The sequence below is a fragment of the Triticum aestivum genome, chromosome 3B (genome assembly GCF_018294505.1).
Source record: "Triticum aestivum cultivar Chinese Spring chromosome 3B, IWGSC CS RefSeq v2.1, whole genome shotgun sequence".
Lineage (NCBI taxonomy): Eukaryota > Viridiplantae > Streptophyta > Magnoliopsida > Poales > Poaceae > Triticum > Triticum aestivum.
The window spans coordinates 90,999,548-91,069,693 of NC_057801.1; the positions used below are offsets into that span (position 1 = coordinate 90,999,548).

Below are 70,146 nucleotides of genomic sequence, written 5' to 3' on the forward strand. Positions count from 1 at the left end.
GCCACACGTGTGGCAGGAAGGGAGACGCACCACACGTCTCTAATGTAAATAGATTGCCACTTCATCGCATGCATGCATGCAGGAATTTTTTTGAATTTTCAGTTTTTAAAATATTTTTTCTTAAACGAAAAATCCGATTGAAAATCCGTTTTCACCATTAAATCCCTCGCGATGAGATCTTCAAAAGTAGATCCCATGTTGATATGTTTTGATGAATTTTTTTTTGATTAAAAGTTGTCATGTCTATTGCATATGAATTGCCATGATGTTTACACTGAAGTTGCCATGATATGTTTCAGTTATTTTCTTCTACATTTAAAAATAAATTTTGACATTTATAAAACGGGGAATTAAGAAACTAGACTTGCCATGAACCATAAACTAAAATTGCCATGATACATGCACGCAAAATTGCCATAGTTCATACAAAAAATAATTTTCATGATCAAAGTACTGGAGTTGTCATCATCAAAATACTAAAATTGCCATGATCTACAAACTAAAATTGCCACATGGCAACTTTAGTTTAAGCCCTATGGCAATTGCAGTGTAAACATCGTGGCAACTTCTGGCAAAAAAAAATACGTCGAAACATATCAACATGGGGTCTAGTTTTGAAGATCTCGTCGAGACGGATTTAATGGTGAAAACAAATTTTTAGTTCACTTTTTTATTTAGGAGATACAACATTTTTAAGCCGAAAACCAAAAAAAATTATGTTGATGTCATCTATTCATACATGACAAAATGAGTGGTGATGGAGGCGTGTGGGCGATGTGCAAACGCCCACACGTGTGGGCGTTAACATTTCCGTAGAATATTGTGGATGACTGTTTAAAAAGATAGTCGAGGGAGGCACGGGTGGAGTTTGTTAGCCGGACGAGGTTGTTGGCTGGATAATCTCAAACAGGGCCTGCCTTTTAGCTTCAACGGCGGTAGGATAAATTAGCGTCGTGGAGATTAAAAAAGTTGTAGAAGTGCATGACCATACGTAACTGGCACACAACTAACTAAAAGTCGTGAGCCCATATACTCACGTGCTATACTTTGTAAACCAAAAATAACATGTATAACCAAGTTTCGAGCTCTGGGCCTGACTCAAAAAAACTTCTCTTCAAACCCAGACCTCGAGGGGCATTTGTTAACATGGATTTCGACCAAGATAAATAAAAAACATGAACCACATAAAATATGAACACAAAATGGCAAAAATCTGCTTTATAATTAAAAAATCATTTATAATCAACCGCTCAAATTGGTGACTGAAAAAATAGGTCTACGATCTATTTCCAAATGTCGATAATGCGGATACTGAAAAGGGCCAAGAAATTATAAAATGTATCAAAATAAATAGTCATGAAGTATCGTCCTAAAAATATAGAGAACACACGGCTCGCATACACATTTGTTGTCACCGACGGAGAATTCTAATGTCGACATAAATTCAAATCATCTTAGACGTGGTTGGTATTACTAAAATATTGGATCGCAGAGTAAATTTAGACATTATTCCGACGATGTGAATGAAATTTCATACAACGTATATAAAAGGAAAAAATGTTGACATATAAAAAAAATGTCAGAGTGTTATCAAAATATTGGCGTACAACTTTGATTGAGAAAATATCATTTCATTCATTTTTTTACACCACCTTAAGGAAGTAAGCCTCGATGAGCCATTTCAATTAATCAAGCTTGGTTCATTTAAATAAATTGATCACGTACATGTGCTTGGGTCCATATTAAAAGAAAGGAACAATGGCAATAGTACATGCATGCATATCCTATTCCATCAGGTGATTGCGTGCAAAGAAATTAGTTTGTGCCTAGAGCCCATACGTTACGTGGCCTAATTAAGCCCAGTTGATGGGACATTGCCGGTAATTAGTGATTAAACAAATAGAAAAAGGGAAATGACCCAGCCACGGTCCCACGTTCGTGGACACGATCCCACGATCAGAATGTGGGCAGGCGCGCAGCCGGGCCTCCACTGCTTCCCTCCGTCCCTATAACACTAATAGAAAATAGGGCATTTGTCCCGGTTCATAAGGGCTTTTAGTCCCGGTTCTTGAATCGGGACTAAAGGGCCGTTATTAATGCCTCTCCACTTTAGTCCCAGTTCTAACACGAACCGGGACAGATGGTCTTCCACGTGGCCGGTGCGCTGAGCCCAGGCAGGGGGCCTTTTGTCCCGGTTGGTGACACCAACCGGAACCAAAAGGCGATGTTTTTCTTTTTTTTAAGAAAAAGTGGCTGCTTTAGGGATTTTGGAGGTTTTTTTAGGTTGCTATTAGCTAGCTAATAGAGAGAAGTGTTCTCTTTTATATCTTCGTCCTTGGTTTACCAACGCTGCTGCTATGTTCATTTCACCCGCTGATATAATAACTCATGCATGCTCGCATCATGCATCATCATATATAATAACAAGTCCTACTAATCATGCATCATCATACAACTTCTACTCGTTATTAATAATAAGTCATACGATCATCATCCTCATAGTCATCGAACCCAACCCTACATAATTGTTCTTAGCACATGATCATCTGTAAGGGCATATTTATCCCCAAGATGTTTTGGTAATTGATGACAATGCTTGTGCGGACTAATCGCGTCCGTTAAGTTCTTTCAGAGATTCATCCTTTGGCACGAGACGGTTTTCTCCCCTCAGTGCTTTATTCAAGTCGGTGTAGCTCCTTCGTTTCGTTGTTGGTGTTCTAGTCTCGTAGGAGTCACCGTACTATCAAGAGGGGATCCGCTTTGGTAAGACTTGGGTGGAATCAACACGTACACATCCATATCACATCCGTCGTTTTCTTTCCGCTTCATTGGAGCTGCCGTTTTCCCCTTAGTATGCTTTGCTCTGCCCCAGCGGTAGTACCGCGACCCACAGCGGTAGTACCGCCAAAGCTCCCCAGCGGTAGTACCGCTCTCCGAATGGTAGTACCGCTTGGGACCTTCGGCCGTAGAACCGCAGTGCTTCCGGGCTTCTGCCGCCTCGATTCGAGAACGATGTTTTTCGTGGCGGGTTTTGCGGTACTAAGGGCGGTAGTTGTAGCGGTAGTACCGCTCCAAGCGGTAGTACCGCACCTACCCCCACGGTAGTACCGCCCTGGGGTCAGGTCCCTGTCAGCGCGGCAGTACCGCTGGGTTGAGCGGTAGTACCGCCCGGAGCGGTAGTACCGCCCTTCCCTAGTGGTAGTACCGCTCTATGCGGGGCTGCTCAGTGGGATAACGGTTGGATTGTTCCCCCCACTATATAAAGGGGTCTTCTTCCCCAAAGTTGACCTACCTCTTCCCCCAAAAGCTCCATTGATGCTCCAAGCTCCATTTTCGCCCGATCTCTCTCCCTAGCCAATCAAACTTGTTGATTTGCTCGGGATTGGTTGAGAAGGCTCAGATCTACACTTCCACCAAGAGAAATTTGATTTCCCCCACTTATCCCTAGCGGATCTTGTTACTCTTGGGTGTTGAGCACCCTAGACGCTTGAGGTCACCTCGAAGCCATACTCCATTGTGGTGAAGCTTCATGGTGTTGTTGGGAGCCTCCAAGTGTTGTGGAGATAGCTCCAATCTTGTTTGTAAAGGTCCGGTTGCCGCCTTCAAGGGCTCCAATAGTGGAATCACGGCATCTCGCATTGTGTGAGGGCATGAGGAGATTATGGTGGCTCTAGTGGCTTCTTGGGGAGCATTGTGCCTCCACACCGCTCTAACAGAGACGTACTTCCCCTTAAAAGGAAGGAACTTCGGTAACACATCCTCGTCTCCACCAGCTCCACTCTTGGTTATCTTGTCCCTTTACTTTTGCAAGCTTACTTAAGTTGTATCTATTGCTTGCTTGTGTGCTTATTGTCTTTGCATCATATAGGTTGTCCACGTAGTTGCACATCTAGACAACCTATTTCATTGCAAGGTTTAAATTGTTAAAGAAAAGTATAAAAAATTGTTAGTTGCCTATTCACCCCCCCCTCTAGTCAACCATATCGATCCTTTCAATTGGTATCAGAGCCTCGTCTCTTTATTAAGGACTTTGCCGTCCGAAGAGTATGGTTGACACCCACGACGGTGCGGAGGAGCACTCCGGTGTGAATCCCATCTCGTCCACGGCCGAAGGGGGAGCCTCGGTCTCACGTGAGGAATTCAATGTGGCTTTAGACACATTGAAAACCTCCATGACGGCCGAGGTTAAAAGCATGTTTTCTGATTTCCTAGACGGACTTAAACTATCTACCTCGCCGATGAAAGTGGGTGATCCCACTAACAAGGTGACGGATGCTACCTCCGACAAAGGGGAAGCTAACAGTGAAAAGAGTCCGTCTACTAGTGGTAGAAATGGCACCAGCATCTTTGCCAATGTGGAACCCCCAGTGTATAGAGGACCTATCCCCTCTACTCATTTGAATCATGCCGGTCCTCCTCCTAAATATGTGAAAAATGAAGATTTTGACTCTTGGGTTTATCGCTTCAAGCGTCACTTAAAACATGAGAACACTAACCTTTGGAGAATTATTGAAGAAGGTTTCTATCCTCATGATCCAAGCAACTTCACCCCTCGAGAAGAAGTGGACAATCAATTCAATGAGTGCTCTCTTCATCATCCAAGATGCAATCCTTCCCGAAGATCTCCCTCATCTTCGACCTCATGTCATGGCTAAAGAAGCATGGAAATGTGTTGAGTCTCTCTATCGAGGAAGTGCTAGCATTCAACGCTCCAACTATGAAGTGGTGCAAGATGAAGCCGATGAGTTTGCAATGAAAGAGGATGAAGAACCTCGTGAGCTCTTTCGAAGAGTGACCAAACTCGCGGTCGCACTCCGAGATCATGGGAGCAAGTACACGGATGACAACTGGATCAAGTGCAAGTTCCTCAAGGCCATGATGCCCTACAACAAGGCCATGTCCTCCGTCATTCGCCAAAGACCGGACTTCCACTCCATGACCTCATGTGAAGTGTTGGATGAGTTTGTTGCAATGAGCATCTTGGACAAGACCACCGACAATGCGGTGCTCCGTTCTCAAAGGGCAAAGAAGCCCAATCTTGCCTTGAAGGCCAAGGTTAGTGTGGAATAAGAAGATGAAGAGGAAGATGAGGAGAGCAACCCCGAGGACACGAAATATGATTATCATGAGCACATGGCTCTTGCCTCAAGACAATTTTGGAGTAAGAAGAATACAAGACCCAACTTCAACAAGAACAACTCAAGTGGCCTCAAGGGCAAGCAACGAGTTAGAACTTGTTTCAACTGTGGCAATGTTAGCCATTTCGTTGCGGATTGTCCTTACGAGAAGCGGGAAGACAATGGTGGCAAGTTCATCCAAAAAGACAAAGCCAAGTCCTTCCCAAACAAGAACAACTTCACCAAGAAGACTCCTACTCACGGGTTGGTGGTTCAAGAAGAATACCGTGAGGATGACGATGATGATGAAGATGGTGAAACAATGGCCATGGCATCCGTTGCCATTGTCACAACTCCCCGGGTGTCTCTCTTCGATGCACCTAACGAGAACATCACCGCCAAGTGCCTCATGGCTAAGGCAACCAACAAGGTAACCCCCAATATCAAAACCACCATTATTCCTAATCCTCCTTCAACGGATGACTTTGATAATGGTAAGAGGTCTAATGAGGAGATTAATGAATTTGAGTCCTTCATGAGTAAGCTCAAGGGCAAATCCAAGAAGCACTTCGTTGCTCTCTTGGAACAACTTGGTGAAGCCAATGACATGATAGAGGCTCATGAAGAGACCATCTCTGAGATGGGAGGTTATAGTCGTGATTACGCCGATGAGATATCGGATCTATCGAATGATCTTGCTAAGGAGTGTGGGCATCGTTTGGCTCTTGAGGAGTCACACAACGATGACCATACCAAATTAAAGAAAGATCTTGATCATGCTCTTGTTGTGTCTCGTGTTCTAACTTCCGAGAAGGCTAAACTTGGGGTTGATCATGCTAGACTCAAGGAGGAGTTTGATGTACTTGACAAGGCCCATAAGGTCTTGAAAGGTGCTCATGCAAACCTCAAGGAGTCTCATGCTCAACTCCAAGTTAAGCTTACCAAGGAAAAGGCCACATTTCCTCACATGGTCTTAATTGATAATGCAAATGCTACTAACCCATGTTGTGAGCATGTGCATCTTGTGGAGGAGAATGCCAAGTTGAAGGAACAACTTGAGAAAGGTCTTGTGTCATGCATACAAGGCGAGAAGAACCTAAATGACCTTTTGAGCAATCAAAAGGAAGTTGTGGGCAAGGAGGGAGTTGGGTTTACGCCCAAGTCCAAGAACAAGAAGAAGAACAAGGAGAAGAATAACAAGACCAATCGACCTCCCCCGCTCAAGCAAACTTTTGTGGAGGGAGAGGGTGCTCCTAAGAAGAAGAATGACAATGCGAAGAGTGGTGATGCCAAAGAGCGCAAAGCCATCTCTCCCAACAAAGTCGGTGACTTTAACCCTTCTTATGTGTTGTGTCGTGCTAGCGATGGGCATGTTTATGCTAAATTTGTTGGTTCTTCTTATGAGTACATTGAATGGTCTATTTGGGTTCCTAAGACCCTTGTTACTAACATCAAAGGACCCATTACTCAATGGGTACCTAAAACCAAGCATTGATATCTTGTAGGTGTTTGCTTCCGGTGGGGGATCATGGTTGCTCGATAGTGGAGAAACAAATCATATGACCAGGAGCAAGGACTTGGTGGTGGACGTGCACAAGATCCCATCTATGCCCACCAATGTTGAATGGGGTGATGCCTCACATTCTAAGGTATTGGGTCTTGGCAAGGTTGTCATTTCTCATGATCTAACGATCAAGAAAGTCATGCTCGTTGAGTCCCTTGCGTTCAATTTACTTTCCGTTCGTCAACTCGCACTCATGGGCTTTGCCACCTTCTTTGATATTGATAACATGGCCCTCTTGTGGAGCAAGACTCTTAAAGTAGCCTTTGTTGGGCATGTCGAGAACGGTCTCTATGTGATTAACTTTTCAGAGCAACCCACTAAGACCGCAGCATGCCTAATGGATAAAGTTGATGTGGGATGGCTTTGGCATCGTCGTTTAGCCCACGTCAATATGAGATCTTTGCAAAGTATTCTCAAGGGGGACCATGTTCATGGACTAACGAATGTTAGTTTTGCCAAAGATCGTGTTTGCAGTGCTTGTATCGAAGGAAAGCTTCATGAGACGGCTCACCCTCCCACGACTATCATCTACTCAAAGAGACCCTTGGAGCTCCTGCACATGGACCTTTTCGGGCCTCCATCCTTTGATAGTCTTGGGGGTAGAAAGTATTGCTTGGTGATTGTGGATGATTATTCAAGATACACTTGGGTATACTTCTTCAAGAGGAAGAGTGAGACTCAACAAACCGTCATCGACTTTGCAAATGAAGCTCAACGTCAACATAATGCAAAGATCCTGACAATAAGAAGTGACAACGGCACCGAGTTTAAGAACTACACCTTGGATGAGTTTCTTAGTGATGAAGGGATCAAGCATCAATATTCTACACCATATACCCCTCAACAAAATGGTGTTGCGGAGAGGAAGAACCGGACGTTGATGGATGCGGCAAGGACCATGATGGCGGAGTTCAAGTCTCCATACAACTTCTGGGCCGAAGCCATCAACACAGCATGTCATGCATCCAATCGGCTCTATCTCCGCAAAGGCTTGAACAAGACTCCGTATGAGATACTCACCGGGAACAAGCCTAATCTCAAGTACTTCCGGGTGTTCGGGTACGTGTTTCATTCTCAAGAAAGGTGTTCGTTTGTCTAAATTCGAGGCTAGAGCTCATGAGGGCATATTTATTGGTTATGCTACAAACTCTCATGCTTACCGCGTTCTCACCAAGTCCAACAGACTCATTGAGGAGACGTGTAACGTAGAGTTTGACGAAAATAACGGCTCCCAAGTGGAGCAAAGTGGTACTTGTGATGTAGGTGATGAAATTCCTCCCCAAGCCATAAGAAGAATGGGTATTGGTCATATCCTACCCACTGAGGAACCCCTTGTGGCCGAAGGAGAAGGACAATGCTCCACCTCTGTGGAGCCTTCACCTACTCAAGACCCACACGCTTCCGAAGAACAAAGTGAAGGCCCTCATCCTCGGGAACAAGACCAAGGGCAAGATCAATCTCAAGATGGTGGTGAACCCTCACATGATGCCCAAGGTCAAGTTCTCCCCCTCGAGCAAGTTCAAGATCATGAGCAAGCTCAAGATCAAGAACAAGCTCATGATGACGCTCAAGATAATCAAGTGAACCCTCCTCCTTCGACATCCGAGGAGGAATTGGAGCGTCGTGCCGTGAAGATTGCTTCCAAACTCACCACCAAAGGTCATCTCATGGAGAATGTGGTTGGAAGCCTAAGAAAGGGGGTAAGCACTCGTAGACAATTAGCAAACTATTGTGAACATCACGCGTTTGTCTCTTGTGTTGAACCCCATAAGGTCTATGAGGCGCTCGAAGACTCGGATTGGCTCAATGCCATGCATGAAGAACTCAACAACTTCGAGTACAACAAGGTGTGGAGGTTAGTGCCAAGGCCTTACGGGAACCATAACATCATTGGAACCAAGTGGATCTTCAAGAACAAGCAAGATGCTCATGGGAACATAATTCTCAACAAGGCAAGATTGGTAGCCCAAGGCTACTCCCAAGTCGAGGGTATCGACTACGGTGAAACCTTTGCTCCCGTTGCTCGCCTTGAATCCATTCGTTTGTTGATTGCTTATGCTTCCCATCACAACTTTAAGTTGCAACAAATGGATGTGAAAAGTGCTTTTCTTAATGGTCCTATTAATGAGTTTGTCTATGTCAAGCAACCCCCCAGGTTCGAGGATCCCTTCTTTCCGTCTCATGTATATCAACTCAATAAGGCACTCTATGGCCTTAAACAAGCCCCACGTGCGTGGTATGACCACCTTACCAAGTTGTTACAAGATCGTGGATTTGAAGTTGGGCTAATTGATCCCACTCTTTTTACTAAGAAGGTCAAAGGGGAGTTGTTTGTATGCCAACTATATGTTGATGACATTATCTTTGGTTCCCCTAACAAATCTTTCAATGAAGAATTTGCCGCTCTCATGACCTCTAAGTTCAAGATGTCTTCAATGGGAGAGTTGAAGTTCTTCCTTGGTTTTGATATCAAACAAAGAAGAGAAGGTACCTTCATCAACCAAGCCAAATACACTCAAGACATGCTCAAGAGATTCAAGCTAAGTGATGTCAAGCCGGCCTCTACTCCAATGCCCACCAAGTGCCAACTTGACATTGATCCCAATGGTAAAGCGGTGGATCAAAAGGTATATTGCTCCATGATTGGCTCCTTGCTTTACCTTTGTGCATCTAGACCGGATATCATGTTGAGTGTGGGGATATGTGCACGGTTTCAAGCTGCACCAAAGGAAAGTCACGATGTGGCGGTCAAGCGAATCTTTCGATATTTGGCTCATACCCCAAACTTTGGCTTATGGTACCCAAGACAGGCAAACTTAAAGCTTGAAGGATTTACGGATTCCGATTGGGCGGGAGACAAAGTGGATAGGAAGTCCACTTCCGGAGGGTGCCAGTTTCTTGGGTGCTCTTTGGTGAGTTGGTCTTCCAAAAAGCAAAGTTGTGTATCTCTCTCGTCCACCGAAGCTGAATATGTGCCTGCCGGTAGTTGTTGTGCACAACTCTTATGGATGAGGCAAACTTTAAAGGAATATGGTGTCATTTGTGACAAAGTGCCTCTTTGGTGTGACAACGAAAGTGCCATCAAGATTTCTCTCAACCCGGTGCAACACTTCAAGACGAAGCATATTGAGATTCGGTATCATTTCATCCGGGATCACATTAGGCGAGGAGAGATCGAGCTCAAGTATGTCAACACTCATGATAACCTTGCAGATATTTTCACAAAGCCCTTGGATGAAGCAAGATTTCGCGAGTTAAGGCATGAGCTAAATATCATTGATTCGAGCAATGTGACTTGAACCCTTGCACACCCCACCCCACTCAACTTGGTATCTAGCTTAGATGTAGGCATGGACATAGGGGGAGTGTTGTTCTCTCAATGAACTCTCCCTCCCCCCATTATGCATAAATCAATCAACCCTTTCACATTAGCCATTTTTGATGGTACTTGTGCTTCAAAGACGAGTGTTGGTCATGGGCCCAAGGATAATTCTTCGCGGTGCCATACCAATTGACTCAAACATAGGTGGCTCCGGCCACCATCCTCTCCTGAGAGAGGCCAGAGCTCGCTCTGTTTCGTGTGTTTGTTTTTGTTTGAGTGGTTTCTGGTCCGTTGTTTGTGTGTGTGCTGCCTGGTTGGTCTTCTCTTTCTCTTGCCCTTGCTTTCGTTTTTATTTTGAGCGTTAGCCATAGGTTTAGGAGCAGTGTGGTTGCTGAAACGGTACTACCGCTCGTGGCAAGCGGTACTGCCGCCCTCCAGCGCGGTACTACCGCCATGAGGCGCGGGCCGGGGGTTATATCGGGGGCAGGGGGAGTTTTCTTCTCCCCCATACCCATTCGCTCGCCCCCTTGCTCTGTTCCTCTTTCCTCAGCAACCGGCGCCGCGGGAGGGCTCCGGCGGATCTCCCTCTCCGGGGCGCTCCTCTCCATTTCCTTCGATGGAGTCGATCCCCACCGTTTCCTCTTGCCATGGATGCCGGTATTGCCCCCGTTCTCTTTTTCCTTGTGTCTAGATTTCCAATCTAGCTTCTTAGGGGCAATAGCTGTTGCATCTCTAGATTTTTGGCCAGATCTAGGCTTGAGTAGGATGGAGATTGCTTCTAGATAGTTTGGATTAGTGTTTGGTTGGAGTATTTTTGAATTTGGTAGGACGGTAGTACCGGATCTGACCACGAAAGTAGGAAACTGCTGTTTCCCCACCTCGAGCGGTACTACCGCATTCTCTAGAGCGGTACTACCGCGTTCTCCAGAGCGGTACTACCGCTTGGAGCGGTACTACCGCTTTCTCCAGAGCGGTACTACCGCTTAGAGCGGTACTACTGCTGAAGGGTCACGGTACTACCGCCCCTCTACCAGTTTCCGTCATGCTCCTACCTTTCAGTGATCTTTTTGCTCGTGTTTTGTGGCTTACGCTCGTTCTCTCTGGTTGTTTGCGTGTTTGTGTGTGTGGTTCCAGGTGATGAGGTTCCTGAGCATCAGGCTCGTCATATCAACCCCGGTCGTGCCTCGTCCAAGCGCTACCGCACCACTGAGCCCGCCGGAGGATCTTCTAGTCTCCACCTCCTCCTCAACTGCAGAAGAAGCCTGGGGTCAAGCCAAAGCCAGGCAAAATCGTGCCAGAAATGCCGCCCAAGGAGTTCTGGGCAAGGCGCCGCCGCAACCCGTATGAGGACGACCAAGATCCCACTTTGGTCAACCGTCTATTCTGGAACAGGTTCCAGTTTGCCATCTTCTTTGATGTTCTCAAAGCCAAGAAGAATCTCTATGTCAACATGCACTCCATCGACACCGAGCATATGGAGAACGATCCTGAATACTTTGGTGAAGCTCTTCAGATGTGCACTCAACTGAACATTCTCGGGATCATGCAATTCAACAAGGACTATGATGCTGATATTGTGGCCCAATTCTATGCCACGGTTCACCTTGGGACTGATGAGGACAGGACACTGACTTGGGTGACCGATGGCAAGTTGCTTTCAGTCACGTGGAAAGCTTTCATGGAGTTGATTAGGGTGGAAGATCTAGGTCTTGAGTCTTCTGTCGGCTTTCGCCCCCACCGTCGCGCCAATGCCACTCACAAGCAAGCTCTATGGCCCTACTGCACTTTGAGGATCAACCCTGAGACGAAGAAGGAAACCTATGAGCTGCCTGCCTATCTGGATATCCTTCACCGTATCTTCAGAGAGACTCTTTTCCCTCGTATCGGGAATCTGGACCAGGTTCACTCCTATCTCGTGGACATGCTTCTCTTCTACCAGCGTCAGAAGGGACAGAACACCGGAGAGTCCTTGGATATCTCTCATGTTATGTGGTCCGAGCTGCTTTCTGCTATCTCCGAGCGCAAGTGCCCGATTTATGGTCCGTTCATTATGCTGCTCATTGAGAAGGCCTGGGATCGTGTCTATCCCAAGGTGCCGCCGGAGACTGGAGAGTTGGTCTCTCACGATGTCAAGCGTCTGAGGAAGAAGGATAACTAGGGCACTCAGGCCCCTAGGACTGGAGTTCCTTCATCTGCTGCTGCCATGGAGACTGAGGAGGAGATTGGGGCTGAGGCTGAGGATGAAAATGATGACTACGTGCCTTCTGAGGCAGAGCCCTCTTGGGCCAAGAAGCTCAAGATCAAGGTGAAGAAGCTATTCTGCATGGAGTCTCACGGTCAGTACATGACTCATGTGGCTGAGAAGAAGGCCCGAGGTCGCCACAAGGAGCTCACGCGTCAGATGGGTGCTATTGTGATTAGTGGTTCTGAGGATCAGCTTACCGAGGAGGAGGAGTGGATTCAGCAGCACTGTCCTTGGACTGATTCTGATGCTGAGCACTTCCCGGCTGACGATGGTGGCGCAGATGATCCCTTTGAGATCTGATGTGTGTCCCTCGTTTGCTATCACCTGGAGCCGTAGCAGCACTCCCTCTCTTTTTTGGTGTCTCGGTGCCAAAGGGGGAGAGAGTTTAGCGATTTGTGCTTGCTTTGTGTCTTCCGTCTTCTGTGTTTGTGTTTTGGCCTGTTGCTTTATTTGGTTTGTGTCTGTGAGACCTAAGTTCTGGTTTTTGTCAGTGAGACCTTAGCTCGAGTCATATGGTGTGAGACATATGCTACCTTACCTTTCCAGTATCATTATCTATGTCTATCTAGCTTATGAGTTGCATGCTTATCATGTTATCCATGTTGCTCTCATATATCTTGCTTAGGTAGTTGGTCTCTAAAATGTAGGGGGAGCATTGATCCTGGCATCTGTGTCATGCAGTCCAAAGCACTTATCTAGGTAGCACACATCCAGGGGGAGCCCTTCTACATTTTAGGATGGTTGTGTTTTTGCGTTTATCCTTTATCTATCATATTGTGCAAATCCCGTATTGTCATCAATCCACAAAAAAGGGGGAGATTGTAAGGGCATATTTATCCCCAAGATGTTTTGGTGATTGATGACAATGCTTGTGCGGACTAATCGCGTGCATTAAGTTCTTTCAGAGATTCATCCTTTGGCACGAGACGATTTTCTCCCCTCGGTGTTTTATTCAAGTCGGTGTAGCTCCTTCGTTTCGTTGTTGGTGTTCTAGTCTCGTAGGAGTCACCGTACTATCAAGAGGGGATCCGCTTTGGTAATACTTGGGTGGAATCAACACGTACACATCCATATCACACACGTCGTTTTCTTTCCGCTTCATTGGAGCTGCCGTTTTCCCCTTAGTATGCTTTGCTCTGCCCCAGCGGTAGTACCGCGACCCACAGCGGTAGTACCGCTCTCAGAGCGGTAGTACCGCTCCAAGCGGTAGTACCGCTCTCCGAAGGGTAGTACCGCTTGGGACCTTCGGTCGTAGTATCGCAGTGCTTCCGGGCTTCTGCCGCCTCGATTCAAGAACGATGTTTTTCGTGTCGGGTTTTGCGGTACTAAGGGCGGTAGTTGTAGCGGTAGTATCGCTCCAAGCGGTAGTACCGCACCTACCCCCACGGTAGTACCGCCCTGGGGTCAGGCCCCTGTCAGCGCGGCAGTACCGCTGGGTTGAGCGGTAGTATCGCCCTTCCCTAGTAGTAGTACCGCTCTGTGTGGGGCTGCTCAGTGGGATAACGGTTGGATTGTTCCCCCCACTATATAAAGGGGTCTTCTTCCCCAAAGTTGACCTACCTCTTCCCCCAAAAGCTCCATTGTTGCTCCAAGCTCCATTTTCGCCCGATCTCTCTCCCTAGCCAATCAAACTTGTTGATTTGCTCGGGATTGGTTGAGAAGGCTCAGATCTACACTTCCACCAAGAGAAATTTGATTTCCCCCACTTATCCCTAGCGGATCTTGTTACTCTTGGGTGTTGAGCACCCTAGACGGTTGAGGTCACCTCGAAGCCATACTCCATTGAGGTGAAGCTTCATGGTGTTGTTGGGAGCCTCCAAGTGTTGTGGAGATAGCTCCAATCTTGTTTGTAAAGGTCCGGTTGCCGCCTTCAAGGGCTCCAATAGTGGAATCACGGCATCTCGCATTGTGTGAGGGCGTGAGGAGATTACGGTGGCCCTAGTGGCTTCTTGGGGAGCATTGTGCCTCCACACGGCTCTAACGGAGACGTACTTCCCCTTAAAAGGAAGGAACTTCGGTAACACATCTTCGTCTCCACCGGCTCCACTCTTGGTTATCTTGTCCCTTTACTTTTGCAAGCTTACTTAAGTTTTATCTATTGCTTGCTTGTGTGCTTATTGTCTTTGCATCATATAGGTTATCCACGTATTTGCACATCTAGACAACCTATTTCATTGCAAGGTTTAAATTGTTAAAGAAAAGTATAAAAAATTGTTAGTTGCCTATTCACCCCCCCCCTCTAGTCAACCATATCGATCCTTTCATCATCAGTATCAGGTAGGACCTAAACACCCTTAAGGTAAAATAGCATAAAATAATATAGACCCTGACTCTCCATTATGAAGAATGGAGATCATCCTGTCTCCAATTCTTGCACTTTGTTGCCTTTCTCTTCCAAGAAGCTCCTTACGACTGTCCATACATTTTTTTCATTCTTTGATTGTCATGTATCCCATTCTTTTAGAAACCCGGTATGGACAATTCAGATTCGTAGGAAGACCTGGTTGTATGTTCAAAACATGAAGGCTGCTGTGCATATACATCAGATGAGGCACACAATTATTCGGGATTATCTATTAAAAACATAGTAATAACTTCGTAGTTAGCAATGATGTACTAGTTTTAGAAGTGTGCAAAAAGATGCACGGATGTCGTATTAGTAAAAACTCTTACCAGGGTATCTCCATGGTAGTTACCGTAGTTCAACACGTGCACTAGTGGCACGTATTGACCATAATGTTGAGGAGTTTGATTGTAGACATTGTAATTCTCAAGATCAACACAAAATACGATCAGATGATTTTTCTCCCTATAAGTTAATTCGGAGCCATCGGTGTAGTGGGTTTTGTCTTCCATCTTCCGCACATTCTTTGAAGAATGAAAATAAGTTGTCAATGGAAATAAGATGTCAACTATTTTGAAATAAATAATATAAATTACTTAATAACTATGTTAAGCTCACATTGGAGAAGAATTGGTGGTGTATCCACAAGGACCCAAATCGAAGGTCTATCTTGCTCGATTGTAGGATCATCAAGATCCATGGTGACAAGCATACCCTCATAAAAACCATACATCTTGCAAAGTGTTTCCCAATTTTTGCAACCAAAATGGGTTACACTCTCAGCATTGTACAGCTTTACTTGAAAATCCACACCATGATGGGTCCTTAGGAGAATTTTTTTGGTTTCCATACTTTCATGGCCTTCAAAACCCATCCTCTCCAAGACATAGCGTCTTGCATAGCATGGGATAAGCTAGTCGAATTGGAAAAGATGAAAAATACACGTTAAAATAGTTGAAGTCGTGCTTAATTACAAAAAGAAACTATTGTCGTTGTTGCGTACCGTATGAACATCGAAGGTCTCCTCGAGCTTAATGCTGAAGTGCCGATCTTCGTCCAGCTCAATGAACCTGTCGCACATACCTCAGTCGTCGTGGCACCAGTCACACTCCCCCGGGCGGTTTTCATCGTCCGAGTACGACATTTCTGGCCTATGTTCATAATTCAAATATTAAACTAGATCATTATTATTAATCACGGGTTGACTATCGGTGATGGTACGTAGCTCCTCCTTTCATTCCCGAGTGCATTATTACACCAAATTGTCTAGCACACGGGAATGAAGGAGAACTTTTCCAATATGAGCATTCAATAAGCAAAACCAAATCATAAAATAAGCAAAACCAAATCATAAAATAAAGTACTATTCAAATTAGCATGCATTCAATTATAAGCAAAAGTACATCATCTCTTGGTGTCCGTACATCGTCGAATGTTATCATTAATATAGCATCACTAATGCAACTAGAACTGTAGCGCCCGACGGGTATCGTCGCGGGCGGTGGACACCCAAAGATAAGGAACCATCACAGGATCATAGCTCCAGTGAGATTCCTGAAGAATCTACCAGATATTGTCGAACCTGCCCTCCAATGCAACCATGTAGCGACGGACGTGCTCATCCTCCTCGCTGACACGGTGACGTACCACCTCTGCGGTGTCCGGATGCCTCGGCACCGTCACTGGCACACGCGACCGTCACCAAACAAGGATCGGTTCAACAACGGGCTGCCTCCTCACCAACCTACGTCCCTCGGAAGGTAGCACCTCCCAATACCAGCCCGGCGGAGCCCAGTCCCGAACATGGCCCTGATCAAGCAGGCCTCCACCGTCGAGTCAATGACGACGAGGATGCGGGATAGGCATCGCCGACGTCGATGCAGGAACTACTCCTATATATAGTTAAATAAAGTAGTTTTATTAATTAAATCAACTAGTTCAACTACTAAGCACTTACTATAAATAAATAAAGTAGTACTTACTAAAAACAAACTACTTCTATATATAGTAAAATAAAGTAGTTTATTAAATCAACTAGCTAGTTCAACTATATATGAAGCACTTACTATAAATAAAATAAAGTAGTACTTACTAAAAATAAACTAGTTTAACTATAGTTCTATTATTTTTTTAACTAATTATATTAAACACTTTCTCTTCTTATTTTTTTTATTTTTCCTCTATTCTAAATATGAACATATTCATAAATGACTTATATCATTCACATATTTCCTATACATACACAATAAGTTGACAAAGAAAATACTATGAACAAAGAAATCATTAAAATTCTATGAACAAAATTACAACAGAAAAAAATCATAAAAATCTATGAACAGAAAAAAATCATAAAAATTTGACATATTCGATCTTTGCATATATATGAACATACAAACATGCATATTCAACAATAATATCACCAAAAAAATCTATTAACAGAAAAATAATCTAACACAATATGAACAAATTAATTACACAATATGAAAAAAAAATCTAACAGAAAAATCTATGAACTACACATCTAACAAAAAAAATCTATGAACTACAAAAAATCTAAAAAAAATTAACAAAATTAACTACACATCTAAATTAACTACTACTAATGTCAAATTAAATTAGTTGCTCACAGCGACGGCGACGGCGACGGCGAGGTGCGGCGCGGGGCGGGGCGGCGACGGCGTCAGGGCGGCGCGGGCCGGGGCGGCGCGGGACGGGGTGGCGCGGGACGGGGCGGAGCGGGGCGAGGGCTGGCTCGGGCAGCCTGCCGGCGTCGTGGATGGATTCGCCGCCGTCGGGGGAGAGCAGTAGAAGAGATTGAAGTGGGGATGGATGGTTCTGAAAATTTCCTAAGTGCTACTTATATTGCAAAGGCATTGGTCCCGGTTCGTGGCACAAACCGGGACTAATGCCCCCCTTTAGTCCCGGTTGGGGCTACCAACCAGGACCAAAGGCCTCTTTTTAGCAGCCCAAAGGGCGGGAAACAGAGACCTTTGGTCCCGGTTGGAGGCACCAACCGGGACTAAAGGTGGGTCATTGGTCCCGGTTAGTTCCACCAACCGGTAGCAATGCACCCGTCTAATTACTTATTTATTTTCTTTTATGATAATTATTTTCGCTATTAAAGTTTGTAACAAAATTCTAATTACTTATTTATTTTCTTTTATGATAATTCTTTTTGTTTTTAATGTTTTGAACAGAATTCTAATTACTTATTTATTTTCTTTTATGATAATTCTTTTTGCTATTAAAGTTACTAACAAAATTCTAATTACTTATTTATTTTCTTTTATGATAATTCTTTTTTCTTTTAATGTTTTGAACAGAATTTTAATTACTTATTTATTTTCTTTTATGATAATTCTTTTTGCTATTAAAGTTTGTAACAAAATTCTAATTACTTATTTATTTTCTTTTATGATAATTCTTTTTGCTTTAATGTTTTGAACAGAATTCTAATTACTTATTTATTTTCTTTTATGATAATTATTTTTGCTATTAAAGTTTGTAACAAAATTCTAATAACTTATTATTATTTTTTTATGATAATTCTTTTTGCTATTAAAGTTTGTAACAAAATTCTAATTACTTATTTATTTTCTTTTATGATAATTCTTTTTGTTTTTAATGTTTTGAACAGACTTCTAATTACTTATTTATTTTCTTTTATGATAATTCTTTTTGCTATTAAAGTTTGTAACAAAATTCTAATTACTTACTTATTTTCTTTTATGATAATTCTTTTTGCTTTTAATGTTTTGAACAGAATTCTAATTACTTATTTATTTTATTTTATGATAATTCTTTTTGCTATTAAAGTTTGTAACAAAATTCTAATTACTTATTTTTTTATGATAATTCTTTTTGCTTTTAATGTTTTGAACAGAATTCTAATTACTTATTTATTTTCTTTTCTGATAATTTTTTTTGCTATTAAAGTTTGTAACAAAATTCTAATTACTTATTTATTTTCTTTTATGATAATTCTTTTTGCTATTAAAGTTTGTAACAAAATTCTATATAATTTTAGTTTCAATAATACTAGAGGTTCATAAAAGTTTTTTAGTTGATTCCTTCAGTACCAGTTCTAAGGCTGTTACAAAGGCATTTTATTTGGTACAGGTTTTAAGGCTGGTGCCCCACGAGCACCTTTTAGTACCGGTTCGTGGCATGAACCGGTAAAAGAGTTTTTTAGTTGATTCTTTCTGCAGCTGTTTTTTAGTCCCACCTCGCCAAGCGAGAGGCACTCACAGCGGTTTATAAGCCCTGAGTGCAGAGATGATGCAGAAAAGGCTCAATGCTAACCTGCACGTTGCTTAGCTTCAAGCCTTTAGGAATAGGGTAGACTGCACGGAGCTATGTGCAGTGTAGTTTACACTATTCCGAAAGGCTTGAAGCTAATTAACGAGCATTGCGCCTCTTTTTTATTTTAAATGACTTATTACAACTCAGAAAAATAAGAAAAAAATAAATATAGTAGAAAAGAAAAAAACTATATAAAAAACTACTTAGAAATAAATAGAAGAAAAAATAGTTGTGATTAACTTTACTAAAAAAATGACCATAGATGCGCTTATAGAGAGAATTCAACCTAAATTCATAATAAATTTCTACTAACTTCAGAGAAATTCAATATGAATTTAGGTCAAATTCTCTCTATAAGGGCATCTATTTTCACTTTGAGAGGAGCTCAACAAGGCAGAGAGGGAGGAGCTTATAAACCGGTGTGAGCGCCCTTCGATTGGCGAGGTGGGACTAAACTCTGACCGCAACAAGGACCAACCCTTTAGTCCCGGATCCGCGCCTCACGGATCACGACAGGCCGGTCGGTTGCCAGTGCCGGCACCTGCGCCGTGGATGGCCGCCGCTTCTTCTTACGCTGAACGATCTTCCAAGATCCCTCCGTGAAATAATCTGACAATGTTAGTTTAGGGAGACTAACCTTAGGTAGAGGTCCCTTCCAAGGCCGAATTGCCGTCGCCGCCGTTCGTCGATGAACTATACGCCGGACGATCTCGATCTTGTCTTCCGCCCGCAGACCCATCCTCACCGGATCATCGGAAGGAATCGCCAGATCCACAAGCAGAGCCACCTTGTCTTCGGGGTACCCGACCCTAAAGGCTTCGCAAATCGTATCTGAAGGAGTTGGAGATGCCACGCCCGTCGACCCGCCGTCCGAGTCGCCGTCGTTGTCTTTCGAGTCCCCGGCATCGTCATCGGCCAGCGCCTAGAACCGGCCTCCTACGCGCCTCCTCCCGTCGGCGGGGGGCAATGCCGGAGATCCCCGAAGTCGGCCCCGGAGCCGCCCCCCGAGTCACCCCTCCGCCCCTCTTTTCCATCAGGTTATCTGGAAAAAAAATCTGGTTGAGTTGTTGTGCCGCCACTCCCTTTTTTCCGTGTGTCTGATTTACTCTTCGAAGTACTCTCTCTATAAAAAAATATAAAAGCGTTTAGATCGCTTCCGAAGGGAGTAAGTTGGAACAGAGGAGAGCAACTCGGGAAGAAGTGAGTCAGGACAGGTGCCTTGAAGAGGATAGATGAGAGTTTTGAGCCTTCGAGGAAGAAGAAGGCAGCCTTTATTGCTTTTTCAAACGGCTCTGAAGCGGCCGACACGTAACAGCGAGCACCGATTCCTCCACATACGTACATCGATGGAGATGTGAGAGGAGAGAGCATAGCATATCACCATTGTTCTTTTGTTGCGCATGCCCGGTGCCTTGCGGAAACTGGGAAGAAAACCCTGGAGCGGCTCAGAATCTAATCTCCGGACGTGGACATGGGTGCATGGATGGTGAGAGCACATATGTACTGTGCGTACGCACCTATATATAGCTAGCTGATATGAAAAGCTAGTGGAGATTGCACAAACGAAAAAAAAAAGTTGTACAAAAGATAAAAAAGATACAGCGTCGACAGCAGGGATCGAACCTGCGCGGGCGTAGCCCAACAGATTTCAAGTCTGTCTCCTTAACCACTCGGACATATCGACTGCTGTGTTTTGTGACGCACTGAAATCTAAAACCTGTGTGAAATAATACATCTCTGGACCGGCCCAAGCGCTAAATGGACCTCAAGGCCGAGTTGCAGGGGAAAGAGAGAAGATGAACTTCAAATGTCTGGACGACAGTTTCTCAAAAGAAAAAATAAATGTCTGGACGACAGTTTCTCAAAAGAAAAAATAAATGTCTGGACGACAGTTTCTGAAAAGAAAAAATAAATGTCTGGACGACAGTTTCTCAAAAGAAAAAATAAATGTCTGGACGACAGCACTTCGGATATCGTACGCTCTAGTAGTCTGTTCAGAGTGCTTCGAAGCGATTGATCCATTGCACCCCGGAGCGGAACCATCTGCATGGAAGCTATTACAACACATCATCATTTGCGGAAGAGCGCAAGCAATTTCGGATAGTCAAGATTTTTACCAACGACTAAACTGAATCGATCGAGGAGCTTTGTACATCTAGCCAAGGATTCTCTTTCTCCCGCGTGCGTTGTGTCGGTCATATTTGCGATCCTGTAGGTTGTCAGAGCCACCTGCGGTACCGAAGAACAGTCATCTCTGCTCAAAGTTGACATGTTCAAAAACATAAACTGTACGTCGAGACAGAGGATAACTGAATAAAGCTCCACAGTGAACGATTTCTCGCCTGCTACTCCTCTAAAAATTTAAAACGAAACAGAACATCGCTCGCCTACTCATGGACAACAGTTACTCACGATCTCCTTCTCCTGCTTCTGCCATTCCCGAGGAGATAGATATCGCAGGATGGCAGGGCAGCTTTTTGTGTAATTAATTTGTTCATATTGTGTTAGATTATTTGCATAATATTGGATTCACATTTTTCGCGATGGATGTAGAACGAATCATCTATCCACAAGAAGGCAACACGAAGCGATGCATGGCACCCGTGCGCACATCAATGCAAGGTGGGCAGACCTAAGGTTCAGAGTCGCTGTTCCTCGTTCGTCTTGGAACTTCTTTCTCTAGCCTCGATGTTATATTTCCTTCTTGTTGGCTTTTATCTGCAAGTTGTAGACCTTCGGGTCTTATCTGTAAGGATGCATGTGTCCTAATTTGTACTTGGTGCTTAAATAACACGCATCGATCCACATTTGCCAGAAAGATGGTTAATTATACTCGTTGGATGTTAGATCAAGATTGACATCAATTTAGATCTAAATGAAATCCAAGATTTTTATTCCACGACAGATAAAAGCTGCCCAGCCTTCAGGGCACCTTGCCTTAATTTTGATTTGTAAGGACTAAAAGAAATGCCGGAATTGGAAGAGCGCATGAATGAAATGCCACCTCCACGGGTACATAAAATGATTTAAGAGAAACAACATGGAGCCTAGTGCTCCAGAAAATGAGGTTTGAACCCCATTCCTAGATTTTCAATCAAATTTTAGTCACACCTGAAGAGCATTCTATCTTACAACTTGATAGCTCCAACGTTATGATACAGTCACCCCAAGAGCTGTCATGCAAAAGTTTCTTCAGATCTAGCCCGTACTGAATCCTCGGACAGCAGCTGCACTGACTACAAACTGGGATCCCTCTTCAATTTCCCTGTCGACCTTGCGTGCGAGCAACTGGGCTAGATCCTGCTCTATTTTGACCCAATTGATTAAATTAGTTGTTCCTACAAGCATTCTTAAGTGGGCAGTGTCGTGCCCTGACCCTGCAGGCATTGAAAGCCCAGCGTGCCGTTAGGTGAAAAGTCCAGCTACGCTCCGCTAATCCAAACATAAACAAAAGATGGCCTTCTTTAAAGACCATCCGATGACAGTTCATCGACCACAGTACTGCATTGATGCTCCATGCACGAAGACGATCCCTGTGTAAGCAGTGTACGAATCCAACCCCACTTCCATTAACAAGTTAACAAGACCATTAGGCTTTTTAATGGCGATCATTAGATTAGCTCCCCCCAGATAAAGGAGGTCGAAAGCAACTTCATGCGTCGATCTGCAGGACCCTGCAGTGTATGTGCAGCAGGTAAGCTGCGTAGCCCTTTGAAATGTGTCTTTTGTTGTTGTGCAAATGATGTATGTTCCCCTGAGAAAATAAATCAAAAGGGAAATATAATGAACTCATGACTCAACTATGTTGTGATCTTTTTCTTTTAAAAAAGCTATGTTGTGATCTCAAAAAGAATGAACAAAATAAGATGGACTCAACTATGATTGATCTTTTTCTTTTAACAAAGGACAATTTAGTTAAGCGCAACTGGACAGGTTCTACTAGGTGTAGTTTCTGTGATCGGGACGAGACTATCAAGCATCTCTTTTTTTACTGTCCTTTGGCATGAGGGTTGTGGCGCTCTGTGCAAATTGCCTTTAACATTACTCCTCCGACTTCGGTCAACACGTTATTCGGGACGTGGCTTGCTGGGATAGAGTCCGAAACAGCTAGACACATTCGTGTAGGAGTATGTGCGTTGTTATGGGCAATTTGAAATTGCAGAAATGATTTGGCTTTTAACAGAAAAACAACTATTCATTTTTTGCAGATTTTATTCCGGGCTACTGCACTGATCCGTATGTGGTCCTTACTCACTCTGACGGAGGCCAGAGAGCGTTTGGTTACTGAATCTGTACGGTGGGAGATGGTAGCGCGGGATATCTTCAACCGGTTTGGATGGCGGTCATGTAATAGGATAGGCAATTAGTTTACCTATCTTTTATTTTGCCTGGCGGTTGTGGCTTATTGGGCTTTTTGTTTTGGCGTTGAGGCTCTGTGTGAGCTAGCCGTTGCTTTTGTTTGCAGACTTTAAGACCTTGTTGAACCTTATTACTCTATGCATCGTTCTGATGCAGAGGCGGAGGAGTCCCCCCTTTTCGTAAAAAAAAAACTATGATTGATCTTTGTAAAATACTTCCTATTACTGAATATGTGATTCTATTAGTTTACTGATCGATAACCTGGTATACCCGGTACCACGATCGATAGTTATCACATAATTATTGCCGCATAAACATGATTTTACCTGTTTTCCATTAGCTTGTTTTTATGTCTTCAAAGCCATTTTTCAGCAGCAGATTTCATGCATAATGCTCAGGCTAGTATTATCATCTCTTATCATAATTAATCACGCAGCCACTAAGATGACAGGAGATGACAAAAACCAGTGCTGTATATTGATTAGTTTGGAGCCATGTAGAAAGCGAGTAGTGTCGCGCGCTCGTGCTACAACGAGGCCGGCGATAGAGCGCGACGGTATTGGTATGGTACTACGTATTTAATCGCCATGCTTTTCATAGCAGCTGGGAGAATCCAAAACAGAGATCTACGTACGTCGTTGGCTAGGCCTATCCATCAGCGAATTTAGTTGGAGCAAGCGATCGAGTACGCACCAGTACTACCAATGATGGACCAAAATCCAGCTCCCGTGGGCCAAAATACGGAGCACTTATTATGGCCGATGGATGGGTGACATCAGTACATGCATGCATGGGATGGGTTTTCTCACGCTCCACGTAGGCTCCTCAAGCGGTGAGGTCTCTGCCATTTGTTCGAAATGAAAAATTGTTTAGACGAGTACCGATGGTAGATGTATATACAAACTCGCATCATCATCACATTCACGCGCACAACATAGTGAAGATTGACGATACCATCCAGTCGTTCATCGCTGTTAGAGTATAATGAACAGCCCTCTTCCAAAGATCGGTCTTTTGATTGCATTGAGTAGAGCATGCATTTCTACCCTCACTAACGTCTCTCGTTGTTAATGGAACTACCGGCTTACGGAGTTTCATTTCTGAAAGCCCGTGCTTTGATAATCAAGTGATAAGGTGAATGCAGTCATTCTCAACAGTATCCCACCGCCGAGCAGGATTGAACTCCACCAACTAAGCGGTTTCACAACTTCAAGCATCTTCTGCGGTGAACAACTCCGGACTTAACATCTAACACATTATCAGACAAAGGGTCAGTTCTTTTGACAGCTTAAAAAATAAGCCGTTTCCTCCACATATATTGATACATATCGAGAATCAGTAGCCAAGATAACATGTCTCTGCATAGGCACCTCAACATATAGTTCGCCAAGCACGCATGAATTTCAGCCTCCTCCACACTCGAGCAGACATGACGGAAATTTCATGCCGACAAAAGCACCTCACCTGAAAAACCGTGAGCCATAGTCACAATCAAAGTTTAAATATGCATGTCGTGACATTGATTTTACACCATAATACAATATTACTATGGTATAATTGTTGGTCAGAGTTCGTCTTAGCTACTTAAAATACAATGTCGTGGGATTTTTGGTCATAATGCACGAGTTTTCTTAGGTCTTTATTTGATAATTTTAAGTTTATACAAAAAAAGTTAAATTTGCAATAAAAAATCAATATCATTAGATCCACCATGGAATATATCTTGATATCATATTTGCTAAGTGTTGTGGATGTTGATGTTAACTTCACAAAGTTTGACCTCAGATAAATCTAATACGCGGAGTAAAAAAAAGGATGGAGTACTCTTTTTTTTTGCAAGGAAATGGATGGAGTACTCGACCGTCTCATGCAAGACTCCAGGTTTTCGTGGGTCATATGTTCCATTTTCTCCATAAATAGGCTCAGGGTAAATCAGAATATTAAGTTCTCGTACTTCTCCTTTACAAAATGTAGTGTGTATTTTCTACGCAAAAAAATAAATGTAGTGTGTATTTTATTGGTTGGTTTGGGCCCCCTAGGGCCCCATTTGGGCCGGGGCGGGCCGGTGGCTTCTTCTTCAACGGCGGAGCTCCTTGGAGGCGGAGATGGGGCGTAGGGAAGCTGGGTGGTGGCGGCGGCGTTGTCGGTTGGCTGCAGCGGGGTGGCAGCGGCTTTGCGGGCCCGAGATGGACCCGGCCGGGCCGGGTGGTGGCGGCGTCGTTGCCAGCTGGCTGCAGCGGGGTGGCAGCGGCTTTGCGGGCCCGGGTGGCCTGGTGTGCCCCTACTGCGGCATCCAGCTGGCTACCGCGACGGTGCGGGAGGCACATGCATCCCGCATGATGGCAGGGGAGGTGGTTCCCTCCGGCTCGGCTCCGATGCTGCCCCTCTCGTTTCCTGGCATCCCTCTCTCCGTCCTCTAGGCCTCGTGGTGGCGATCTTAGTGAGGCGGCATGGATGACTTCAAGACCGTGGTGGCGTATGCTAGCGGGTGGCAAGTTGCATGGTTGGCTCCGGATTGGCGGGTAGTGGTGTTTGGGATGCAGGAGAAATCCCTGCCGGTTCATCCGGCTCTAACGCGATGTCGCCGGGGGTGCCGCCTTTCCTTCCTGAAGGGCGTCGGTGTTACCCATCCCCACTGCCTTCCGCGTGCCGAGGGAAACCCTAGGATATGTCCAGCCAGCAGCGTCGTCAACGTCGCATCCCTTCTTGGAGGTGTTGCTTGGTACTTAGAGGTTCGGAGCCACAGTGCGCGCGGTGGGATGAATCCGGAGGGTGCAGTGGTGGCGGATCATTTGTGCTTTCTCGAGCCGCCATTGTTGGCATTTTCAATTCTTTCCTTTTCTTTTGGGCTTGATGTGTCGTTTGCCCCAGCAGTTATCTTGTGGTCGGCGAATGTTGCTTAATAATCTAAAGCGGGAAATCCCTTTTTTGGCTATTTTATTGGTTATTAATAATAACTGACCCTTTTTGATACAACGTCGTAAGTTTTGGCAACGGGTAGAATATAAATGAATCCTGCTTAGCTCATGGATCCAAACAGTGTGAGGTCAAAGGTCGTCTCTGCATCGCGGAATCTTGGACAGCCGAGCAGTAACAAAAGTAATCAGATGAGATACTAACGGCAGCGGGAGACGTGCAAACGGCCAGCCAGCACACTTCTCATTATTAATCCACGAGAATCCACCCTCTCTCTCTGCTGCCGACGAGCATAAAACCCCACACTCGCTGCGCACCTCAGTGATCACTTCCTCCTTCTCCTCTGCAACTTGCAAGGACACGATCCCTCTGTTTCGCTGTACAGAGCAGAGACACGTCGATCCATCCATCCATGGCGGCCACCGTCGGCAACGGCAAGGACAGGGAGGAGGCGGTGGTCCACCCGAACCCGAGGCAGGGGGGCAAGCTCTTGTCCAGGCTGCTGACGAGGGACAGCTCTGCCGCCGCGCCGTCCTTCAGGGTCTACTACGGCGTGGCCTCCGCCGGCGCGGTGCCGTTCCTGTGGGAGTCGCAGCCGGGCACGCCCAAGAACGCCGTCTCCGACACGACGATGCCGCCGCTCACGCCTCCGCCGTCCTACTACGCCGCCGGCGCCGGGGCCGCCAAGAAGCACGCGGCGCGCAAGGCCGCCGCCGGGAGCAACAGGTTCAGGCCGTCCCGCATCCTGGGCTCCATCCTCATGGCGACGCGGAGGCGGGGCCGGACGACGCCGTCGGGCTCGCCCACCTCGTCCTTCTCCTCCGCGTCGACCTCGTCATCGTCATCCTCCTACTCGGCATCTTCGTTCCGCCGTACCACGCAGTCGCCGATGCGGGCCGGCGGCAGCAGCAGCAGCAGGCTGCACTCGTCGTCGTCGTCGTTCTCGGACGAGGAGGAGACGGCCATGGCGACGTGCTTCAGGGTGCGGCACGAGAGCTTCAGGGCGCTCAAGGGCTGCCGCGTCGCCGTGACGGTGAGGAGCGCGCTGGCGTCCGTCGGTGGTGCCGCGGCGCATCAGGCGCAGAGGGTCTAACCGAACTACACTAAACTCGCGGTGTGCAAGGACGTGCGTTGTTACTTGATGTCGAGTGGAGTTTACCCAAGTCGTGTGTTGGCTTTGATTGAGCTTCTGTAATGCTACTAGCAGTGTATATGAGAAATAATCAATGAGCATGGCTATGCATGTTCAGAACTTCAGATCAGAACTCTCATCATCTCCTTGCAGACCGAAGACCTTGCTGTAGTGCCAATCTGACCATCTTTCTTCTCTGGAGCAAGTGCATTTTAAGTTTTCTTTTCTGCCGAAAAAGTGTTTGAGTGTTAATCCATGTTTTCTTCTCTGGAGCAAGTGCATTTTAGGTTTTCTTTTGTTAATCCATGTTTGAGTGTTATCCTGGAAAGTTGATCTCTTCCTGCTTGTGTTAGTTGGGAAATGAATGCTCAGCAGTGTTGGAAACTGACATGTCCAGAATTCGTGGAATAAAGAATGTCTATCAGCCGAATAAAAGATTAAACAACCCTTTCAGCCTGCATGCCAAAATTGTGCTTTTCCTCTCTAACTGAATTATATTTTTGGCGCTGTCCAACAACTGTGTGAGCAGAAAAGGAAAAAAACGCCTTGTTTAACAAAAACGAAAAGGAAAAAACGCACGCAGAAGTATTCTGTACTTTTGCGGGATGTTTTCTGCAGACTGCAGTCCCCAGTCATTTTCCCTGCACACACGGGAATTGTTCTCGGCATCCTCGCAGTTGCTGCCATTTGTAGGCTCTCTCAAGCGCACAAGGAAGCAAAAAATAAATAAATGAAAAATCATGTTTAGATGAAGAAGAAGAAGAAGAAGAAAAATGGGTACTGTGTCAAGTGCGATGGTCCTGTGAATGCACATGACCGCAATTCATGCTGAGCCCTGAGTAGTGTGAGATCGTGAGGAGTGAATGCACATGGTTGCAAATTTGCAATACAAGACTGCAAATATTTATGTTTGAGTAGAACCAAAATGTTCACTATGTGTAGTGCAATGGCACTGTGATCGCACATGACCACAGTGGCATATGCTGAGGAGTGAGGGCTAGCAGTAAGTGCATTTTTGGCTATTCGGCCGTAGGTTGCCCCATCCATGAGGAGACACCGATGAGACCCAACAAAATAAATATGTTAACAGTTCACTGGTTAATGGCTCTTTCTGAACATCAACCAGCTCACACTCACCAAGTGCAAGTATAGTACTGGACTGATGGTACGGTAAGCTGGTGCGGTTCATGTTAAACCGGACAGGTTACCTTAAGTAACCCGAATCCGGGACGAACCTTCCATGATTCGTTGACGGTAACAAGATGGTGAAAACTTGCGTGCAACGGACGGGTTTCCCGCTGCCGCAGTCACGTGAATGTGAATCCCCGCACGCTTCAGATCCGACTTGGAGTACTGTCGCAACGACATGGTTTTGTCCTTTGTTGAGATGTTTTGTACTGTACTATACTACAACTGTTGACCCGGACAGAAGGACCGTGGCTTGTTCGTCTGACTTGGACATAGGCAATGCCATGTGTCGCTGTGTCATCAAGCGAGCGGCCAAGAAAGAAGGTCCTCCATCCAATGCCCCAGGGAAAAGGGTTGGGGTTTGAGTTGGAGTTCACAACGAGGGAAAGATGGTGAAACAAAGTTGTGGTGAAACAGAGAGGGTTTGAGTGCGGTGCCGGGTTAATAGGGTGGGTTAATATAGGAGCGTTAAGGCGATATGAATGAATGTTGATCATTAAACTGTGTGCCGTCATAATGCAGATGGACAAGGGTAAGAAGGTCGTGCCGCCGCCATTGGTCGAAGTGCCGGTGCAGGATCACCCAAGCGCCAAGTGGAGGAACTATATGACCACTACTATGAGGAGTCGGGACCAAGCCACTTCTGCAAGGTTATCCTTGCTCCGAATCTAGACAGTTTGCTAATGCCTCTGTAGTTCACGAAGCACTTCCCCGCCATCCCTGCAGAGTTCAGACTCAAGACGAACACCGGCTGCACATGGAGGATGACGGTGAGGATGGTCAACGACAGGATCACCCTTGATCAGGGTTGGGCCACCTTCGCCGCCGTTCACCAGATAATGATCGGGTACATGCTGACGCTCAAGTTGCTGATCTCCGGCACCAAGGATGGCAATTTTACCCACGTGTATGGGTACCCGCGGGTACCGTACCCACATGGGCAGGGTATGGGCACATTTTTATACCCATGGATAGTACCCATATCCTATCCGTTAAGTCATGGGTAGGGTATGGGTATAGCCTTGTACCCGCAGGTATACCCATACCCTGCCCGCTTGTGAACTAATGTTAAGTCGTCATGAATTAATCATTCACTTGTCACGTGACTTGTCTACTACCATTGACTTGTGAGTATGTTGTACTCATGTATCTGTTATTGAGCTGAGAGAATTGATTTTTTTCATTAAATGTGCTATCAATGAGTGCAAAATGTGAACAACTCATATATTGTTTGTTCTACCCGCCGGGTACCAAATGAGTACAGGTATTCGTCGGGTATGGGTACATGTAAGGTTTCATACCCATGGGTACGGGTATGGGTAAAATTTTATATCCATTAACTATACGGGTATGGGTATGATATTGCTCTACCCTGCCCATACCCTACCCATTGCCATCCTTACCCGGCACCATGAAGGTGATTGTATTCAACGACAAGGCCGTGGAGGTGGTCACCAAGTGCAAGGAGCACGACAATGCCTTCGTTGTGACCGCGTGAGCTCTTGTTGCCCCTTCCTTGTTGGTTGTTGGTTTAAAACTTGTGTTTCATTTAAAACTTATTGTACTATGTTGGTTTAAAACTTGTGGTGCGCGATTAAGACTTGTGTTTTGGTGTCTAAATTTGTTCTGTTGCGCTAGTCTAGTTCTTAGTAGTCCATTTGTGCCTCTAGTAACCTCACCACATCGAGGAAAAGATTACCACACAACTGTTCTGAATGTAATCAAACAACCGGTCTTGTTTTTTTTTCTGAAACAAGTCCGCAACCAAACATCATGCCTTTCGTTTCGGTAGATGCAGACTAGAAGGGATGCATGTAACCAATCAACATGAGGATGTTAGTTTTTTGCCTACACATGCTCAGCCAGACCTAATTAAAACAAATATGCAAAGAGGCAAAAAATGATACAGATAACCAAACGCATCCTAATTAACCTGAATCCGGGACGAACCTTCTACGATTCGTTTGACGGTAAGAAGATAGTGAAAACTTGTGTGCAACGAACGGGTTTCCCGCTACCGCGAATCACGTGAATGCGAACCCCCTTTCCCGTCCGCTTCAGATCCGTTTTGAAATACTGTTTCATACTTGAGCTGCACCAGCTGTTGACTTGGACGGAAGGATCGTTGCTGGTTGGTTCGGGTGGCTCGGGCTTTCGCAATGCCATGCGTCGCTGTGTTTGCATCATCACAATTTGTATCGAGTGATGTGGTATACAGTATATACTCCAGCCAAATTGGTCACCTAATTCAACCCTGTCTCCGTCACCGTGGGTCTCTGCTGCGTTGCCAACCCATCGGCATCGAGCGACTGCTTCATCAGACAGATAAATTTTGGTACTGCTTGCGGTTAGGATGTGGTCTATAACGACCATCAGAAACATGTATGATTGATATGTATCGATCGATCCTTCCTTTTAGCGTTGCATCATTATCAAACTTGGCTGTTCACCATGATCATACTACAACAAGATGAAAGAAACGGTCCAATATGAACTACATACGGAGCAAAATGAATAAATCTGAACTCTTAAATACGTCTATATACATCCGTATGTAGTTCATACTAAAATCTATAAAAGGACTTAGTACAAGTCATGTACGTCTCGACCTCCACTTCATGCCTCTCTAGTGCGAGGTGTTTTGAGGAATTTGTGCCTCCCGTTTGTGTCGCCGCAGATAGGTTTCGTCTTTCATGGTCTTTAGGGTCATGGAGACGTGATGGACCTTTTGGTGTTCTTTTGTGTTCATTTAGGGTTTGTGTCTTGCTCAAGAAGACGAGACGGCGGTGGCTGCCTAAAGTTGGAATAAAGTTCTCCCCTAGCCTGCTTTATGGTGGTGCGTCTAGCGTCACCGAAGGGCGTGTGGTGTTGTGTCTCCGACAGTTTTCGCGGGATTCGGTCGGCGTTTGTCTTTGGTGAATCCGGTGTTCGTTCGGCTGTGCTCGTGTTTTTAGGTTGGATCCTTTCGATATATGCTTCTCTTCATCGTCGACTGTTGCTGTTTTGGTGCACCGGCCCTATTGGGCCTTAGGACGACAACTTCCCGACTGTCTACTACAATAAGGTTTGTCCGGCTCCAGTGAGAGAGGGGTGATGACGGCGACAGGCCATCGGCTCGCTCCAGTGCTTGTAATAGTCTTTAGGTGGTCAATGAACCTGGATGTAATTTTTACTTCTAGTGTTTTTTGAACTGACTTGAGAGATGATAAATAGACCAGAAGTTTTTCACTCCGAAAGAAAAGGCCAAAGAAATCAGTCTTACTCCGAAAGATAAGAATTCAGACAGGTTCGGTTGTATGCATGCGTGTCCTTAACCTTCGGACTTGCACTTGCACAGGTCGGACGCGGCAATGCCTGAGCGTATAAAGGATCCCACTGTACTCAGCACTCCCAGCCCCAGCTCATGCTGTAGCCGCCTAATTGCTGTAATCCCAGACGTTGACGAACCGTCGACGACGAGCACGTACCCTGCCTCATTACTTAACTGATTAAAGAGGGATTAGCACTGTACTCGTTGAGATGCCGTGTGCGCATGCGTCAACTAATATAACGGGCATGCACTGTCTCGCTCGATCGTCACTCCACTGACCAATCACGTGATCCCGTTCCGTTTTAATTAGACCCGTCCTAACAGTCATGCACGTATGCAGCTCAAACATGTACGTAGCTATGTCGCTGATTAGGACAGATACCCAATTCAGCGTCTGCATCTGCCGGCCGGTGTGTGTGGTTGCTGGGTTGATTTGCGGAGCACCAAGAATTAGGGGCGGACCATCTGTTAATAAGATCTTAAGCTCCATGCGTGTACGTCTAGCTAGGGTTTAGATTTACTACAAGACTCCCGAACGGCAGCTTAATTAATTACGTGCAGTTTAGGTCGCAGGAATACAGCCTAGCAGGGACAATTCACACGACACGACACGACGAGCGACCGACCGGCCGACGCTTGCACCCAAGACGCGAATCGCGATGCTAGCTGCTCAATGTGAGGAGGAGGAACGGACGGCCATGTCCCCGTCTGTCTCTCCGATCCGATGCCACACTCGCGACAAGATCGCCCAACATACCGAGCTATACCAAATACCTTACAGCTATGAGCATCTTTGAAATAGTAAGCCGATAAAAACATTTTGTGATTGACAAAATCACCAGAGAGCCCTCGCAGTCGACAAAAATGTCTTCTTCTACTTAAAAAAGAGACCTTTTACGGTGCATCAAATATATTTGGACCGTTCATTTTATGTGATTGGAGGGTCCAGATGAGGCAATACTACAGTAGATTTCTGGTAGTATATTGAGTAGTTAAGGACATTTTAGATCGTTAACTTTTTATCAATCAATCAGGCAGGTTCACGCACGCAGGTCTCCTAGTGGCCAAAGTAATTTAGATCGAGTACGAGGCTCCTAGCGGGACGAACTGAACGTCGGCGCTGGCACCGCTGCTTGCCGCGTTCTCGTCCGTTGTCATCTAAGGTGAGCCGCAGTCGAAGTCGATGTCAATCATATCGCTGGACACCTCGGGCACCGGCTGGAGGCCGCACGCTTGCCCGGCTTCTACGTCCATCCTCTCGATAAGGCACAATGCTTCCATGCAAAACTGTTCGTGCTCGTTGCCGTTGCCAATGTCTAGCCGGCCAAGAAGGGCCTCCATCTCGCCGGCAAACTCCATGAGCTCGGTCGTCAGGCAGATGCCGACGAGGCTGAACCGCTGAACGTGTGCCTGGAGACGCCGTCGTAGCAGGTTTCATCGGATTCATCATGGCACGACACGACGGCCTTCGTCGGTTCCTCGAGAGGCGGCGACGGGCAGATCTCCGCAGGGGTGGGATCAAAGAAGGGAACGCGGGTACAGCAGGTTCTCCTCCAGCGTCGATCTCCTCGTCTCACTTCTGCTCCTCCGACGAGTTCCTGCCGGACGGCTCGGGACAACACCTCGACGGGAGCTGCCATATGCCCCTTGCTTGCGCGTTGTGTTTCAACCACGCCGGCAAGACCTCGTCGCCGCGGTGGCTCTCCCGCGCAGAGCCACTCCGGCAACCCAAGGGAGCAGCGACGATGTGGGCGGCAGACTCACCCGCTAATGGCTGCATGCAAGGGGGTTCACGGAGTGCACCGAGGCGTCTCTCCCCTGGCACAGAAACACGTAGTCCGCCGTGGCACGCACGCGCCGCCTTGCTCGCCATCATACTGTCCGCCGCCTTCCGAAAGCTACTAATCAACTGAAAATCAAAGTGGCAAACCGCACCACGCACCATACGAAACTAGATTTTATTTCGTGTCGCTTTATGCAGGCACTTGGCTGCAGTGGCTCCGGTCGGAGGTCCGCCGCCGGCGTGGAGATTTTGCGGCGGCGTGGTGTCGGGAGTAGCGGACGAATGGGTCGGCGTGGATGGGATGAGAATAACTAATTAGTTCGATCAATCAGGATTTATTAAACTGAAAAATAATCTATCTTTATGTAGAATTACCAATATATCCTAGAGTTTAAATTTTACCGATCCATATTAACCGTTAGATCAACTAAATACTACTCACTCTGTTGGGTAGTATGATGTACCGTAAAAACTCTCTTAAAAAACATTGTCAGAAAGCCTAAATATAAAAAATGTGAGCACCAATGTTAAATTCAAGAGTTGAATTCTGATGGGTTGGTTTGCGTTGGTGCTCTCAATGTTGCGACGTGACACTACCCTACCGCATACACAACGGTTGTGCGTGCGAGGGCACTTGTCAACTGTTGCGATCGAGCGATGGGCCGGTGTGTGTGTTACATGGTCGTCATCCATCAATGCGCTCGCCACTACCGTCCACCATGTCAAAATCTCAAGGTAGCGTCGACCTAGCTAGCCAGGGGATATGTATATGCATTGTAGTACTTATAGGCTATAGCAACTCCAATAGAGTGACCCAACGGTTTTGTCCGTTTGGGTCGCCCGTCCGTGCAGTGGACATGCCGCGGACACGCGTCGATGTAGGATGTATCCAACGCGGGACACAAATACAGACACAAGCGGACGAAGCCCCTGCTCGCCCCGTCTCCTCCAACTAGCGGCGCCGGCACCACCATGCCCCTCCTCGCACCGCCCCTTCATCACTCCCTCTCGCGCCGTCGTTCCTCTCCGCCTCCCACTCGCGAGGTCCAGCCGCCACCGCACGGCGCGAGATCCAGTCGCCGCCGGTGCAGGACGCGAGCTCGAGCTGCGGCCGCACGACGTGAGCTCTAGCCGCCGCCGCCGCACGACGCGAGATCCAGCCGCCGCCGTCGCACGACACGAGCTCTAGCCCCGCAGGCGACAAAATGACGGCGTGCAGGTGGTGCCGGTGAGCGTCCTGCGTCAGCGGCCTCGCAAGTAAGCGCGACGGCTGGCTGCGCCGGTGGCCTCGCTACTTGTTGCGGCGGTCGTGGAGTTGCCCAGCTCGTGCCCAGTCACTGGTACGTGGGACCAGGGCAAACACCAAGGCGGTCACGAACGAACAGTAGCGAACGATGGGAGCGTCCGCTTGTGTCCGCTTCATCCCCATTTGTTCCCAGATTTGGGTCAAGTTTGGGTCGGGGACGGACAGCAGGCGGACATGCGCGTCCGTTTGGGTAGCCCCGTTGGACCATATTTTATGTTCGGATGAGCCAAACGGATAAAATGGATCACCCTATTAAAGTTGCTCTTACATGAAAAAAAAATGGCTAGAAAACAAAAAAGGGGCTAGCAGTTGAGAGAGACGACTAAAGGTCGATCCAGTGGTGTGTGATTGGGCTTTCCCCTCCAAATGTCACGAGAAAATGAGTGGACCAGGCCCATGGATTCGGAATCCAATGTACGTAGCAGAAAATGAGTGATCGAGGGAGGGACATACTCCAAGCCATGTCATGTCATCATGTGAAGAAGAGGAAGAGGAAGATCAAGGAGAGGATGACTTGACCCTGATCCGGCAGCAGTATAGAACCGGAGAAAAAAATAATGCAAGCCCGCTCGGTGCCTTAGAGCATCTCCAGCCGCGCTTCCAACAGACCCCCCCAGGCCACTTTTTCGGTGTCGGCGCCAAAAAAACAGCTCAGTCGCGTCCCCAGGACGACGAAAAGCGCCGGTTCGGCCCTTTTTTCCGTCCGGCGTCCGCAGGCCGAACCCGGCGCGTTGGGGGCGCCTGGGGGCTCCGGCGCAAGGGAAAAGCGCGGCTGGCCCACGCCGTCAGGTGAAAAGTCAAGATTTTCTTCCACGACCGCATCCTACCCCCCGCGCTCTCGGTCGCAAGTAGGTATATCCCGGCGCCGCCCCTCGCCGCCCCGCCTCGTCAGGTGCACAACATGATCATTGAGAGCGAGAAGGAAGAGCCAGTGTTTGACACTGAACCATACCATCGGCAGGGTCCTCTTGCCCAAGTTGATCACCAGCTACCGGCAACCTGGACTGCCTATCTCAGTATGCGTCTGGAGATCCGAGACCCATAGGTGCATCATCAACTGCAGCAAGATCTGATAGAGCACCTATGGAGGCTCAAGGGCGACACCGGGCGCGACGTGTGATGAAATATGAGTTTTTATTTGTTGAACTATATAATTTGTATTAAACTATTTGTCGTTGTAATATTTTGTTGAAGTACTCGAAATTTCTGTGATGAAATATGTGATAAAAAATTATTTATGTTGATAATTGAACGCCGAGCCACGGCGAACCACGCCGAATATGGGCCTATTCTCGCTCATATGGGCTTTTTCGCCGAAATGGGGCTTTAAAAGTGGGCCAAAATCGACGGCTGGAGGCGAGCTGGGGACGACGACTGGACGCAAAACCGCTCCCAGCAGCGAAAGAATCGCCGGCTCACCCCCAGCGGACGATTTTTATGCATTTTGGGGGGCCGAACGGCTGTAGATGCTCTTATCCTGCACCGAATCCGACCTCTAGACTAGACTAGGAGAAAGAAACGGACACATTGCATTGCAGGGACAGACAGAGCCATCATTGCGCTCGCACACTCATGCCCCGCGTCGACAGTGACGCAGACCCGTGTGTGTCGGTCGGATCCGCTTCTGTCCGTCGGTGAAAGAAAAAGAATAATCACATACTGCTACGCTACGTACGGCGCATGTGGTCATTGTTCAATATAGAAGAGATTTCTGAAGCTGGGGGTGCAGATTAAGCACAGGTGCTTGAAATATTATTACCTCGTGGTTTGTCTGGTTCAGTTCGTTCTAACTCAAAGCGTTCTTTCATCATCATCATGATGGCAAATGGTTGGCATGATGCTGACCTGATTGGTGAGCTCTTCGGAAACAGCCGCTGTCAAGTATTCTCGCAGAGGGGAGAAAACAACACTGTCAAGCAATACTACAGGTCGCCATCTGTATATACCGAGATCCACTGCGCGCGGTTGTTGGCCTGCTTGACAAAAATGATGTTACTCCCTCCGGTTCCAATTACTTGTCGCGAGCGCTATAGAAATAACATTTTGCAAAAAGGTCCTCCCAGTTTTGAATCTTCTCCATCCTGGCCGTCGTCCCGTGGCTTGGAAGCTCCTTCGCTGCTCCGCCGTCCTTCCCCGCCGGCCGCCTACCTCCGCCCCAATCAAGAGCCTGATTTCGGCTGTTGCTGCGCTGCTCCGCCATCCGCAGCTCTGTCTCCCTCCGCCGCAGCGCCGTTGTCCTTCCCCGCCGGCTGCCTGCCTCCACTCCAATTGAGAGCTCCGTCACCGAGGTCTGCCGTTGTTGCGCTGCTCCGCCGTCCGCAGCTCCCTCACCCTCCGCCGCAACTTCGACATCCTTCCCCGCCGGCCGCAGGTCCCTCGCCGGCGCCACCCTCCGCTCCAATCGAGAGCCCAAGGTCCGCCGCTGCTCCGCCGTCCGCAGCTCCTTAACCCTCTGCCGCTGCTCCGCGTCCGCAGCTCCCTTACCCTTCGCCGCTGCTCCGGCGTTCATAGCTCCGACAACTCGAATTGATCATCTGCTCCTCTTGACGTGAATTTGTGCTCTAAATACCACAAGGCTGGAGCGATTTGAACTGAAATTTTCACGTCCCCCATAAGCAATCACAAAAAGAGAGTAAGTACTCACATCCCCCATAAGCAATCACAAAAAGAGAGTAAGTACTACAGCTTGGTTCTGTTGCTCGATACCTGTGAGTAATCTGCTGCTCCTATTGATCCTCTCGACGCAGCGGGCAGCGGCTACTGTCCTCTTGATCCTTTGATGTTCCTGTCAACTGGTTCCTCTCTGTTGTGTTCATCAAGGAAATGGTGATCACACTCTGAAGACTGTCAAATCACACTCTGAAGATCACACTCACAAATCTGCAAGCAAATCAAAACCTACAGATACTAGGTTAGCACACTCTGAAGATCACACTTACTCCATTTTCAGTAGACAGTAATTACTCTACTGTATATATTGTTGAATAGTGTACATCAAAGTAGAGCACACCCAAAAATTCAGTGTAGACAGTAGGAGTAAGCATAGACAGTAGACAATAGGAGAAAGTAAAAACAATGTAGGCTTCTCTTTTTGGCTGATTTTTGTTTATTATACTGGTGTCACTGTATTGACAGCAAAAAATAATAAGATGTAAATTTCACCAAGAAGTAATAAGATGCTAAGGAGTATTGTTGTCAAAGTGTCAACAGTAGGAGTACCTTTTGTTTTGCTGTTTTGTTCTTGGAAGTAATAACATGTTGTTAACTGACATTAACATGCCATTCTGTTCTGTTCTTGGAGTAGTTCCAATAACATGTTGTTAACTGAGTTCCTATAACAGTGAAACAGTAATTAGTTAGACAGTGAATAAAGCAATACCCCTGACTGAAACATAAAGCATACAAAAGGAATATATGGTTGATGATCTACTGCCAAAACAAAATAAAGCAGTACAGATACAAGAGTAACTTGCTTATTTTCATGCTTACTGTCATGCTTTTTTAAATGAATGCTTATTGTCATGATCAGGTGAGAACATGTTGAGGACCTGAATCAGAACAGAGAGCAGAGGTACAACACTATGGTGCTCCCAGATCTGAATAGCACTCCACCTGGAGGAGAGGAAGATGTACATATGTCTGAAGAAGAGGAAGATGTACATATGCCTGAAGGAGAGGAAGATGTACGTATACCACGGGCAAAACCAGATCTACCAGACACTCACAAATTTGCAGCATATATTGCACTAAAAGCACTTAGCAGGGATGGAGAAATTGACAAGAGAGACAAAGAACGTGTAGCTGGTCTGCTGAACACAAGTGTCAGAACCGTTGAAAGAATATGGAAGGAGGCAAATGCCCAGCTTGCAAGAGGAGAAGAGATCAATGTGTCTAATAAAAGGAAGCGGAGATGTGGTAGAAAGAGGGCAGACCTTGATCTCTCGAGGATACCTTCAATTCCCCTCAACAAAAGGTCTACACTGAGGGCACTCGCTAGGTCTCTGGATGTACCATATTCTACCTTGCGGAGAAGGTTCAAATGGGGAAAGATAAGGAAACACACAAACAGTCTGAAGCCCACTCTGAAACCAGAAAACAAGCTATCAAGGCTCAAGTTTTGCATTTCAATGATTGATCAAACAACAATAGCAGATGCAATGCCCTCTTTCATTGATATGCAGAACATAGTTCACATCGACGAGAAATGGTTTGATATGACGAAAAGGAACAGAACCTATTACCTCCATGAAGAAGAACCAGATCCGGTGCGCACTGTTCAAAACAAGAATAGTATCGGCAAGGTCATGTTCTTAACAGCAGTTGCGAGGCCACGATTTGATGATCAAGGAAATGTAACATTTGATGGCAAGATAGGAGTATGGGCCTTCATCAAAGAAACTCCAGCAAAAAAGGATTCCAAGAACAGACTCAAAGGGACTAAGGAACTAAAGTCGGTCACAGTTACTAGGAATGTGATGAGGGAATACCTATGTGAAAAGGTCATTCCAGCCATTGAAGCACAGTGGCCCGAAGACAATCGAACCATCTACATCCAGCAAGATAACGCAAGAACACATGTTCCTCCAGATGATTCAGATTTTCTAGCTGCCGTAGCAGAATCAGAACTGGATATCAGGTTGATGCAGCAGCCTGCAAATTCACCTGATATGAATGTCCTGGATCTTTGCTTCTTCAGCTCAATTCAGTCCTTGACGCTTGAAAGTGCACCAAACAACATCAAGGAACTGATAGAATCAGTTGAAGAAGCATATGATAGGTATGAAGTGCACAAACTGGCGAGAGTGTTTATAACCTTACAGTCAGTCCTGATTGAGGTTATGAGAGTTGAGGGAGGTACAGGATACAAGATCCCGCACATGAACAAAGATAGGATGGAGAGGGAGGGGATGCTACATATCAATCTAAGATTCGATGCTGAGCTATATTGGAAAACTTTGGACATTATAGAGGGTCACTAAAGGAGAAGCAAATACATGAAAGATGAAAGAGGGAGTAATTGTTAATGATTATTTGTTAATGTGCTGTTAATTGCATGTAACCCCAGAATATATTCATGTATAATCATATTTTGTTAATTTGTATGTTAATGGAGTAAAAAAGCTTACTGAATTCTCTTTCTCTCTTTTATTAAGAGTAGGAGTGTTGTTAATTGTTAATTTGGATTAACTGGAATAATTTGGATTAATTGAAGATAAAGGAGGAGCAGAAAAAGAAAAAAGAAAAATTTGGACAAGAATTACTCCAATAACATGTTTGGACAAGAATTACTCCTTACATGCTTGTTGGCCTTAATTGCCCTCTAGTGGAGTTAAATAAATGGAGTACTACAAGTGTGTTGCAAACACAACTCCCTCTGTTTCATTTTTCTTTACATACTCCAACATTATGTTGTTGTTTACAGAGTAGAAAATATTTGAAGGAGTAAGGTTAATTGTACTGTTCATTTTGCACCATAAAGCACCATAGCACCATGGAAAATTATTCCTGTTCTCTGTAGAACTACTCCGTGGAAAATTACAGAAAATTAGTCCAGTTCTCTGCAGTACTACTCCATGGAAAATTGTAGAAATTTTGAGTCAAAATCTACACAGTGATGTAATGATCAGAACATCATATGATTGCATTGGTAATGCCCAAAAATTCAAGGTTGCATATGCTCCAATACCCAGATGTGAAACCACAAAGTTAGACCCAATTCATCCAGATGAACTGAACATTAACCATACTGATGTCAGCTGGAGGTCAATCTGCACATAGATTTAAATTGCAGAAAATCTACACATGTTCGCTGTAGCAATCTACACAGTACAGATAAAATTGCAGCCATGGTTGATGCTCTTTCAGGCAAAAAAAGAGCTACTGTACCCCAGTACTCTGTACAAAATTGCAGAAATTGCAGAAAAACTTTTCCATGATGAAAATTGGCAGTACCTAGAGCGGTGATGAAGAAGGCGGTCTTCATATGGTGACCTTCTTGTAGCCGTCCGGCGAGGTGACAGCACGATCCCCTCCACCGCCACAGATCTCCAGCCACCCCGGAGCCCTTGCGGGATGTGGCAGGGCATTATGAACACCCCGGAGCCGTGGGTGACAGCGAAGAGGAGGATCCGCGGTACCACGAAGCTGAGCGCGTCCATGGCGAAGTGCTAGGCGGCGCTGTGTTCTGCAGAGGAGAAAGATGCCATTTTTCCCAATGGAGTGAGAGGGGGAGCTACGCAGAGGAGTAAGCCGGAGGAGGGAGCGGGCGAGCTGCGTAGAGAAGGGGGCGGAGGAGCTACGCAGGGAGGAGGGAGCGGGAGGAAGGCGCGGGCGAGCTGCACGGAGGCCGACGATGGCGCGGCGGAGCAAGCAGAGTCACGGGAGGGGGCGAGAGCAGCGGCGAGGATCGCTTGTTGTGTCGGAATAAAGGGGTGGGTGTTTTTGCAAATTGACCAGCGCGACGAGTATTTCGAACCGGAGGGAGTATTATACTACTACCGTATAATACATGCAGGTGTAGCGGCGAGCGAAAGCGATTGGTAGATGGTTAATGCTTCTTCTTCTTCTTGGTACAGCTGCGGCATGCAGTTCCGGGCGTGTGGTTCTGTCAGCTCCTACATGCAAACCTGCGCAGATGATGATCCAAATCATCAGATTTTCACAACTTCTCCAAGGAATAAAAGAAGCAAGAAAACATTCTTCAGCGGGACAGATCATATGGCTGCTTGCAAGTGCCCAAGGTTTTTATTCTCAGCACTTGTACCCTCTTCAAAAAAGTTAGTACATTTGCGCCACAGAACATGGATTCCCACGTAGGAACTGAAGAAACATTATCGGCGTGTTTGGTTGCCCGCATAAAGTCCAACCAGGCTCGCGCGGGAAAGATTCAGCCTGTTTGGTAGCCCGCATACACTATTGGGCCTGGATCGCACGCTTCTTAAAGCATCTCTGAGCCTGACTCACTGGAAACGCACGGATCGGCAGTTTCTCCAGGGCCAGGCCTGAGCGGTACACGTGGGCGGGCGCGGCCACGCGCGCGGCCACGTTCGAGAAGCCGCGTTGCTTCCCGAAGCACCGGCAATTATTAGCCTCACCGCTCCCTCTCCCCACTCTCCCAACTCTCACCCGGCGGGTCGGAGCAGAGGAAGAAGACCACCGGACTCCATCACCGGCGCCGGCGGATCGTAGCAGAGGAATCAGACCACCGGACTCCATCAATGGCGGTAAGCACTTCTCTCTCTTCGACATGCACGCTTGATTCGATCCACGGCTATAGATTTGATCCACGGCGGACGGGAATGGGAAATAGAGGTAGATAAGCATAGGGGTAATTCATACTAGTTCATAGCAGTTCATACGAGTTCATACATGCAAGATCAGAATGCATAAGGTAGATTTCGGGATTGGGGGATAGGGGAATAGGGGGAAAGGGGGTACACAACGGACACCGGCTGACCGCGGCGGCCGTCACCGGCGTGCGGAGCGGCTGGTCGAGCCGCTGGCCTTCATCTTCTTCTTCATCGCCGTGCGGGCCGGCGGGTCGTCCTCGTTGTCCTCGGCGGAGTCAAGGTCGATCTGCCAGGTAGGATGGACTGGCTCTGGCGCCCTAGGCTCTTCTTCCTCCTCCTTAGCCTCCCCGCCGATGCCCGCCGGCGACGCGATAGCCGTATCCCAGTACACTGCGGCAGGGCGGTCATTAGGAGCCCGGTAGGTCTTGTACTTGAACCACTTCTTCCTCTGTTTAGGGTCGTCGGAGACGGCCTGATTCATGGCCCAGCGAATGATGTCAACTGCCATCGCGCCCTTCGCTGGGTCAGGAATCAGCGTCTTCAGCTCTTCTTTAGTGGCCTTCATGAGCACGGCATTAGATTCGTTCTGCATGTCCGACATGGAGCCGAAGTTCGAGCACACCTCCATGGTGTTCTCGAACTTGGTCCGGGCCACCTCTTTCGAGCGTACTATCGAGTCTGCTTTGAACGTGTTTATAGTTTATGCATTGAACTGTTATAAACTGTGGTACTGCTTATATCTGAATTATGCTAGTTGATGCTCTGTTATACTCTGTTGTGCTTATGATGTGTGCTGCCGAAGTGTGGTGGTAACCTCACCAACTAGCCAAAGAGGTTACCACACATCAGGCCTTGCATACAACCAAACACCATGCCTTGGGTTTGTTCACTAACATGCAGGCAACCAAACACCAGGCAGTGTGATTCAGCCCATGCAGGTAAGAGGGCATGCAGGCAACCAAACAACATGCATATGGTGCATTTGAGGCTGCATTTGCATAGCCAGATTGGATGAAGAAGTATATGCAATACAGGTACTGTAGCACACGGCAACCAAACACGCCCTATATGGTACATGGATTCCGTTGTGAATCTTCTTCGGTGCGCAGAAATACCACACTGCCAGGCCAAAGTTACAAGTGGGCCACTCTGTTTCTCTGCGGCCAAGGAGAAACAAATCCATCAGTCAGACGGAAGGGCCAGAGGCTCAGAGCCCTGGCATCAGAAACAACCTCCACCTGACAATTGATCTTCAGTTAGTGGCGACGGCACTGAAAAATCCCGTTGCCACTCGGCAGAGAAGTCTTCGGGGAACTATTCACGAGTCCACAGCACCACCTCGATCAACATGCTTATGCAAATCGTCTGGTCTGAGAACCACCGAAGGGCTAGTGCTGCCGGAGTTTGTGAATGCGCACAAAGCTTTCCAGATTGGGACCAACATTTTGACCGGCGGACGCAGTTTCTGCTCATTCAGACCACAGGTTCCTGAGAAACCTAACACACATCTCCACATCTCCACATCTGAATCCGCGTTGCCAAGAGCCTAAGAAACTCATGAAATAGATTGGCCATCCAGCAACCAGAGCACATAGAGCGAAATAACAGAAAGTCGGTCATAGTACCTTCGACAACAACGCGCAACAAACACTTGCAAGAAGGAGCATTGCACGGTTCATGCTAACTCGAAGAGTTCTTCATGATGAGGATTATGATGGCACGGTTGGCATGATGATGACCTGATTGCTGAGCTCTTTGGAAACAGCCGCCTTCAATGTACAGATCTCCATCTGTAGATCCTGAGATCCACTGAGCACCGACGTTGTTCTGATCAACAAAAAAATGATGTACAGTACATGCAGTGTAGCGGCGAGCCAAAACGATCAGTAGATGCTTAATGTATCTTCTTGGTAAGCTGTAGCCTGATGATCCAATCTATTGTATTTTCACATCTTCTCCAAGGAAAAAAAGAAAGAAGAAAAATATTTACTGCAACGGATATGACTGCATGCAAGTGCCCAAGATTTTATTATCAGCAGTTGGACCATCCTTACAGTGTCACTACATTTGCACCCCAGAACATGGACTCCCATCTAGGAACTGAAAAAGGCATTATGGTACATTCTGTTGTGAATCTCCTTCGGTGGACAGAAATACCACATGGACAGGACAAAGTTACAAGTGGAGCGTTCAATTTCTTCTGCAGCTAAAGAGAAATAATTCGGTCGGACCGACCGGAAGGATCAGAGGCTCAGACCCCTGGTGGTATCACCAAAATCCTCCACTTGACAATTGATCTTCAGTTAGTGGTGACACAACTGAACATCCTGTTGTCACTCGGCAGAGAGAGAGAGGTCTTCAGGGAACTATTCAGGAGTCCACAGCACCATCCCCATCAACATGATTATGCAAATCATCTTGTTGAAGAACTACCGAAGGGCCAATGCTGCCGGAGTTTGTGAATGCGCACAGAGCTTTCCAGATTGGGAGCAACAGTTTGACGGGTGGATGCAGGTTCTGCACATAAGTCTCTTTCAGACCACAGGTCCCTGACATTGCACTTCAAAATCAATTGAAAGCAGGCGAGAGTTACCTGAAAAACGAGCATGGTCTCGTCTTCATCGCGTAGAAGCAATGCCAAGCTCCAGTAGCATGTAACGGGGGTCACACACTCATTCAGCACCGGCTGTAGGATCTTGCTGATGGGCACAAACTTGCGATCTACTCTTCCACTGTGAAAGATAACATACATGTCAAGGAGATAAAAAGGATCAAGAAGCCTCTGTTTTCTGTACCTTAATGAAAATAATGTAAAGGTCAAGAAGCCAAGCAGGCGATGGTCATGTCTAGTTAATGCAAAACAACTCTATCCTTTGCAAATCTTTTCACCAGCCAAGTACTGACAAGAGAGCAGTACTTTATTTCTGCTCAAATGCAAAGTACTTATTTAGTTAGGTATCCAAAGCCTTTAATTCCATATATCTGTTTGCAATTGTTAAGTGCTCTTGAAATGCCATAAAACTTCGAGGAGTGACAAATGCTGACAGCAAGAGTGGAATCTGGATGCACACATGTAGACTCCATACTGGTTCTTTCATACCTCCAAAAGTGCTGTTCTAGCTGAATACCAAAAGCTGGCATGATCACCAATGACTCTGCACATATAAGCACTTCCAACATGGATGGTGATAAACAAGAGTATCCCATTGTTATGCAACTTTAAGGTGAAAGTTCACTGCAAAGCAAGAAAATGGGGTAACAAAGAAACAATATCAGCGTCCAACCTTTCTTCACAGGCTTGTATTGCAAGCATTTAGCGACGATAGCAGAAAACGGAACACTCCAAAAGGAACCAAGGCATAAACTCTCCTGAAACAATTAAGCACGGAAAGTCATTACATATAGAGTGGGACAATCACAGGCATGAAAAATGTGCTAACCTACACCACCTGAATCAAAACCACAGCATGGTGATAGCATCATCAATAAGACATTTCTAATATGATTTTTTTAGGAACCTAACATATTTGTTCGTAAGTGCTTCCGTATGGCTAGCACAAAAAACTCATGAAAACTTATGAGCACATAAGCAAGCAGAGCACCTGATTCGAACAGTGGGATAGTGAAAAACCAATCAGCCATACTTGGGTTTTCTGAATGAGTCCAAGTAAACTACCTTCGACAACAAGGTATGGGAAACATTCGCAAGAAGACACATCACACCGACATATGAAAACAGCACCCGGAACGCGCTCCTCTCCACAAAGACATCATGAATATTAACTCCACTCTCGCAGCGATGCATGTATCTGTACATGCCACTCGAAATCCCCTGCGCTTGCTGCTTCATGGTCTCAACGCATCAAACGATCCCAAGCTTTTCGTACAGGTCACAGTTAAACCACCTATGGCACATTAGCATCCGGCAGAAGCAACTTAATAATTATGCTATGTTGTGAAGTGACCGAAACAGTAGCAAGCACCACAGTGGTACTCCCTCCGTTCGGAATTACTTGTAGAAATGGATGTATCTAAATGTATTTTAGTTCTATATACATCCATTTCAGAGACAAGTAATTCCGAACGGAGGGAGTACAATACAGATGATATGATCTTGAAAAACTGAAAAAAGGAAACATATCAGTTGTTGCACAGTGCAGTGTACCCCCATCGAAAAAAGCAGAACAAAAGTACTACTAATTCATCTCAACTATTGACGGGTGAAACATTCATGCAGCGCACTGTGACGTTGAAGGAACAATTAAGTAACCAGGCATCCAACGGTACTAGTAGTAATCAACCGCATCAGATGCAAATCTGATGCAGACACACTGATGTCAAAGCAAGAGATACATTTGAGGATAGATGATTCTCCGGCCTCCGCGTGGTAAGATGCATATAGACAGATTTGGGGACAGTTGGTGAATGGGTTTTTCACAAGTAATTAAGCAGGGAATTAAGACCTTGGAGCGGCGGGATTAGGGACCGCGGTGAAGAAATCCTCAGGCGGGGTATTAGGGTTTCGGCAGGCGGGCGTACCTCTGTCGTCGGCGGAGTAGAAGATCCTCCCCGGTGTCCTCCGTTGGCGGTCGCCGGTCCTCAGCTAGTTTGCGCGGAGACCCCTGATGGAAATGGAATTTCACACTGGTCATTTGTTACTTCTGCGCCTCGAGCAGAGCACGGCCTGACCGCCGACGCAGTGGCGTAGCTGTAGGGCATGGACCACCCTGGAATTTGGCCCATTAGTTTAGTACTTCTCTAAAAAAAAGGAAACATACCCAGGCCCAAATCAGGTCTTAGCCCATGTACGCGTGTATGTACGCTGATCGTTCCCAACACCCCGTCGTCTCCTTTTCCTCTGGTGATCTGGGCTCTAGAAGTCTGAAAGACTGAAACCTAGCGCCATCGCCCAGCGCAAGGCCGGCACTCTGGCAGGGCACAGGCTGACGGCGACGGACAAGCGGCCAGCAAAGGACGCGCGTCCCAGCGGCCGATGAAGGAAGCGCGCACGCACACATAGGTATAGCCCCGTGCAGTGCGCACTAGTTGTTTTCTTTTCTACTTCAATTCAGAGTAAGATTTTTGTTCTTCTCTAATTCAAAGCACAATTTCCTTTTGCTATGAAGATTCGAACGATTTGTTGAGTGCAAGCTTTAAAGTTTTTTGTAATTGATAATTTGTCAATTGAACTGATTGAATCATTAGGGCTTTGTTCCAACTGAGTTAATGTACTCCCTCCGTTTCTTTTTACTTCGCATATAAGATTTGGTCAAAGTCAAACTACACAAAGTTTGACCAAGTTTATATAAATAAATATGAACATCTACAATACTAAAACTATATAGTATGAAAATATGTTTCATGGTGCATCTGATAATATTGATTTCATATTGTGAATGTTTATATTTTTTAATATAAAGTCAGTCAAACTCTACAAAGCTTGACTTTGACCAAACCTTATATACGGACTAAAAAGAAATGGAGGGAGTATTAACTTTTTTGTACAACCGTTGCAAAAATGAAGAGGACAGGAGACATTGCATCCCTTTTTTTATATGGATCCGACAAATAAGGTGTTTTATATTTTAAGCGAATGTAAGGCTTGAACATGAATTTTAATATGCTTTGATAGACCTTATTGATATGTGCTTTGGATATATTCTGTGTGCATATGTTAGATTTGATAAATTTGTGGTGTAATTCTTCTGGTGCCAATTGGACCACCCTGACATAAAATCCTGGCTATGCCACTGCGCCGACGATGGACTCCAAAGAGGAGGCAGAATGGAATTTTGGGGTTCACATGTGCAATGTATAGCACAATTTTTTTTTTGTTCTCGCTTGAAATTTTGTGTCTTATGTTAACCATTTGTTTCTTTTTCGATAAAGAATGATTTTATTATCTCAAAATGTAGCATCAAGCGGATACAAAGCATTATGAGTAATACCTAGCCTCTGCATAATTAAGATGCACACGGCCCAATATGAAGGTCTGACAAAAATTGATGAAAAAAACCCGACAAATCGGCAACAGTAGAGCCCTATAGACCGACACTATGCCTATTTCGATGGAGGTGGTGGATCGATCCGAAGGTTATGTTGTCTCCCATGTTGGGAAAAAACCTCCATAGCCACCTGCTCCAATCGCATACAAACCACCATTTGTTTCTTGAGTACAAATTTTGTTTGTAACTCAAAAACTTTTATACTGGAAATATTCGTCCCGGCAAACCTCAATTCCTAGGTCTGCCACTGGCTAGGAGTATTCAATCCATTACCACCAATTGATCATCAGATCATGTTTTACAGAAATCATTGCAGGTTTTACAACAGTCTAATGCAGAAAAGAGAATGAGTCCCTAATGGGAGCTTACACCAATCGGTGCTGCCTGCTTCATTCTACAGAGGTTGTTACAACATGAAAGTGTTGAGGTTCAGAGAACACATTATACAGTGTTTGAAGCTATTGTTCTGGTCTAGTCGTCTAGAGATCTTTGGGCACGAGTCACTGATGATTCACCATCTCCTCGTGCGCTTCTCCTTCCTCCATTCCCATGGCTTCTCAGGGTTCAGCAGCGCCCACAGACCCAACCCGCTCGCATGCGCCTGCTTCTCCCACTGACAAAATTTTAGTCTGTCAAGGTCTTTTCAAGTGTATATATGGTAGGTTGAAGAAATGTTCAGAGTGCGTTATACTGCTCTTCAGTCATGTGAATTGAAGCTGTCAAGCGAGTCATACTGCTTACCTCGGCAAGCTCAGGCCGTTGATCATACGCAGAGTAGTGCCATGTGAGGCCTTTCTTCAGCATGTGTTCCTGTTAAAGCAAGATATGAAAACTTGATTGTTTCTTAATTGAAAAGTCGCTAAGTGGTTAACAAGCCCATAAAGCATGTATTTATCTTCAGCTGAGGAGATACGTTATGATTCCTGCAGAGTTTAATAGTATTATTTTAAGCGTGTTGCTCCGATTTATGCTCTGGTAAAAGTTCTAAGAACTTACAAAATCTTGAATACACGTTCAGTTTTTTTCTTTAAGTAATTCACATTCAGTTTCTTCTGCTGTAAATGTGCAATTTCAAGACTATTAGTGTTTAAGAAAGCCAGATAGCACATGTACCATAGATGATCCAGTACTTGCATACGCTATTTTCAGTATAACAGACCTCCAAAGGTGACTCCAAAGAGATAATAATATGACATATTACCTGCACGAAGACCCCATTGCAGTAAACATCTCCAACTAATCGACCGTACCAGTCAGTTTCATATATGGGAATCTTTGAGGTCCTTCCCTGCACAAGCCTCACAAGCTCCTCTTTTGCCTCTTTACCATAAGGCATCGAGTTCTCTGGTGCATCAATCCCTCTGCATTGCATCGTTTCGTTCTATAATATCTCAACTGCAGTCCAATAAGAAGAAAGCCCTTGACCATGGATTGGGACCAAGATGTGACAAACCTTAGCCTGATTCGGTACTTCTTCGCGAGAACCTGTTCCCCTGTCAAGTCAGGAACTTGCCTGCACTTAGAAGAAGTTTCAGAACGTTCAGTAGGTGAGACCGCACAGAAATAGGCAGTTGCCTGATGTTAATTTTGAAGTTACCTATATCCGGCATCCACTATGATATTCTGCAGCGTGTCAGCCTTCTCATAGTTCTTGGCCGCCCGCGCCTTGGTTCGCTCTGACACAGCTTCCCAAACTTCACGGGGCACATTGCCGGACTCACGAGGGTCAGCCGCGTCAACATACACCGTGATTGTGTCACCGTCGGCCACAGCCTTCGCATCCACCTAAGAGGCTAGCATGCAAATCTCTGAGTGATATACCTTCGTGGCCAATGCAAAAGGAGACACCAAGACAGGGAGGCCTTACAGGGAGCGTGTGCAGCTCATACTTCACACCATGAAATTTGGGTGTGGCAATATAAGCATCGGGTGCCAATAAATCTCTCCAAAAGGAACCCAGAAATGGCACCTTCTCTCGTAAGAACGAAAACAAGACAATGAATTAGCTAATGATATAAATCATTGCAGCACAGTTCTTCGGCAGCTGGATCTGCAATGCTACTGGTAGGGAAGGATCAACAGCAACAGCCGAGCCAATCGAGGCATACAGAAAAAGAACCGTTGGCCCCGTTGACTGTTACCAGTTGGGAATGGGATTATTCAGGCATTAAGCTTCTGAGATAATATCAATACCTTGGGGAGCAGGGTGTGGCGAGAGATCGCGACGAGGATAATGGCGCCGATGAAGCACAACAGAGACGTCGACGCGCGTCTCCTGGCGGCGCCGCCATGGGCACGGGCTCCCCTGTCGCGGCGAAGAAGCCTGCGAGTGTGAGAGGCGTACATACCACCGGGCACTTGGACTGGCGGAACACCCTCGGGCGCCGCGCCGCGTGGAGCCGGGCCAGGGGGACGCCGAGGCTGCCCACTCCGGGCGGGGGGCAGCAAGGGAGGCTCGCCGGCGCCGGGCAAGGACCGGTCAGCCAGCAGCGTGCGGGCGCGGCGGCGCGGCGTTCGAGCCGAACTGGGCTTTTTCTCTTTCAGTGCAGCCGAACCGGGGTGGTGGGACGTATGACATAGCCCATGGGCCGTATAGTCGTGTGCGTGGGCTTGCGTGCTTTCTGAAGCCGTATTAGGACCGGGCCATGCAAGAATTATCAGGGCATGTAGATAAGACAACCTTATCTTTAAGTCTTGCATGTAATTTTAAAGATGACAAAAAAATATGCCTATAATGGATTATATCTTAATTTTATCTTCAATAACTAGTCATTTCTTAATACATGGTGAGATAAATTGTGCTAAAAGGTCATCTTTTGTTTTATCTTAAATAAGAGAAGACAAATCTTTTCTTATGAATTCTCTCTCCTCCACCCCATCATTTATCCTACGTGGCACTCCTAAGATAGCATCATTGTACATGCTCTTATCAGTCGAACAGAGCGGACTGTAGCAGGGCTCGCAGCCCGGCATCAACATCACATCTTCATACCCTTGTAAAAAAAAAGACATCTTCATACACCGTTGAAAAAAGAACACATCCCATAGCCATTTTTAGGAGACCATTGCCATTTTCATTATCGTAGCCTTCATCCTCATCAGACTAATTACTTGCAATCAGATTAATTACTTGTAATCAAAATTCCATCGCGAGACCCGTGGAATTACAAGAGACCTTCACCAGTCTTGAAGATTGCGGTTTGTAAAAGAAAAATACTCCCACGAGGCCTGTATGTATGTATGCATTTTCAAGCTCTGAGAGGAAGAAAGAAAGGAAAAAAAATGAAACAAGGCTATTATGACAACTCATTTCTATAGTATTTTTTTTGGAAAACTTTATTGCAAATTACCGCTATGGTGAGACTACACAGTCGAAAGTGTAATGCACTTATTTACAGTATACACTGTGTCTCTTTATCCCAACAACATGAGCAAGGGAATTTACGAACGTGCCATGATTCTTTTTAACATGACCATGAAAATTTCTAGAAATGGTAAGTCGGCCTTGGTACAAAGGGGAGAATATCCAGTGATACCACACCTTAAATGCTCCCATGATATACAAACAACAACAACAACAAAGCTTTTAGTCCCAAATAAATTGTGGTAGGTTAGAGGTGAAACCCATAAAATCTCGCAACCAACTCATAGCTCTGGCACATGGATAGCAAGCTTTCACGCACCCCTGTCCATAGCTAGCTCTTTGTCGATACTCCAATCCTTCAGGTCTCTCTTAACGGACTCCTCCCATGTCAAATTCGGTCGACCCCGCCCTCTCTTGACATTCTCCGCACGCTTTAGCCGTCCGCTATGCACTGGAGCTTCTGGAGGCCTGCGCTGAATATGCCCAAACCATCTCAAACGATGTTGGACAAGCTTCTCCTCAATTGGTGCTACCCCAACTCTATCTCGTATATCATCATTCCGGACTCGATCCTTTCTCGTGTGGCCACACATCCATCTCAACATACGTATCTCCGCCACACCTAACTGTTGAACATGTCGCCTTTTAGTCGGCCAACACTCCGCGCCATACAACATTACGGGTCGAACCGCCGTCCTTAGGACTTGCCTTTTAGCTTTTGTGGCACTCTCTTGTCACAGAGAATGCCAGAAGCTTGGCGCCACTTCATCCATCCGGCTTTGATTCGATGGTTCACATCTTCATCAATACCCACATCCTCCTGCAACATTGACCCCAAATACCGAAAGGTGTCCTTCCGAGGTACCACCTGGCCATCAAGGCTAACCTCCTCCTCCTCACACCTAGTAGTACTGAAACCGCACATCATGTACTCGGTTTTAGTTCTACTAAGCCTAAACCCTTTCGATTCCAAGGTTTGTCTCCATAACTCTAACTTCCTATTTACCCTCGTCCGACTATCGTCAACTAACACCACATCATCCGCAAAGAGCATACACCATGGGATATCTCCTTGTATACCCCTTGTGACCTCATCCATCACCAATGCAAATAGATAAGGGCTCAAAGCTGACCCCTGATGCAGTCCTATCTTAATCGGGAAGTCATCGATGTCGACATCACTTGTTCGAACACTTGTCACAACATTATTGTACATGTCCTTGATGAGGGTAATGTACTTTGCTGGGACTTTGTGTTTCTTCAAGTCCCACCACATGATATTCCGTGGTATCTTATCATAGGCCTTCTCCAAGTCAATGAACACCATATGCAAGTCCTTCTTTTGCTCCCTATATCTCTCCATAAGTTGTCGTACCAAGAAAATGGCTTCCATGGTCGACCTCCCAGGCATGAAACCAAACTGATTTTTGGTCACGCTTGTCATTCTTCTTAAGCGGTGCTCAATGACTCTCTCTCATAGCTTCATTGTATGGCTCATCAGCTTAATTCCACGGTAATTAGTACAAATCTGAACACCCCCCTTGTTCTTGAAGATTGGTACTAATATACTCCGTCTCCATTCTTCTGGCATCTTGTTTGCCCAAAAAATAAGGTTGAAAAGCTTGGTTAGCCATACTATCGCGATGTCCCCGAGACCTTTCCACACCTCAATGGGGATACAATCAGGGCCCATCGCCTTGCCTCCTTTCATCCTTTTTAAAGCCTCCTTCACCTCAGACTCCTGAATGCGCCGCACAAAACGCATGCTGGTCTCATCAAAGGAGTCGTCCAGTTCAATGGTAGAACTCTCATTCTCCCCATTAAACAGCTTGTCGAAGTACTCCCGCCATCTATGCTTAATCTCTTCGTCCTTCACCAAGAGTTGGCCTGATCCGTCCTTGATGCATTTGACTTGGCCAATATCCCTCGTCTTCCTCTCCCGGATCTTAGCCATCTTATAGATGTCCCTTTCACCTTCCTTCGTGCCTAACCGTTGGTAGATGTCCTCATATGCCCGACCCCTTGCTTCACCAACAGCTCGCTTTGCGGCCTTCTTCGCCATCTTGTACTTCTCTATGTTGTCTGCACTCCTATCCAGGTATAGGCGTCTGAAGTAATCTTTCTTCTCTTTAATCGCCTTCTGGACATCATCATTTCACCACCAGGTATCCTTATCTTCGCTTCTCCTTTCCCTGGACACTCCAAACTCCTCCGAGGCCACCTTACGAATGCAAGTCGCCATCTTCATCCACACATTGTCCGCATCCCCTCCTTCCTCCCAAGGGCCCTCCCATGATATGATATAAAAAAATCAATTTTAATTTTTTCAACAAATTCTGAAAAAAAATGATGAGTGTTCACAACGAATATGTTTACAACCCCTTAAAATTTCAGCTTCAAATTCGAAAAACACATTGAGAAACAAAAAATACAAATCCAGACAAGAATAGTGTCAATTTTATTTTTGTCCTTTTGTGACTCTATTCATGCTAAATTTGTCTTTTTTGTTTCTCAATGTGTATTTTGAATTTGGATCTCGTTTTTTTAGCGATCGTACTGACAAACATTGTGAACTTTCACCCCCAAAAAAAGATCAGATTTTTTGAAACATCTAAAATTATTTTTTCCAAAGATGATATCATGGGAGCATTTAAGGTGTGGTATCACCCAACCTAGTACAAATGTGGACAACACAAAGATTGTTGACGGCTTGTCGCTGGCCCGGGTTCAAAGTCTCACTCTGCAGTTTCTCTTATAAGAATATAAGGCAGAGTGGCTTCTAGACTTCTAGTTCCCCATTTTCATTTTTTTAAGTTTCCTTACATGAAACCACGACAACATTTCATGAATTTCATTACAAGTCTTGTTTTCTGAATTTCATTATAGCTAACATGCAAATGATCCGCCATTTGCTGGTTCATGGAAGAAAAACAGAAGACTTTGGTTGTTCTAACGAAAAATCATGACCTCCCTCATGTGGACGGGATCATGAGCATATTTCTCCAACGACTTTCATCACAAAATAAATCATGGCCGGAATGATCTCTACTTACTTATATATACAATGTCCTGGTTCTGCCAAATTCAAATAATCTTAATCACCAGTGCAGCTATATCCCATGAAATATATTCGGAAATTACTAGTAGAACTAATAGTTCATTCTACCGTTACATTCAAGAAAATTCATGCATATTTTCTACATTGATATGATCAGTCAAGGATAAACACTCTGATTCACCACATCAAGAACGAAACATATGTGCCATAAAAAAAAGAACGAAACATATGTGATCATGGATAAACTGCAGCACAACTGAACCCTGTCCGCCGAGGGGATTTCACATTTTGTAATGCTGAACGATCAAAAGACATACACCGGCCAGATAGGGGCAATATGGGGTGTTCCTCTCATCCTCTGATTTGCTAGCATACTTCTTTGAATCTACTACAGTTCTTTCTCACCGTTGTCCCACCGGCTATGCTGATGTAAGCAGGCCATACGGATACTAGTATTTAAACAGCTTACTATGCACATTCAACACTAGCCGGCACGTCAACGAGACTCTTGTCGTGGTCCTGCGGAAGGTGCCACTTGGCTCAGAGCTAACACTGCTATCTGCTTTGCCTGGGCTGTAATCATGGCTTAGATGCTTGAATTGTGGGCACTGTGAGACATTTGCAACCTGTAGAATGCAAATGACGCAGATTGTTAGTTTGCTGGTATTTGGAGTGCTTTGCACTGGGCAAAAGTTTCACCTTGTCTAGATTATGCAGCTCATTGTCTTGTATACCATGTAGGAAGTCTGCAAATGTCATGAAAATATAAATAATCAAGGCCTAGTTTTGTCGCACACAAAAAAGACAGCCTTACTCTGAAGAGGTTTTTATATCTAGCTAATTCAGGAAAGGAGCTACAGGGCTAACCTGTATAAGCCTGATCTTTGAATATTAAGAGGCTGCAGGGCATTAGTAGAAGTGACGAAGAAGCAGGACCAGCTTCCTTCATGCCTTCAACCTTATAAGAACCATTACTCTCCTGCAACTCATCAGATTGTGTATTTTGGAGATGTGTATGTTCGAGCCCTCTGAGCTTTCCATGGGGTGTGAAATCAAGCACAACCGCTGAAGCAAGGGATATGATAGCGACAACAGGAAAATAGGCAGGACCATCTTGGTGTGGCTGAAAGGTGCAGTGTTATTGTACTTCAGTGAAGTGCAAACCATAAAAGATGTACCAGAGAAATAAACATTATGGAGCTGATGATTACTGACCATGATCCCTTGATTAGGATGATACTCATTAATCAGAACATGGTTGATTGCAGAAGGAAATAAACCAGTCCACTGGCAGATTCTGCCAGTTATCTTTGTAAGCCATGGAGGTACTGCAATATTAGACAAATGAACATAATTTCAATGCTAAAAACTGATGACTACCTAACTAAGAAAAAAAAAGGAATGTTCACTATTTGTAATTTTAAGTACTCGTCATATTTCTAGTTCCTGACAAAACACTTTTTTTTGTATGCTGTACAACGTCAAGCATGCATAAATGCCAGCCTTATGATGTCATAGACCAAAAAAAATAATTTACACAAAAAGAGCACACAATCTGTTGTTGGGAATCACTTGCTTGTGCAATGCCCCTACGCGAACGATATCTGGTACCGGCTGGCGTGTGGTCGCTGATCAAGAATCTCATCGAGGGGAGGTACTGTTATTTTGTTCTTGCCCTCCTGTACATCCCCTCTTTTTCTTGTCTTCCTTTTTCGTGTTTCCTATTTCTGTAATCTCCCAGAGTTGAGATCTTCCCAGCTCTCCCATTGACAATGAATAGCCCGATACAGTTATTTTCTTAAGAATAAAACACAACATTTTTGTTTCACTAATAGAAAGAGAAAACGTAAGACAATGCATATTGCGTTTGCAATTTATTTACAAGATCTTTTTACATGTCTCTACCACAAACACTCATAGCGATTTTGCCATTGTATGGATTACAGAGGGGGTAGGGGCATCTAAAATAAATTTCTGTTTAAACCGTTTTAACAGATTTTATTTGACTGGTGGAAAGAGAGAACAGATGATAATACAAATAGTTCTTGTCATCTCTCAAAACTGAGAACATGAGATCTTCTTTCATCTCTCTACCGTAAGCTCTGATGGGAATTTCGTCATTTGTAAGGATTCTAGAGGGGGGCAGAGGGCATCCATACTATGTTAGCAAGCTTATGGCAGCCAAATTATGGAGGAACAACGAATTCCTTAACTATCTCCGTATAATCACATGGGTGCATTTGAGTTATGTAAAGCATGCTTCATAATGACACAGAATCCACAAAATTGTGCTGAACATTACAATGTTGATGGATACTCACACGCCTGCGGCAGTAGCCCCTTCTCATGCACCACTCCTCCTGCACAGCACAGGATGACCAAATCAACACTTCCCCAGAGCCGAGAAAAGAAAAGAATAACGCAGATTTCCAATCAGGGATTCAGGCAGGGGCTGCAACCGGCACACGCACCCCAGTTCTGGAGCCGCCGGTTTTTCAAAATCTTCCACTTGGGCGCCGGTGCCTGATATATCTGCAACGGAATTCGCCACCAGAGCGTCAAACCACACGAGCAAGACAGAAGAAAGCGAAACCAAAGTAGGGGATCGGGCGAGTAGTAGAAAGGAGAGGGTTAGTCCAGTACAGTACATGGTGGAGGAGCTGGGCCTGCTCGGTCTGGGAGATGAAGTCGGGAACGTATAGGACGGTGGGGATGGAGCCGACGGCGTAGTCCCCGGGAATCCTCAGGCACAACTCCGGCGAGGGGTTCCCCTCCGCCGCCGCTTTCTGGGTCGCCTTTTCCTCCATTGCTGCTTCGGCCGAGGATGCTCGTGCTACTTCCCTGAAATCATTGGTTAAGGGCAAACCTGGCCGGGCCGTGCTATTAGGACCGGCCCGCGGGCACAGATTTTGGCCCGGCACGGCAGGAAGAAAGAAGTATACAAATCACCCCCAAATCTGATCTTTGGGATCTCCCGGCATTACTGTTGCACTGCTGTCGATCGCTGTGTGCTGTTGTCGGCAACGACGGCCCACAGGCGTGCGTGCTTTCCATGGCTCCACGTCTCCATCGTGTTCACTGATTGTCTTGACAGTTTTTACCGGGCTGGGATTTCGTATTTTTTCTTGCACTTGTTATGCTAGTAGCCTCGAGTCTGTAGGAGCAAGTATGCACTGAAGGAATGGACTGAAAAATCTTGGTCCCAGTTTTGGGGCTGTAGTACTGAAAAAATAATATGCAGGGGCAAGTAGCCTCGAGTCTGTTTTGGAAATTAGTATGCACTAAAAATTAGTAGTATTTCCTCCCAGATTTGGGGCTGTAGTACTAGTCATGCAGTTACAAATTCTGAATTATGAAATGATGATGTATTTCTGAATTCTCTGCGTGTGCACTTGTTAATCTGTTGCTTCTGATCTTTTTTTGCTTCTGATCTTGTGAACCCAGGGAGTTGACTGCAGATATTTTCTTTGGCATGATGATCCGCACAGTCCATTTGTGAGCATGTTGCTTGGTGATTTGTGCGATGTTGTGTATCGACTGAGGAATGAAAATGGCTTGCTCAACGCCAGCTTGTCGAAGAACAAGATGTTGGATACATATGTGTGTGATTTGGAAGTCAAGCATCATGGAGAAGTTGCTGGCCTGAAGAATTTTGCAAGGGGAATTCCCCTCACCCAAACCCACACCTCTGCGGCGCACGCGATCGTACACCGGTGCTCACGATTCTGCCGACGAACGACACCAGAAACGGAGCAGAGGAGCAACGGAGATGGAGGCGCACGCACCTGGACACATTGTTTTGTTTGGAGACAGGCAAGTAGCAGATGACGACGGCGGACGGCGACGGCGGCCGAGCCCTAGTGAATGGAAGAGCGATTCTGGAGGCGAGGGGAAAAGGAAAAAAAGGAAGGGGGCGAGGGGAAAAGGAAAGAAAGAAGAAGGGGAGAACTGGCTAATGGGACCCATTCAAAGTTTTTTTGCCCTGTCAGCATCTAATCGGCATCAGGAGAGACAAAAACCGCTCAAGATTTGATTAAAACCACTAAAGGATGCTATTAACCCGATTTTAGTAATTTAAAGGTGTGATTTGTCCCGGTTTTGAGTTAAGAAGGGGTATGTATCCTAAAGATCAGATTTGGGATGATTTGTATACTTCTTTCAGAATAAAAGGATCGGGCTGGCCTTGGGCCCTCCATGGATCAAGGCCCATCCCTGAAGTCATGCATTTAAGGCCGACCTGGCACGCATCCCTTTTACAGTGTTGTGTATTTGTTCTTAATGTTTCATACCTGTATATATTTTTGGATTTGCTGTATTATTTCTTAATTTTCATTTTTTTTTCTGTATTTCTTTAATTTTCTAGATTCTTCTGTATTTTCTATTATTTTTTTATATTTGTCCGTATGTCGAAAAATTCCTTAATATTTTATACTCCATCCGATTCTTTTTTCTCTGCGTATAACTTCTGCCCATTTTTCCCTAATTAGTCTGCGTACTAGGAGTACCTTTTGCTGGCGACTGTCTCCATTTGTGCCCCACACCTACCGCGTACGCCTTTCTCAAAAAAAAAAAAAAAAACCCTACCGCGTACGCATTCATTACTTTGACAGCGGCACTGGCGCTCCAACAAGTCAGAGCGGCATGCAAATTGGGCCATGGCGCATGTGTGGGGGGAAGAGAAATACAGATTGAAGCGGCCACCCAATCTGTTGATTACAATGATTAAACAAATTGCGCTCTCTTCGGGAATTCCTTATTTGACGCGCGCTGTGTCAAACTGTCGGCACTTCGCAGAGGCGAAGTGATCGAGCGACGCGATGGGCCGGCTAATTATGCGTAGGCAGTTCCTGTACTATACTGTCCGGTTTTGGGAACCTTCCAGAAGGTTTCCTGAACTGGTTTATTTTCTTTTACCGGTTTTCTTTTTAGTTTTTGTTTTTCTATTTTCCCCCTTTTTCTTTTTGTCATTTTTCTGTTTCTTTTTCTTCTTTCTATTTCCTTTTTCTGTTTTTTGTCTCTCTTTCCTATTTTGAGTTTATTTTTTCTTTCTTCACTTTTTTCACATTTTTGAAAAATGTTCCAAAAACTCAAAAAATTTAAATTCTAAAAATTGTCCGTGAGTTCAAATTATGATATAATTGACAAAAATTTCCATTTTTAAAATATTTTTCTAGTTCCAAAAATGTTCCTGTTTTAAAAAAATTGTTCGCAAATTTCAGGAGTTTCGAAATTGTTTAGTTTCAAAATTCTGTTCACATATTTCAAAAAATGTTCGGGCGGTTCAACTCATGTTCCCGTTTTAAATAAATTGTTTGCAAATTTCAAAAAAATTGCACATTTTCATTTTTGAGTTTCAAAATTTGTTCAAAAATTTTAGAAAATGTTCGGGCAGTTCAAAACATGTTCCTGTTTTAAAAAACTGTTCAAATTTAAAAAAATGTGCATGTTCTCATTTTTTCAGGAGATTCGAAATTGTTCAGTTTCAATTTTTCGTTCACAATTTTCAAAAAATGTTCGGGCAGTGGAAAACATATTCCTGTTTTGAAATATTGTTCCCAAATTTTAAAAATGTGCACATTTTCATTTTTTCAGGGGTTTTGAAATTGTTCAGTTTCAATTTTTTGTTTGCCTATTTCAAAAAATGTCCTTGTTTTTGTATTTTTCAAAATATGTTCGTGTTTTCAAATTTTGTCTTGGAATTTCAAAAAATGTTCCTGATTTTCAAAAATATTTCAGTTCTAAAATTTTATTCGCAAATTAGCAATTCGTTTGTGTTTCACAGATCCCTTTGTTTTTCAATAAAAAATGCTATTGAAATTCAAGATATAATTTGGATCTGCGCTGCGGGTTGGTTCCTTAAGCTTGGCACCGCTATAAAATCAGTAACGACTGCTAGTTCAACTGGTAGAACCACAGGCACCCGCCTGTGCGAAACCATGCATGTTTGCCGCAGCGAGCGGCGAATAGGAGCTCCCCTCTCTTCGTGCATGTAAGGGGCGAACTGGTCCAAAATATACACAGCGAGGACCTCCTTGGTATCTGCACTTCTACTTATGCACAGAGAAATAAGGATCAGAGGAAGTACTTTACTAAAATTGTAAAACGCGGAAGGCCGGAGGCCAAAACAACCCAGAAGGTCTTAAAAACTGGTTCAACATAATCATCTTTTGTGGTCAAGTTTTGACAGTTGGCCGCATCTGAGGCGACCGAAATCACCTTGGCTTCTGACATGTGTTGGGTATAGTTGAGGTGAGCTACGCATCGAAAAGGTTCCCGCCCAGCCGTACCTTAGGCGTGAAGTGTTGCGATTAATAATAAATGTGCTAATGAGCTGGTCCCACATGTTATTAGAGCAAATGGGGTCTTAAAAACTGGTTCAACATAATCATCTTTTGTAGTCAAGTTTTGACACTTGGCCGCATCCGAGGCGACCGAAACCACCTTGACTTCTGACATGTGTTGGGTATAGTTGAGGTGAGCTTCGCATCGAAAAGGTTCTCGCCCACTCGTGCCTTAGGCGTGAAGTATTCTGATTAATTATAAATGTGCTAATGAGCTGGCCCCACATGTTATTAGAGCAAATGGTTCTGATGAACTTTGCTACTCTTAGAGCATCCAGAGCCTGTCCCCTTAAAACGTCCTCGTATGTCCGGGCGGATAGTTGGACAGGTGAGAGAAGATAAAAAATGTCACCCAATCAGTGTCCTTATTTTGTTCTCATATGTCTGGGTTGTAAGTATGTGGGTGCCCGGACAATGTACCACAATGGATTTGGCATAGTGACAAAGTAAAGCAAACCCATCAATGGGAGGAAAATTCCATGGGAGGAAATGAGGGTGCCCGGGCAATGTACCACATTGGATTTGGCCCACCTTGGCCCATCTGTTTCTCTTCATTTGCTCATTTTTTTCCTTTCTCTCTCCATCCCCATCAATTACGTATATGTGTCTGAACAATATGGGGGATATGTTGTGTGCAATGCACAGACAAATAATGGCTCAAAGCGGACGCGCCCGGACGCCATGGGCATATAGGGCACCAAATTAATCCATGGTGATTGTAGATACACTTACCTCATATAGGTAAGAGGGACCATGTTAAAAGAGTTCACTTAATTAATACTATAAGACTAGTGACAAAAACAGAAGTTTATCAGCATATATAGGTAGCTGCATTCGACTCAACAACAACCTATGAATCAGCATTTTTCTGTTCAAAAACAACAGCAACAGTCCAATCCAAGTAAGCGTTGTACACCACAATCACACAAATTAATCACCAAGTACAACAACAACACAATGACACCAACCAATCTCAATGTGCCCCGGCCTCCTCTGCTTCACGACCCTGCTCCGTTCTAGCTTAGCTAGTCCTTTCACTACACCAAACTTGTAAAAAGTACAGTGGTGCGAGCGCTGCTCTGGGCTACGGATCTGCAGTGCAGCAGGCCACGAATCAATCAATCAGCCGTCCATGATCACAGCACATACACACAACAGTTACAACATATGTCTCGAGCTCTCTCCTTGCCGCATGTGGAAACGGATCACGCGTTACTGTTGCGCTTGGCCTTCTGTTACTCCCACGGCTCATGCGGCTTGGACGCCGTCCACAGGTCCTTGCGGGTAATTGATCTACAACATAGATATGCAAAACTGTAAGATTAAGTTCATGATAAATTAAGTTCAATTAATCAAATTACTAATGAACTCTCACTTAAATGAATATCCCTCAGGTTATCTAAGTGATACGTGATCCAAATTAACTAACCCATATTCGATCATCACGTAAGATGGGGTAGTCATCAATGGTGAACATCTCTATGTTGATCATATCTACTATATGACTCACTTCGACCTTTTGGTCTCCCGTGTTTTAAGACCATGTCTGTACATGCTAGACTCGTCAAGTTTAACCCAAATATTCTGCATGTCCAAAACTGTTTTACACCTGTTGTATGTGAATGTAGAGTCTATCACACCCGATCATCACGTGGTGTTTCGAAAGGGCGAACTTTCTCAACGGTGCATATTCGGGGAGAACACTTATATCTTGAAATTTAGTGAAGGGATCATCTTATAATGATACCGTCTTTCTAAGCAAAATAAGATGCATAAAACATAAACATCACATGAAATCAAAATATGTCACATGATATGGTCATCATCATCTCGTGCTTTTGATCTCCATCTCCAAAGCATCATCATGATCTCCATCGTCACTGGCTCGACACCTTGATCTCCATCGTTGCATTATGGTAGTCTCGCCAACTATTGCTTCTACAATTATCGCTAACGCATAGTGACAAAGTAAAGCAATTACATGACATTTTTATTTCATACAATAAAGACACAACCATAAGGCTCCTGCCGGTTGCCGATAAATTACAAAACATGATCATCTCATACAATAACGTATATCACATCATGTCTTGACCATATCACATCACAACATGCCCTGCAAAAACAAGTTAGACAACCTCTACTTTGTTGTTGCAAGTTTTACGTGGCTGCTACGGACTTCTAGCAAGAACCGTTCTTACATACGGCAAAAACCACAACGGTGATTTATCAAGTTTGCTGTTTTAACCTTCTTCAAGGACCTGTCGCAGTCAAATTCGATTCAACTAAAGTAGGAGAAACAAACACCAGCCAGCCACCTTTATGCAAAATTAGTTGCATGTCTGTCGGTGGAACCAATCTCATGTACGTGGACATGTAAGGTTGGTCCGGGCCACTTCATCCCACAATACCGCCGAATCAAAATAAGATGTTGGTGGTAAGCAGTATGACTATCACCACCCACAACTCTTTGTGTTCTAATCGTGCATATCATCTACGCATACATCTGGCTCGAATGCCACTGTTGGGGAACATCGCATGGAAAACAAAAAAAAGTTCTATGCACACGCAAGATCTATCCATGGAGATGTATAGCTAGGAGAGGGGGAGAACATATTCATACCCTTGAAGATCGCTAAATGGAAGCGTTTATCAACGAGGTTGATGTAGTCGTACACCTTCATTATTCGTTCCGATCAAGTACCGAACATACGACACCTCCGCATTTAGCACACGTTCATCTCGATGTCGGATGTCTACTAGAACTACGTCTGTATTTCCCCAAAGAGGAAGGGATGATGTAGTACAGCGACGGTAGGTATTTCCCTCAGTGATGAGACCAAGGTTATCAAACTAGTAGGAGAACCTCCTCACACCATGTAAACATCACCTACACACAAATAACAAATACTCGTAACCCACGTGTTAAAGGGGTTGTCAATCGCTTTCGGGTACGACGCTTCAAGCTAGGCAAATAACGTGAGGTAAAAGTGGTAGATAGGATAAATAGATCGTGGAACAAATAAATTATAGCAAGGTATTTTTGTATTTTTGGTTTAATAGATTTAAAAATAAATGTGAAGGAAAATAGATCGCAAAGACAAATATGATGAAAAGAGACCCGGGGCCCGTAGGTTTCACTAGTGGCTTCTCTCGAGAAAAATAGCAAACGGTGGGAAAACAATCACTGTAGAGCAATTGATAGAACTTCAAATAATCATGACGATATACAGTCAATGATCATTATATAGGCATCACATCCAAGATTAGTAGACCAACTCCTGCCTGCATCTACTACTATTACTCCACACATCGACCGCTATCCAGCATGCATCTAGTGTATTAAGTTCATGGAGAAACGAAGTAATAAGAACGATGACATGATGTAGACAAGATCTATTTATGTAGAAATAGACCCCATCTTGTTATCCTTAATAGCAACAATACATATGTGTTGTTTCCCCTTTTTTCATTGGGATCAAGCACCGTAAGATCGAACCCATCACAAAGCACCTCTTCCCATTGCAAGATAAATAGATCAACTTGGCCAAACCCCAAATATCGGAGAAGAAATACGAGGCTATAAGTAATCATGCATATAAGAGATCAAAGAAGACTCAAATAACTTTCATGGATAAAAACATAGATCTGATCATAAACTCAAAGTTCATCGGATCCCAACAAACACACCGCAAAAAGGCTTACATCATATGGATCTCCAAGAGACCATTGTATAGATAATCAAGAGAGAGAGAGAGAGAGAGAGTAAGCCATCTAGCTACTAACTACAGACCCGTAGGTCTACAAAGAACTACTCACGCATCATCGGAGAGGCACCAATGGAAGTGGTGAACCCCTCCGTGATGGTGTCTAGATTGGATCTAGTGGTTCTGGACTCTGCGGCGGCTGGAATTGATTTTCGTCGACTCCCCTAGGGTTTCTGGAATATTGAGGTATTCATAGAGCAAAGAGGCAGTTCAGGGTGCACCCGAGGTGGGCACAACCCACCTGGGCACGCCTGGGCCCCCAGGCGCGTCCTGGTGGGTGTTGCCCCCCTCGAGGCACTGATACGTCCATTTTGTATCATGCTTTTATATCAATATTTATTGCATTATAGGCTGTTACTACAAATTATGTCACAATACTTATGCCTTTTATCTCTTATTTTATAAGGTTTACATGAAGAGGGAGAACACCGGTAGCTGGAATTACCTTATCATAAAACTATCTGTTACCGATAATTTCAGTGCTTGCAGAGAATACCTTAATGAAAACCACTTGTCATTTCCTTCTGCTCCTCGTTAGGTTCGACACTCTTACTTATCAAAAGGACTAGGATAGATCTCCTATACTTGTGGGTCATCAAGACTCTTTTCTGGCACCGTTGCCGGGGAGTGAAGCGCCTTTGGTAGGTGGAATTTGGTAAGGAAACATTTATATAGTGTGCTGAAATTTACTGTCACTTGTTACTATGGAAAATAATCCTTTGAGGGGATTTTTCAGGGTATCTTCACCCCGACCAGAAGAGAAAAGAGTTGCTCCTCAACCTACTTAACCTACTGAAAATATTTATTTTGAAATCTTTGGGTATGATAGAGAAACTGCTAGCTAATCCCTATACAGGAGATGGAACATTACATCTCGATATGCACCTAATCTATGTGGATGAAGTTTGTGGATTATTTAAGCTTGCAGGTATGCCCGAGGATGTTATCAAGAAGAAGGACTTTACTTTATATTTGAAGGGAAAGGCATTGACATGGTTTAGGCTATGTGATGATATTGGATCATGGAACTACAACCGATTGAAATTGGAATTTCATCAGAAGTTTTATCCTATGCATCTGGTTCATCGTGATCGTAATTATATATATAATTTGTGGCCACGTAAAGGAGAAAGTATCGCTCAAGCTTGGGGGAGGCTTAAGTCAATGTTATATTCATGCCCCAATCATGAGCTCTCAAGAGAAATTATTATTCAAAAAAATTATGCTCGGCTTTATCTCAATGATCGCTCCATGCTCGATACTTCTTACCGGTTCTTTTATGATGAAGACTATTGAATTCAGATGGAATTTATTGGAAAGAATTAAACGCAACTTTGAAGATTGGGAACTCAAGAAGGTAAGGAGTCAGGTATAACACCTAAGTTTGATTGTGTTAAATCTTTTATGCATACCGATGCTTTTCGTGAACTTAGCACTAAATATGGACTTGACTCTCAGATAGTAGCTTCTTTCCGTGAATCATTTTCTACTCACATTGATCTCCCTAAGGAGAAGTGGTTTAAATATCATCCTCCCATTGAAGTAAAGGTAGTAGAACCTATTAAAGTTGAAGAAAAAACTATTACTTATGAAAGCACAAGTGCTCCCTGGGTGATTTTGGTAATTCATGACAACATATCTCTTGTTGGACTAATAGCTCTACCTAGTGCATTTCAGATAAGTTCAACATTGGAGTGGCATGGACATGGACAAGAGGATATGGAACCCCTTCAGGATGCTAAGGACAAGTATTGGCAAAAGCTTAAGACTCTACATTTTCCATTTTAGTGATCCAAGGTCATATTGAGTCCATAGGAAAGCCAATAATATTAAAAGGGGATGAGGTGTTGCTTAATGGCTTGCTTGCTCAAAGTGCTTAGTGATATGCTCCAAAACCCCCAGCCACTTTCTCACATCCACATATGTCCTAAACCTAAATGTCAAACTTGGCCCCACTGACTTTGTCTATCCGCCGCTACCGAGTTTCATCATATTCAGCCACTGCCAAACCCTAGTTACTTCGGTCTCACCGATGGGATCTCGGTCTCACCGAGATGGGCTTGCATACTCTCTGGGATCTATTGCAACATTTTCGACCTAACCAAGTTTGTTCAGTCGGTCCCACCGAGTTTTCTTGACCAATTCTCTGTTTACTTATTACCAAAATCGGTCTCACCGAGTTTGAGTAATCGGTCAAACCGAGTTGAGGTTTTACCCTAACCCCTGCACATCGGTTTCACCGAGATGACTATATCGGTCCCACCGAAAATCCTAACATTCACATTTTTACCTAAATCGGTCTGACCGAGTTTGCTGATTCGATCCCACCGAGTTTGGGAATCTGTGTGTAATGGCTAGATTTTGTGTGGAGGCTATATATACCCCTCCACCCACTCTTCATTCATAGAGAGAGCCATCAGAACAAATCTACACTTCCACTACTCATTTTCTGAGAGAGAACCACCCACTCATGTGTTGAGACCAAGATATTCCAATCCTACCATATGAATCTTGATCTCTAGCCTTCCCCAAGTTGCTTTCCATTCAAATCATCTTTCCACCATAGCCAAATCTGTGTGAGAGAGTTGAGTGTTGGGGAGACTATCATTTGAAGCACAAGAGCAAGGAGTTCATCAACAACACACCATTGATACATCTCTGTCGTATCTATAATTTTTGATTGTTCCATGCCAATATTCTACAACTTTCATATACTTTTGGCAACTTTTTATATTATTTTTGGGACTATTGATCCAGTGCCCAGTGCCAGTTCCTGTTTGTTGCATGTTTTATGTTTCGCAGAAACCCCATATCAAACGGAGTTCAAATGGGATAAAAACGGACGGAGAATATTTTTGGAATATTTGTGACATCTGGGAAGAAGAATCAACGCGAGACAGTGCCCGAGGGGGCCACGAGGTAGGGGGCGCACCCCTGACCCTCGTGGGCATCCCGTAAGGCGGTTACTGGTCTTCTTTGGCCGCAAGAAAGCTAATTTTCGGAGAAAAATCTGGGCGAAGGTTTCAACCCAATCGGAGTTACGGATCTCCGGATATAAAAGAAACGGTGAAAGGGCAGAATCTAAAAAGCGCAGAAATAGAGAGAGACAGAGAGACAGATCCAATCTCGGAGGGGCTCTCGCCCCTCCCACGCCATGGATACCAAGGACCATAGGGGAAACCCTTCTCCCATCTAAGGAGGAGGTCAAGGAAGAAGAAGAAGAAGGGGGACTCTCTCCCCCTTGCTTCCGGTGGCGCCGGAATGCCGCTGGGGCCATCATCATCACCGCGATCTACACCAACAACTTCACCGTCCTCATCACCAACTCTTCCCTCCTTTATGCAGCGGTGTAATCCCTCTTTTACCCGATGTAATCTCTACTTAAACATGGTGCTCAACGCTATATATTATTTCCCAATGATGTAATGGCTATCCTATGATGTTTGAGTAGATCCATTTGTCCTATGGGTTAATTGATGATCGTGATTGGTTTGAGTTGCATGTTTTATTATTGGTGCTGTCCTATGGTGCTCTCCGTGTCGCACAAGCGTGAGGGATCCCTGCTGTAGGGCTTGCAATATGTTCATGATTTGCTTATGGTGGGTGGCGTGAGTGACAGAAGCACAAACCCGAGTAAGGGGGTTGTGGTGTATGGGATAAAGGGGACTTGATGCTTTAATGCTATGGTTGGGGTTTACCTTAATGATCTTTAGTAGTTGCGGATGCTTGCTAGAGTTCCAATCATAAGTGCATATGATCCAATAAGAGAAAGTATGTTAGCTTATGCCTGTCCCTCAAATAAAACTGCAATAGTGATTACCGGTCTAGTTATCGATTGCTTAGGAACAAATAACTTTCTCGTGACAAAAAGCTCTCTACTAAAACTAACTTAGTTGTGTCTTCATCTAAAGAACCCCTAGTTTTTATTTACGTGCTCTTTATTATCTTGCAAACCTATCCAACAACACCTACAAAGTACTACTAGTTTCATACTTGTTCTAGGTAAAGCGAACGTCAAGCGTGCATAGAGTTGTATCGATGGTCGATAGAACTTGAGGGAATATTTGTTCTACCTTTGTAACGCCCGGATAATCTTGCTACAGTAATCCCATGCTAATCATGGCACGTCATCCCGATTACTGTTGCTATCCTCGCAATAATTCGAAACCGTTCAAATTCAAAATTCAAATTGATGAAAACAATAAAAGTTTTAAAAATTTAAAACAAAATTGTAAAAAAAATAAATAAATAATAAAATAAATAAAAACAATAAATATAATTAATAAAATTAAAATGATTTAATAAAATTATTAATTAATTAATTAATTAAGTTAATTAATCCGGTTTAATTAAATTAATTAACTAGTTAAGATTAATTAAACTGTAATTAGATTAACCTAAACCCTAATTAACCTAAATAGAGAATGACAGGTGGGTCCCACTGGACCCACATGTCAGGGTTGACTCAGTCAACCCCTGTTGACTGCTGACGTCAGCATGACATCATGCTGACGTCATAAATACCTTTTTTTCGAATTAATTAAATAAATAATTAAATTCCAAAATTATTAAAATCTTTTAAAAATCATATCTTTTAATCCGTAACTCGGATTAAAATATTTTCAACATGAAAGTTGCTCAGAACGACGAGACGATTCCGGATACGCAATCCGTTCGTCCACCACACCCCCCTAACCTATCGAACCCGCAACTTTCCCCCTCCGGCTCCTCTGCCCGAAAACACGAAACACCGGGAATACTTTCCCGGATGATTCCCCTTGACCAGTACCACCTTATACCACGTTAGGGCACGCCTAGCATCGCTTCTTGACATGTCATGCATCGATATGCATCTGTTTACTTGGTATTCATTGTTTCTTCCCCCTCTTCTCTCCGGTAGACTACGAGACCGACGCTGCTGCTGCCCAGTTCGACTACGGAGTTGACGACCCCTCTCTCTTGCCAGAGCAACCAGGCAAGCCCCCCCCCCTTGATCACCAGATATCACCTATTCTTCTCTATACTGCTTGCATTAGAGTAGTGTAGCATGTTACTGCTTTCTGTTGATCCTATTCTGATGCATAGCCTGACATTGTTGCTACACCTGTTGATACCTTACCTGCAATCCTAAATGCTTAGTATAGGATGCTAGTTTATCATCATTGGCCCTACATTCTTGTCAGTCTGCCTTGCTATACTATTGGGCCGTGATCACTCGGGAGGTGATCATGGGTATATACTATACATACATACATACTATACAGATGGTGACTAAAGTCGGGTCCGCTCGAAGAGTACCCGCGAGTGATTCACGGATTGGGGGCTGAAAGGACCTTTGTCCCGACGGCCCTCTGTGTGGATCTTTGTGGCGGAGCGACAGGGCAGGTTGAGACCGCCTAGGAGAGAGGTGGGCCTGGCCCTGTTCGGCGTTCGT

The 70,146-nt window shown here is 45.0% G+C and overlaps 5 protein-coding genes and 1 non-coding gene across 13 annotated transcripts; 1 reads left to right on the forward strand and 5 right to left on the reverse strand.

Moving 5' to 3' along the window:
- Nucleotides 1–20,496: 20,496 nt before the first annotated feature.
- On the reverse strand, nucleotides 20,497–20,578 carry TRNAS-UGA (transfer RNA serine (anticodon UGA)). Its single transcript has one exon. It is a non-coding gene; the product is annotated as a tRNA-Ser (tRNA).
- A 5,890-nt stretch (nucleotides 20,579–26,468) lies between these two features.
- LOC123064924 (uncharacterized) lies at nucleotides 26,469–27,431 on the forward strand. The gene has a single exon (XM_044488316.1). The coding sequence runs from the start codon at nucleotides 26,582–26,584 to the stop codon at nucleotides 27,260–27,262; it is 681 nt and encodes a 226-aa protein (XP_044344251.1). The 5' UTR covers nucleotides 26,469–26,581; the 3' UTR covers nucleotides 27,263–27,431.
- A 9,448-nt stretch (nucleotides 27,432–36,879) lies between these two features.
- Nucleotides 36,880–41,356, reverse strand: LOC123068821 (uncharacterized). 7 transcript variants are annotated; one of them, XR_006432030.1, is made up of 6 exons: nucleotides 39,376–39,489; nucleotides 39,130–39,160; nucleotides 38,821–38,970; nucleotides 38,108–38,220; nucleotides 37,595–37,786; nucleotides 37,126–37,479 (listed from the first exon to the last, which is right to left on the reverse strand). XR_006432030.1 is itself a non-coding variant. In XM_044491497.1 (4 exons), exon 4 carries the CDS (start codon nucleotides 37,395–37,397, stop codon nucleotides 36,900–36,902), a length of 498 nt encoding a protein of 165 aa, XP_044347432.1. In that variant the 5' UTR covers nucleotides 37,398–37,479; nucleotides 37,595–37,691; nucleotides 38,108–38,220; nucleotides 40,841–41,356; the 3' UTR covers nucleotides 36,880–36,899. The 7 variants fall into 7 exon arrangements, 5 of the variants coding, with proteins under 5 accessions (XP_044347432.1, XP_044347431.1, XP_044347434.1 ...); XR_006432029.1 differs by lacking the exon at nucleotides 38,821–38,970 and having other exon boundaries at nucleotides 37,127–37,479; XM_044491497.1 differs by lacking the exons at nucleotides 38,821–38,970; nucleotides 39,130–39,160; nucleotides 39,376–39,489 and adding an exon at nucleotides 40,841–41,356 and having other exon boundaries at nucleotides 36,880–37,479; nucleotides 37,595–37,691.
- A 2,822-nt stretch (nucleotides 41,357–44,178) lies between these two features.
- Nucleotides 44,179–46,849, reverse strand: LOC123068820 (uncharacterized). Of its 2 annotated transcripts, none has more exons than XM_044491495.1 (6): nucleotides 46,717–46,849; nucleotides 45,854–46,082; nucleotides 45,462–45,546; nucleotides 45,278–45,332; nucleotides 44,771–44,909; nucleotides 44,179–44,694 (listed from the first exon to the last, which is right to left on the reverse strand). In XM_044491495.1, exons 2-6 carry the CDS (start codon nucleotides 46,025–46,027, stop codon nucleotides 44,548–44,550), a joined length of 600 nt encoding a protein of 199 aa, XP_044347430.1. In that variant the 5' UTR covers nucleotides 46,028–46,082; nucleotides 46,717–46,849; the 3' UTR covers nucleotides 44,179–44,547. The 2 variants fall into 2 exon arrangements, with proteins under 2 accessions (XP_044347430.1, XP_044347429.1); XM_044491494.1 differs by having other exon boundaries at nucleotides 45,278–45,347.
- A 1,545-nt stretch (nucleotides 46,850–48,394) lies between these two features.
- Nucleotides 48,395–50,712, reverse strand: LOC123068819 (probable staphylococcal-like nuclease CAN1). Its single transcript, XM_044491493.1, has 7 exons — nucleotides 50,376–50,712; nucleotides 50,050–50,151; nucleotides 49,780–49,967; nucleotides 49,636–49,695; nucleotides 49,384–49,543; nucleotides 48,924–48,992; nucleotides 48,395–48,795 (listed from the first exon to the last, which is right to left on the reverse strand). The coding sequence occupies exons 1-7, from the start codon at nucleotides 50,526–50,528 to the stop codon at nucleotides 48,694–48,696; spliced, it is 834 nt and encodes a 277-aa protein (XP_044347428.1). The 5' UTR covers nucleotides 50,529–50,712; the 3' UTR covers nucleotides 48,395–48,693.
- Nucleotides 50,713–54,719: 4,007 nt separating this feature from the next.
- On the reverse strand, nucleotides 54,720–57,536 carry LOC123068818 (alpha-ketoglutarate-dependent dioxygenase alkB homolog 6). The gene is made up of 7 exons (XM_044491492.1): nucleotides 57,253–57,536; nucleotides 57,076–57,136; nucleotides 56,926–56,964; nucleotides 55,820–55,932; nucleotides 55,472–55,727; nucleotides 55,304–55,350; nucleotides 54,720–55,230 (listed from the first exon to the last, which is right to left on the reverse strand). The coding sequence occupies exons 1-7, from the start codon at nucleotides 57,409–57,411 to the stop codon at nucleotides 55,054–55,056; spliced, it is 852 nt and encodes a 283-aa protein (XP_044347427.1). The 5' UTR covers nucleotides 57,412–57,536; the 3' UTR covers nucleotides 54,720–55,053.
- Nucleotides 57,537–70,146: the final 12,610 nt, after the last annotated feature.

What these genes read in the sequence shown, in the direction of transcription:
- LOC123064924 (XM_044488316.1), top strand. Translation starts at nt 26,582, where the DNA reads ATGGCGGCCACCGTCGGCAACGGCAAGGACAGGGAGGAGGCGGTGGTC.
- LOC123068821 (XM_044491497.1), bottom strand. Translation starts at nt 37,397, where the DNA reads ATGAACGCCGGAGCAGCGGCGAAGGGTAAGGGAGCTGCGGACGCGGAG.
- LOC123068820 (XM_044491494.1), bottom strand. Translation starts at nt 46,027, where the DNA reads ATGAAGCAGCAAGCGCAGGGGATTTCGAGTGGCATGTACAGATACATG. An exon ending in ATACAAGCCTGTGAAGAAAG is followed by an intron (nt 45,348 to 45,461) that starts GTTGGACGCTGA and finishes CCATGTTGGAAG; the next exon opens with TGCTTATATGTGCAGAGTCA. An exon ending in CTAGAACAGCACTTTTGGAG is followed by an intron (nt 44,910 to 45,277) that starts GTATGAAAGAAC and finishes TATCTTTCACAG; the next exon opens with TGGAAGAGTAGATCGCAAGT.
- LOC123068819 (XM_044491493.1), bottom strand. Translation starts at nt 50,528, where the DNA reads ATGTACGCCTCTCACACTCGCAGGCTTCTTCGCCGCGACAGGGGAGCC. An exon ending in GCAATGGGGTCTTCGTGCAG is followed by an intron (nt 48,993 to 49,383) that starts GTAATATGTCAT and finishes TTGCTTTAACAG; the next exon opens with GAACACATGCTGAAGAAAGG. An exon ending in AACGGCCTGAGCTTGCCGAG is followed by an intron (nt 48,796 to 48,923) that starts GTAAGCAGTATG and finishes AAATTTTGTCAG; the next exon opens with TGGGAGAAGCAGGCGCATGC.
- LOC123068818 (XM_044491492.1), bottom strand. Translation starts at nt 57,411, where the DNA reads ATGGAGGAAAAGGCGACCCAGAAAGCGGCGGCGGAGGGGAACCCCTCG. An exon ending in ATCCTAATCAAGGGATCATG is followed by an intron (nt 55,728 to 55,819) that starts GTCAGTAATCAT and finishes TGCACCTTTCAG; the next exon opens with CCACACCAAGATGGTCCTGC. An exon ending in CAAAGATCAGGCTTATACAG is followed by an intron (nt 55,351 to 55,471) that starts GTTAGCCCTGTA and finishes TGACATTTGCAG; the next exon opens with ACTTCCTACATGGTATACAA.